General features: G+C 37.8%; 2 pseudogenes; both read left to right on the top strand.

The window, feature by feature from the left end:
• The first annotated feature begins 4,780 nt into the window (after positions 1–4,780).
• Positions 4,781–6,142, top strand: LOC140507644 (zinc finger protein 184-like; annotated as a pseudogene).
• An 8,799-nt stretch (positions 6,143–14,941) lies between these two features.
• On the top strand, positions 14,942–60,128 carry LOC140507643 (V-type proton ATPase subunit E 1 pseudogene; annotated as a pseudogene).
• Positions 60,129–72,089: the final 11,961 nt, after the last annotated feature.

The raw sequence follows: 72,089 nt of genomic DNA, 5'->3' as shown, positions 1-72,089 counted from the left end.
CTCCCAAGGTAAGTGATCTTATCCACAGCATTCATAATTTTTCCAATTGCTCTAACTGATGTTTCCAGGTAGGATAATATGGTGTTAGCTAGTGGAGAACCTCTATTTTCTTGGTCTTAATTATCAGGCTAAAATCAGAGAATCCATCCATACTCTGTTGCATGTCAGTTTCAGAGAATTGTGCATTAGTGCACAATCATCTGTTAACAAAAAGTCACTCACCAACTCTACCTCCACTTTAGTCTTGGCTTGAAGTCTTTTCAAATTAAATAATTTGCCATCAGTGCAATAGCTGACCTTGAAGATATTTTTGTCCTCATTGAAGGCATTTGACAATACACTGAAAATAGCATGCTAAAAAGCATAGGAGCAAGAGGAAATAAATGTAAGCTTATGAAGAGAATTCAATCTCTACCTAAGTATTGGAAAGTTTGACTTAATGGGGGCTCAGAGACATTGCGACTTATTTCAGAACTTTTTGTCTAAAATAAACTCCATAAAGCCTGAGAGGAGGGAATCAAGTGAGTCTTGGGAACTATTATATTACCTTGTAGTTTTGAAATGAACTAATCATTGTAATAAGATTTTGAGATAGAAAGAGGAATGATGCAAAAGAGGTTTGAAAGATAGGTTAGGGTCAGTTTGTATCTAGAACTTTAAAAGCCAAAGAAGTTTATACTTTATCCTACAGATAATAGGAAGACACTGGAGTTTAAGGAATTCAGTAGTGAAACGGTCAAATCTGCGCATATGGAAAATCATTTTAGCAGCTATATGAAGGATGGATGGAGGAGGCGAATGACTTGAGGCAGAACGATCAGTTCCATCAGGTCATTACAATAATCCAGGCAAGAGATGATGAGAGCCTGAATTTAGAGGATGTCTGTGGGAGAAGAGAAAAGGGATTGTATGTAAAGGTGATGCTGTGAGATAGAAATGTCAATTTTGACAACTGATTCTATATGCAGGGTTAGGGAGAGTAAGGAATGAAAGGTAATACAAGGTTATTAACCTGAGAAATTAGGAAATACTTTACCAAGGAGATGGGACCTGAGCTCAGTCTTGAAAGAGAAAAAGGCAAAGATTAGAACAGAGTATATTCCAGAGATAAGGGATGGTTTGCATAAACCCTCGGAGCAGGGAGACAGCATATCAAATTAGAGAACAAGTAATAACTCAGAATTTAGTTCAAATATAAGATGTGTGAAATGGAGTAACATGAAGTAAAATTGGAAAGATAGGCTAGCCAGACTTGGTGGGGAAGGGGTAGAGGGTTTTCCATCCCATGATCAGGAATTTGGTAGGTTATCTGAAAAACGATAGGAAGCCACTGAAGGTTTCCGAAAAGGGGAACTATGTAGTCCAAGAAATTTGAGAAATACTATTTTGGCAGTTGAATGAAGGAAGGGTTAGAGAAGGGAGAGACTAGGGGCAAAAAATCTTACCCACACTGCCCTAGGCTCCTGCATCAAGAGGCAACAGTGCTTTATTCACTATGTTCTCCTGACAGATAGAAAAACTGAGGAACAAAGAAATATCCTGAAACTTCTCCCAAAAGCAGTGTTAGAAAAGCCATCCTAGAACATAGATATAGACTTCTTGAGAACACTTATCCTTACCCTAGTCAACCTTTGGTTGAACTCCACAATGGATTATGTTTCTAAGGAACTTCTCGATATGGCAAAATACTATACACCATACTGAAAAAAATTCTTTTGAAAACATTTCGTAACAGAGAAACTGTTTTGGCAATAAGATATCTGCCCACACCCATTTGCACATGTTTATTCTTCTTGGCAGGAGTATTTGTTTGCTGTTAAGTGGATATGGACAGAATGTTATATAAGAAAGTGTGAGAGGCAAGAAAATTATCTTTTATCATGTAAAGATTAAGCTTTAGTCATCTCTTGATGGGCTCATTAGCTTTTACTAAAGTTGATTTTTTTTTTAATTCTGGGTCTTTTTTTTAAGGTACTTAAACTCCAGGGATAAACTCTCTGTCTTAACTGCATGCATTACATCTCCCCTCTAAATGGAATCTCCAGACATTAGATATAAGAAGCAGGTTCCCAGAGGAATTTGAAGGAAGTAGCACAAACTTGACAAGAGGCAAGAGTAATTTTCACTAGTGAAGAAAAAGTTGAGCCAGTTCCTACCACCTGGAAATTTGGTCCAGGTTCCTAAATCTGAGATGAATTTTAGGTGTTCCCCCACAAAGCATAAAGAAATCTACAGCCTTAGATGAAAACCATACATAGAACTTGGCCATTGTGAATGGTTTCAATTTGAAATGAAGGAAAATTATCTTTGCAGTTCAGTCTGTGGTTTCCTGCAAAATCAAGAAATCAAAGCAAAGCTCAAAGGACACCAATCTCCAACGGACAAAACCCAAACCAGTTCTTAAGGTTTCATTGCTAACAGAAATTAAACAACTTGGTTCAGTGTCTTTCAGACTCTAAAATCAAGGGTTATCACAAATTCTGTTACTGGTCTTTTGGCACTAGCTGTATATAGCAGTCTCTGCTTCCCTGTCATGGTCCCTAAATTTACCATAACATACTAGGGAATCTTGCAGTCAAGCTGAGGCAGCCCTGTCGCATTCAAGCCTTGAAAAGCTCAACACTCTCAGTGAAGGAAGCAAAGTCAGCTAAAAATTGGCCATGGACTAGCAATAATCATATAAAAATACTCTAAACCACTGATAATTAGAGAAATGTAAATTAAAACAACTGTGAAGCACCACCTCACACTTATCAGATTGGCTAAAATAACAGAAAAGGAAAATGATGAATGCTGGAGGTTATGTGGCACACTGTTGTCAGAGCCATGAACTAGCTCAACCATTCTGGAGAATAATTTGGAACTGTGCCCAAAGAGTTATTAAATTGTTTATACCCTTTGATTCAGCAATACTGCTACTAGGACTATATTCCAAGAAAATCAAATGAAAAGGAAAATGACCCATATATACAAAATATTTATAACTGCTCCTTTTGTTGTGCAAAGAATTAAAAACTTAAGGGTGCCCATCAATTGGGGAATGACTGAACAAGTATATATATGAATGTGATGGAACACTATTGTGCTACAAGAAATGATGAAATGGTTTCATAAAATCCTGGAAAGATTTCTATGAACTGGTACAAAGTGAAGTGAGAAGAACCAGGAGAACGATGCATATAGCAACAGCAATATTGTGACAATGATCAACTGTGTAAGACTTAGCAACTGATCGAAACAATGATCTACAACAGGTCCAAATAGCTTATGGTGAAAAATACTGTCCACCTCCAGATAGAGAATTGATGAAGTCAGAATGCAGATTCAAGCAGAACGTTTCTTTTATTTTTCTTGCTTTTTTTTGCAACATGTCTAATGCAAAACTGTTTTGCATGACTTCATATATACAATGGTCATCATTTGTTTTGCCTTAATGGCAGGGAAAGAATTTGAAACTGAAAATAACTTTTTAAAAATTACCTTTGGAACTATGATCAAAGAGCAATCAAACTGCGCATATACTTTGATCCAGCAATACCACTACTAAGGGCCATATCCCAAAAAGACCATAAAAAGGTGAAAAGGACCTACATGTCCAAAAATATCTGTAGCAGCTCTTTTTGTGGTTGCAGAGAATTGGAAATTGAGGGGATACCCATCAAATGGGGCATGGCTGAACAAGTTGTGGTATATGAAGGTAATGAAATATTATTATACTATAAAAAATGACAAGCAGGCAAATTTCAGAAAAACCTAGAAAGACTTAAATGAACTGATGCAAAGGGAAGTAAGAAGAACCAGAAGAACATTGTACACAGTAACATCAACATTGTGCTATGATCAACTATGACTGACAACTCTTCTCAGCAATACAATGATCCAAGACAACAAAAGGCTCATGACAGAAAATGCTATCCATATCCAGAGAAAGAACTGGTGGAGTCTGAATATTGATCAAGGCACATCTTTTTTTACAGCTTTTTTTTTCTTTTTACAAACTATAACTTTTTTGCAAACTATTTCTGCTGTCACAACATGATTAATGTGGAAATAGATTTTACATGATTGCACACATGTAACCTGTACCAAACTGCTTATCTTAGGGAGGAGGGTGGAGAGGGAGGGAAAGAAAATTTGGACCTCAAAATTTATTTTTAAAATTGAATGTTGCTGGAGCCCAGGCCGCTGTTTTGGTCACTTGCCCGCTGGCCCCGCGTTTCTGGGGGGGAATGGGGGGGAGAGGGAAGCAGCGGCCTCACTGGGCTAGGTGGGGCATCCTGAGGGCCCCTGAGACCCCCAGCATCAGCTTGGCCCGTGCTCCCCGCAGCTGCGGCCCCCTAGGGTCTGCAGAGCCAAGGCTCATGGGGCTCCATGGAGACCCCGGAGCCTGTGTGTCCCCCCTGGGCCTGTGGAGGGGCAAAAGCAAATCACACTACGTTTGCAAACTCAAATGACCTGCTCCTTCCCCCTCCTAGCCTTATGACCTTGGGCTGGTCACTGGCCTCTTTTTGGCCTCAGGTGATTCATCCCTAAAATGGGGTATGACCCGATCCTTGAGGACCCTTTGACCACAGGGAGCTGACCAGAGCCCTCCTCATGGTTCTTTGAGCCCAAAGCGGGAGAATCACTGAGAAGAGCATTTTCTGCCTTAGCCGAGAAATCAGGGTTTAGGGGAAGCCACCCCTCTCCCCTCCGTCTACAGGCCATCCAGGAGGCAGCAACCCAGAGCAGCTCACCCCAATGCTGGAAAAAGGACTCTGTGGCATTTAAAGATGTGATCATGGACTTCACTCAGGAGGAGTGGGGGCAACTAGACCTTCCTCAGAAAGACCTGTACAAAGACCTGATATTGGAGAAGTACAGGAACCTGGTTTTGCTGGGGCTTCCAGTTTCTAAACCTGATGTGAATTCTGAGTTGGAGCAAGGAGAAGACTTGTGGATGCCCAGGAAAGAAGATGCAGGAAGCACCTGTTCAGAATGGAAGACTGTACCTAAGTCCAAAGAATCACCTCCAAATCCTGACTGGTTTGAGAATAACTCAACTGTAGCCAAAAAAACAATAATGGAAGCACTACCAAGAACTGGTCCTGAGGACTCCACATTTCAAGAGACCTGGGAATATGATGGCAGACTAGAGAGGCAGCAGGAAAACCAGGAGAGAGATTTAAGACAAGTAAAAATTACTCACAAGAAACCTTCCCCTGGAGAGAGAGGTCATGAAGGTAGTGAACTTGAGAGGAACTTTGGCCCAAGGTCAGTCCTTGTTACACAACAGAGAGTTCCTATAGGAAAAAGCCTCCTTAAATGTAATACACATGGAAAGAATTCAGACCTACTTAAACATCATAAGATACATGCTGGAGAAAAACCCTACATTTGTAAGGATTGTGGAAAAGGCTTCAGTTACTGCTCATCCCTTTCTCAGCATCAGAAAAGTCATACTGGAGAGAAACCATATGAATGTAATGAATGTGGGAAAGCCTTCAGCCAGAGTTAATACCTTGTTCAGCATCAGACAATTCATACTGGAGAGAAACCTATAAATGTAATGAATGTGAGAGAGCCTTTGGGGACTGCTCAGCCCTTATTCAGCATCAGAGATTCATACTGTAGAGAAACCATATGAATGCAGTGAATGTGGGAAAGCCTTCCACCATAGTGCAAATCTCACAAAGCATCAAAGAACTCATACTGGAGAAAAATCCTATGAATGCATTCAGTGTGGAAAATCCTTTGGTTAATATGCAGCCTTTACTCAGCATCAGAGAATTCATACTGGAGAGAAACCCTATAAGTGTAATGAATGTGGGAAAGACTTTAACCAGAGTACAAACCTCATAATCCACCAGAAAATTCATACTGAAGAGAAATCTTATGAATGTAATGAATGTGGGAAAGGCTTCAGTGATAGCTCAGCCCTTATTAGACATTATGTCATTCATACTGGAGAGAAACTCTATGAATGTAATGAATGTGGAAAAGCTTTCTATCAGAGCTCATCATTTACTCAACACCAGAGAACTCATACTGGAGAGAAACCTTATAAATGTAAGGAGTATGGGAAAGCTTTTAAATATAGTTCAGCCTTCATCAGACATCAAAGACTTCATACAGGAGAATAAAAACACAAGGCTATAATGAAAGCAGGGAATTTCTTGACCACATTTTTTTTCTTTTCTTTTTTTTTTTTAACAGTGATCAGTTGTTAGGAAGAAGAGACCACATAAGAGACTGCAAACTACTTGAGGTCAGGTGGCTGTTGCAGATTTTTTCCTTTTACAACACCTAGGCAAGAGCTACATATAGAGGCCTTTAATAAACATGCATTGATTTTTTTAAAAAAAATGATTGTTAAAAATTGTCTTTACATGTAATTGAAAAAATAAAATACTATTAGAAAAAAGAATTGCCATGTAGGGTCACATGACCAAGAAGATAGAGGACTAGTCACTTTCTCCAATCCTCACAACCTCTTAATCCTCTCCAAAAATAAGAATTATGTCCAACATTAAAAGAAAACATGATCCTTATACAAGCAAAAGATACTGTCATAGACAGGATATGTCTCCCAGAAGAACACAAGTCAAAAGACCTGAACACAATAAAAGAAAAACTACCTAAAAGAAACACCATAGAATATATTAGCCTTTCCTCCAGTCCTTTCCCAAACCTGGGTTCTGCTAATTTCACAAGCTGTTCTGTGAATTGTATTTGTACATAGTTAATACTTAATTAGCTCAAATGAAAGCAATTCAGTTTTCTGGCAAACATTGACAGCACCAGTAGGCTGTCAGTGTTTCACAAGCATATAACAATGAGGTCAGCATAACAGCTCTGTAGACCTTCAGTTTGGTAGTCAGTCTAAGACCTCTTCTCTCCCAAATTTCTCTTCAGAGCCTTCCAAACACTGAGCTAGCTCTGGCAATGCGTGCATCAACCTCATTGTCAATGTGTACGTGCCTGGAAAGTATACTACCAAGGTAAATGAACTTATCCACAACATTCAAAACGTCTCTATTTGTTGTAACCAATGGTTTCACGTATGGGTAGTGTGGTGGTGACTGATGGAGCACCTGTGTTTTCTTGGTGTTAATTATTAGGCCAAAATCAGCACAGAGAGCAGAGAATTGATCCCTACTTTGTTGCATCCAGCTTCCTTTGAACTGTCTTAGGAAGCTTCTGAGGATCACCTGGCAGGATAAGGTACCAGACACTGAAGTCCTTGCTCGAGCTAAACTACCAAACATTCAAACCATGCTTCAGAGAGCAAAACTCTGATGGGCTGGCCACCTTGTTCAAATGAAAAATATACTCTTGCCAAAAAGTCTATTTTATGGAGAACTCACACGGGGCAGGCGTTCACATGGTAGTCACAAGAAGTGATACAAAGACACTCTCAAGGTCTCTCTCAAGAACTTTGGATTGGACTGTGCAGCATGGGAAACACTGGCAGAGGACAACTCAGCATGGCATGCCCACATCAGAAAGGGTGCTGTGCTCTTTGAGCTAAGCAGAATTGAGACAGCACAAAGTAAATGTAAGTTGTGCAAATTTGGGGTATCCATCCCAAATAACCACACAGATTATCTGTGCCCAACCTGTGGTAGAGCATTCCAAGCTTGTATTGGTCTGATCAGCCACAGTCAGACACACAGAAACTTCACTTTATCATGGTGATGTCATTTTGGTCCTCTTCGAAGACAAAGAACAACCAACCACCACCACTTAGTTAGCTAGTCGAAAGAGTGCTCGGCCTGAAATCAGAAAGATTCATCTTTCATGAGTTCAAATCTGGCCTCAGACATTTACTAGTTGTGTGATCCTTAACCCTATCTTAACCCTGTTTGCCTCAGTTTCCTCATTTGTAAAATAAGCTGGAGAAGGAAATGGCAAATCACTCCAATATCTTTGCCAAGAAAACCTCAAAATGGTGTCATGAAGAGTTGGGTACGACTGGAAAAAAATGACTGAAACCTGATACTTAATACTTATCATGATAATAAGGACAATATAAGTTCACAGACGGGATTGGTATTAAAGATCTCCCTGGGACAAATATTTTGAATGACAGCTGGGCATTCTGGGACATATAATTATAACTCACACACACATACACACAATTCTAATCCAGGTTGAGAGAAGATGGAGAGGCAAGGTGGAACTCAGAGTTTATAAAAAGTTGAAGTGGAGAGGGGGTCATAGAGAAGAGGGCCAGGCATGCAAAGCATTCTCATATCTAGGGAAGTATTAGATGAACAGAAAAGATGGGGATTTCTCCTTCCCATAGCAGTGGAGAAGGCACAGAAGCATGAGGAGAGCAATAGCTGCCATGCCAAGGACCACAACCAAGATACAGTTTTCCTTCCCAGGCAGGTAAAGAAAAGGTAAGACAATGAAAGTTGTCAGATACTGATCACATCTCTGACTGAGCCAGCCTACCTGTGTGACTGAAGCTCTCAATTAACCCATCAACAAACATTTATTAAGTGCCTGCTACATGTCAGGTATATCTAAGGAGGGAGACAATGTGTAAATGTCTACAAAGCAAGCTATATACAGAATAGTGAATAAAGGAGGCACTGAAATTGAGTAGTTGGGGAGGGCTTCCTGGAGAAAATGGGATTTTAGTTGGGACTTAATGGAAACCAGGGAGGTCAATAGTCAACATGGAGGAAAGAGAGCATTTCAGGTATGGGAAACAGTCAAATTGAAATGCCACGCAGGGAAAGGGGAGAAACTGAATTGTCCTCATCCCTCTCCCTTTAGGTGCCATTCACACTCATTTTAACTGTTTCCTTATTCTGCTATAAATTGGCTTTTTGCTTTATTTTTTTTTTACCGACCTAGTTTTATTTCTCATAAACAACTGTGGTCAACTCAGACACATGTATTTCCTTGCTTTCATTTGTTTGTGGTCTAAGTGTATAGTGTGATGGTTTGGGTAGTTCCAGCTACGCAGAAAGAAATGGACTAAGAAGTGTTATTCCTAACCCATGTCTGAAGAAAACAATCCCTGACCCACTCTTTCTAATTGGAGGCATATTTTATAAGCCATTTTTCCTAATTTTGTGATAATATTAAAAAAAACTCACAAGAGCAGAATTTAAATGGGAGAGGGAGGAGAAAAAAAGAGAAGGTTGTTTTGTTGGGTTTTATTTGCTCCTTCTGACCATGTGAGTCAAGCATTAATTTCTTTGGTTGGGTATGTAGTAAATTCTGAACTCCTCAGGGAGAGGAAAACTGTGAGCCTAGTTCCCTGAAGCTTTACCCAAAGGAAGCGGGAAAACAAGAGAAGTGGTTCTGACTTTCAGTTTCCTTTTTCATCTTGACCTCTGGACCTGTTGTGCTATTTAATAGCACAACCTACTGATATAACAACTCTCATAATAATAAGGACATAATAGGAAAAATATATAACATTTTAAAGCTTGAAAAAGCACTTCACATGAAATAAAATTTCTCATTCAATCGTCTAGAGCACCTATACCTAGGAAGACTAAGGGGGAAGAAAAAAGAACAATGACAGATCCTGAAAATTATCATTCCCTCAGAATACAGAATCTCCTGCGTCATATTAACTGGTAACCTGGGAGTGGGAAAAAGGTCTGTTTTCTCTTTAAGGGCTATTGCAGAACTTCAATTGCCTTGCCTCCCTGATTCTGGTGACAAAGACGTGTTTTGCTCATAGGGAGGCATCTCTTCAAGTCTCCAATAATAATTTCTGAGTTCTTGGGTCCCCTTAAAAAGAAGCACTGCCAAGACAGTTCTACAGAGTCATGAAGCATATGAGGTTTTTCTTTGCCACTCTACTCCCTCCCCTAACTCATATTATTATCATCATTTGCATCCCCCTCTCTGTTTTTAGCACATACATTTCCATCATCCTATTTTCTTCCCAGTTCCTTCATATTGCCTGCTGGCTACCTGAGCCCTTCCATGACAGGACCTTACCTAATCCTTCCATTGTAGATCTTCCCTTCTTCTTCTCATTAATCAATCAATCAATAAACATTTATTAAATGCCTACTATGTATCAGGCATTGTACTAAATGCTGGAGATAAAAAAAATAGGCAAAAGCAAGTCCCTGCCCTCAAGGAGCTCACAGTTTAATGGATCTTCTCATAAAAATTGATCTGTCCAGTCTTTTTTTTTACTCTGTGAGAACTGTTCCCTTCTGTGTCCTAATTTGTCATTACTAATGTATTAATTTATATTAATATGTCAGTGATTACCAATAAGGTTCATTTCTGAGATTTTAGAGATCTACATGGTTCTCTTCAGCACATCTATGTTATTATAGGATTGCTATAGGAACACTAGGATAATGTACAAGATGCACCATGTAAATGTGGTCCCTTTAGTTAATGGTGATAGGAAAAGCTCTAGAGTCACATCATAGTGATTAATATAGACACTATGTGTGCGTTCTTGCTTCGTTGCCAAAGAAGACCATGCCATCAGAGAAATAATGACATGACTTGCACTTGACTTTGTTTTGAGTGAGGGAGGGCAGTGCAGGTCACCAGCCTCACTTCTCCTCCAGAGCCATCTGAATCCAGTGACCAGAAATTCATCAGGATGACTGGAGATGACCCAGGATGAGGCAATTGGAGTTAAGTGACTTGCCCAAGGTCACACAACTAGAGAGTGTCAAGTGTCTGAGGTGAGATTTGAACTCAGGTCCTCTTGACTCCTGTACTGGTGCTCTAGCCACTGCACCACCTAGCTGCCCCAACAGATACCATAAGGAAGTAACCAAAGGGAATTTCAGGTACTGTAACAGGCCAGAAAAAGAGATACTTTGAAGTTCTCATGCATCCCTCAAATCATATAATAAGCAGCTACCTACTCCACCTAAGAACAAAGCCATCCTTGGGTGTATTTAAAGAGAACAGTAACATTATTTACTTCTGGTTATTCAAAGTTATTGCCCATACAAATCCGATGAATCGCCTTGGATCCTCAATAATATGAGGCTGCTTAATGTACATGGCAAGAATATTTCTGAGGACAGAAGGCCAAAAGACTCCATAAATTCATCACTGGTACAGCTCTCAAATCTACCTCCTGTTCCCTGGACACTACATTCGCATGTCCCCAAAACTGACCAATTCTATCCCTTCTTTTGATTCTATCTCCTATTTTCTCTTGTCAACAAGCAATCACAACTTCATGAAACTTAGGTGAAAACTATTACAAGAGAAAAGAACATGCATGTGGAACCTAAAGAGTTTGCAATCTACACAGAAGTTTGCATATTTATAATAACAGTATGACAAAGGAAGGAGGAAGGAACACAAATCTCTTCCTAAAGGACATGAAAGGGGGAAAGGTGCAGTAAAGGTGGGGAAAGAATAAAACACCTCCCAAAGAGGAGAAGCAAAGTGACAGCAAAAGCCATATTCCTTTCCCTTGGGAACTACTATACTATGAAGATAGGATGATCTGCTTTTGCACAAAGGTCCCAGATGCACAAGTGATTTCTCAGCCTAGTGCAGACTGACCAGTGCCTGTCTTGACTCCCATATACACACAGGGAGTCTAGCTTGGAAGGCAAACCACACATTATATCAATTCAGAGGGCTTCATCTTGATAATTCAGACCTCCTGCATGTTCTAGGTTGAGTGTTTCTGGAAAATGTGGTAACTCAAAAAGACAATTTCAGGGGACCACTTAACAGTCCTCAACACTCTTTACAGGATAAGGCAGTGGTACGTTTCTGTCTGCCAAAACAGATAAAACTACAAAGGTATTTTACTGGGAACTTGATTATAAGCCCAATTCATTAGAAATATGAGAAATTCTGTCTGGAAGATTTAAAAAACCATAAAAATGTAAAACCATCAAGTTAACTTTACTTCCTACTCAAAATGACTTCCCAGGTCATTTAAGGAGAGGCCATGTTTTTAAAGTATGTCTTACATGAAAATCTAAATGCAGCCAGTTTGACCCAAGAAGGGATGAGAATTCTAAAGACAATTTTCTCTGCAGAAGAATCCAAGTTCAAATCTAAAGACAGAAGGAATGTTGTACTTGCTCTCAAACTAAACATAAAACACCCCTGCCCATTAGGGATAACAGCATCTTTAAAAGAGAAATCAAGCTATGGTAGCATATAAAAAGACATTAGTAGTTAATCCAAAGTTTTACATAAATAAACTCGATCTGAAATATAACAAAAACAGAGCTTACAACCTTGTGGAACATGTTGGCACACAACAGCTTGTGCTGTCTTAGCAAGTGTTTTCTACACCAACACAACATCTGATTGCATACCCACAGCTTCCAGGGCTTACCTTCCAAAAGAAAATTTACTTCCTGAGAGTGGGATGTTCATTTTTGTCTTTTTTTTTTTTTACATAGTAGTGCTATTAGACCCTGTAGCCTGTGTCAATCATTTCTCTTTTCATCTCTCCATGAGGTGGGCACTGCTCCCTTTAGAAAGAAAGGAAACAACCATTTAGTAAGTGTTTGCTATGTATCAGGCACTGTGCTAAGTAAAGTTACAAATATCTCCTTGGATCTTTACAACAATCCAATGAGGCAGCTCCTGTTCTTATCCCCATTTTACAGATGAGGAACTGGGGCAAACAAGGTTGAGTGATTTGCCTAGGTTCACGCAGCTAGCAAATGTCTGAGGTTGGATTTGAACTTAAGTCTTCCTGACTCCAGGCTTAGCATTCTATCCAACATACCACCTACTTTCCATTTAACCAGAAGACTTCATTCTGTACAACCCCTACTTAAAATTCCCTTCTGTACTAATTACTATTCATAAATGAGAGTTTTTATGACTGTTTTTAACTTTTCCTTTTCTTTCTCTAGATTTACTCTGCAACAAACCTGCCAATATTAAAAATAATTTTCTGTAGAAAAGCTTTATCATTCTTCAGAAGTGGTCAATTCTCTTATTTAATATATCCTCAATTCTGGATAACTTCTTAATTGCTTGCTCTATATTTTTCCTAGGAAATCTAATGTGTGGTAGGAAAAAATTTCCTGCCTCCTTCTGATTTCCTGTTCCAAATGCTTCCTGAGAAATTCAAGAATTGAACATTCTCCTTCTTAGTCAGTCTATCAAATTAAGGAATTTTGTTTGACTCCAACTAAATTTCCTCTGTGTTTAGTTTATCTCACCATGCCTTTTTTCACAGCTTTCACATTCTGTTTATGTTCCTAATGTCTTTTTGTGTTAATTTTTTGGAATTTGTCCTCTGAAGTTCATATTTCCCTTTCTGTTCCTTGTCTTTTTTTCTTCCCTCTCCTTGGTGAAATACAGTCTCTCCTTTAATTAATTTTTAACCAATTTGTCTTTTCATACCTTTATTTTTTAAATCACTTATTTCAAATTATGTCTGTAATGTCTTTTCTCTTGTTTAATAATATTTTACTACATAACATTTATACAATTATATAGTATCTTGATCACTGTCTATCTATAGATCTGTAACTTCTGCAGGATAAATAGGACTTTGCCCCAGTAGAGTGACATATAGAGGGAAGGATGCCTCCTCCCTGTTTGACACATTCCCTCCCTGAAAATATCACTATCCTTGGCTGCAGTTGGCCTCTTAGTCTTCTACTATCATTCAACTACTCTGAAACTGACCCCCCCTCGACACTTCTGTCTCTATAGAACTTCTCTCCCAGAGTTCATCTTCTCCCAAACTCCCATAGGAGCAAAGTCTGACTTTCTAGGGAATGGGCCTATACCTAGAGTCAGGAGGTCCTCTATGCCAACACCACCTAGCCTTCATTTGACTGAATTTGTCCCAGAACAATCATTTCTAGTTATAGCACAAACAAACCCTAACAGCATGGTGTGAATTACCTAATGGAGCTTTTCACGTGGAGAAGAGCAGGCTAGCTTCTCATCACTGGCCCTCTATCCAGATAAACAATCCTTCTCATACCCCTACTTTCCCTGAGTTTATCATTTGAGTTAAAATCATCCAATTAAATATTTGATACATCTAATGTTCTCTCTTAAATTCGATGATAGCAGACTGTGACCCATGAGCATGCACTTCTTCAGAGAAAAGTATAAGGGGGCTTTGCATCACAATGCCAATTCTTAAAATAATACTATCATTGAGTGCATCAGGCACCACCATCTTAAAATTCTTCTGCACAATTTGCTACTGAAATTCAAAGTCAGGTCTTTTGTCAGATTAGTCTAAGTTTTAACATCTATTTATTTTACTATTTATTTCTATTTATTTAGATAATTTACTATTATCTAAATAATATCTAATATCAGGATTTAATATCTGATTAAAATAATAAGACTTTAAGTGAACTCAGGGAATCTGCTGTCCTTCTGAACTCCAAAACATCATACCCCTTGACCAAAGGCATTTTAGAGAAGATAGATATAGATATACACACATACATGTACGTATGTGTGTATATGTGTGTATGTGTATCTATATATAGATACACATACACATATATATATAAAATTCTAGCTAGATTTCTTTCTCAGGGACTGGGCATAAAAACATAAGGACATAAGAATACTCAGGCTTATAGCACTCCTGGAATCTGCCTGTCCTTTCCCCCCAGCCAGCATGCTGACCATGCAGGCATAGTTCCTGATTCTTCTCCCCTCAAGGGCAACTCAGTCTTCAGATCATTTCTCTCCATACTGTTCATAAGCTATGTCTATACATTTAGACATCCTATACACATATTCTGTTTTACATATAGACATATATGCCTTACATGGGATAGACCTATCTGTCAATGTTTCTCTATCTAGAGATACATTTCCGCAGAATAGCCTCATGAGGAGTTCTCTGCTTTGGTAATTCAGTATAATGTGGTATTCTTTTCAGAAAGAATATCATCCCTGACTGAATCAGAAGGGAGTGTTCCAGCTATTTCCTATCCAGCTTTCATTACCCTACAGAGCATTCAAGGAGAACCAAGTGCCATCAATGGACAATGCTGAGCAAATCACTCAAAAGAGAGCCTGCCAACAGATAGTGGATCCTATGCAAGTGGCCCACATCAGCAAAGTCAGTACAGTAGACAGCAAACCCAATACAGTTTCAGTGTGTGAGTGTGAGTGACCTTATCTGACTCACCTTTTGGGCTTCATGATCTCCAGAAACTCATCATTCTTCAAGATGAAATCAACTCTGAAACTCACACTTCCTCAGTACCCCATGCCCCTGAGGTTCCTCCCTTCTGCTGGTTGGAAAGGGAGGTGGGGTGGCCATCTGGGAGCTCCTCCCTATTCCTGTTTGAGGATGGGCAACTAAGGAATTCACCTTATCCTCTCTCACTTGATGAAACTCCTAGATTTCATGATCTCCAGCTAACCCTACAGAATGGTGAAAGATTATGGGAAAAGGACATTAAAAATAAAACACTATTTTTGGTGAGAGGTCAAGTGAGAGCCTTGCATGATCTTCATTTTCACCAAGTACCAGTTTCCAAAGGACCTAGAAGATAAGTATTTGTCATCATGTACCAAGTTAAAGTTATGGTGCATTGGAAGACAGCGTCACTGCTTTCAATAATCTTAGACTTATAACACATAATTACCTAAACCTAGAGGGAAGGAATCATATGCATGACAATGCTGTAAAAGTGTTTTTTAAGTGCTTAAGGAACAGAAAATCAGATGGTGGCCAAAGCAATATGGAATTAATTAGGAAAGACATTTTTACAAGACATTTGGATGATATTTTTAAGGCAGAGATAGGCATGTATTGGCAAAAAGTTGGGGAAACTAATTCAGAAAAAGAAAAGGAATCAAAGCCCTGAACAAGAAAGATGTGTGCAAGACATAGTAAAGAGACTTATCATGGCTACCATTTCTGATTATTTAAAATAAGCAGCTAAAAGGAAGAAATAATTCATCTTGTCCACTGAATTTTACAACCAGGCACACAAAAGACTTTATGTTTTATCCAAAAGCATCTGAAATTTCAACCCAAGTCAAATTTGAGAATGTCTGGCAATAAAAAGGCACTTTCCTTGACTACTTAAGATGTCTTCTGGAACATATATTAAATTCCTTCTTGATCATCAAAGAAACTCAAAAAATAGCAAAACTAGATGAAACTATTGATTTCATGGTTTTTTTTTTCTCTTCCAACATTATCCTTCCAAGGCCTAAAATATGCCCACATTGCCCTAAGGAATGACTTCTGATTGAATAATATTTCCTTTATTCTCTTCCAAAAGGACCAGTTCTGACATCTTTATCCTGTCTGAAAACATTGGATTGTATAGGTATTCTTTTAAAGTCAGTCATTCAACAAGTATTTATTAAATTCTTAACATTTGTCAGGCACTGTGCTAAGTATTGAGGATACAACTTTCATGAATCCAAAATGTTCTCTCCAAAAGGTATATTTAGTTTGTTCCATCTGTAACATGTAATGGCGATCTGAAAAACAAAGTCTCTCTCCCTCTCTCCCTTTCTTTCCTTCTCTGATACATGTGTGTGTGTGTATGTGTGTGTGTGTGTGTGTGTTTGCTTTCCTCCCCAGCCCCTACCTAGGGATTGAGAAAAAAGAAAGGGTGTTATAGCTAGAAGTAAATACACTCAGAGAGAAGTCAAAAGCCATAAGTTTATTGTACAGAATCAAAGTAATTTTCAGAGATATAAAGTGCTGAACTGAGGTCCTACAGGTATAATTGAGTTCCTGGATCAAAAATAGAGACTGTACTAGGATCCTCAAAAAACAAATGAGGAGTGAGGGAAAAAAATGTGATCTGGAAAGAGTTTAATACTAAGATCATAGAAAAGGTCTAGGCTCCATTCAAAAGTTGAAGAATTTGCATGTAGCTTCTTAGTGGGCACATATGTATTTTTATGCTCAAGTACATGAACCTTTCATTTTGCATTCTTTAAATTAGCTGTTGAACAGCTCTTTGCCCTCACTGTCTCATTGTTTCCTATGGAAACAACTATCTTTAAGTAGTTGGGGGATAGGGGAGTGTCACTATAGACATAGTGACTTGACATAGATTCAAACAAACAAAGAAATTAAAAACTCCGAGTGAGTCATGTTGTTAAAGTAGATGTTTATTCTATGGTTTTTTAAACAAAATTTGTGTGATTTCTTTCAAAGTATTTGCTGGCTTTTCTCTCTAGAGGCATGAGAACTTAGAAAAACCTAAATAAATTTTGTTCCAAGGTTTTCTAAGGAACTTATTACATAATCTCTGCATTCCAGAAATTAAGCATTAAACTCTGTAGGAAGTCACCAAAAAGAAAAAGTCAGTAGGCAAAGCTCACTGTGCATTAGCAGCAAACATCCCAAAGAAAATCTGCCAAATCGGTGTCATTATCTGTAGTTCATGACTGACTATTACCTTTTCTTATGTAGAAAAAGTAAGACTCTTCTACTGTTATTAAACATCTTACCTCTAATTATAGCTTATAAAAGAGGTCTACCAAAGAGTAGGAGCAAAGGCAGATCAGTAATTTATTTCCTCAGAATCCCAAAGACCTTGAGACTGTGGCTTATGAGAACTTCCTTATCTCCTCAAAATATGTTAGTGCTTTTTACACAGCAAGTGCTTAATAGATGTTGACTGTTGTTTGTTGCCTTACTATTAAAACCTTGCTGTTGCTGTCTGTTGATGAGCCAAAATTTGAAGGTTTTACCTCAAATTCATAGACCACTGTACTAAATATTAGCAATTTTTCATGCTCTACAAATACCATCTTTTTAATGAAATATTACGTAACAGCTTCTTTGACTGTTGTACTGCATTGACAACTTCATTATCCCAAATTTTTCTCTTTTATACATGTATGTGAATCACATATCCTAGGTACTAGGTGAGAGGGGCCTTGTGGGAGAGGACCTGAGGATTCTCCCTTTATTCATTTCCCAGGAATAATAACTGATGGAAAGTCATTTCTTTTTTTTCAATAATACTATAAGGATTTTTAAAATAATTTTATTTATGAAACAAATACACAAGAAAAGAAAACAAAATATTACAAACTTAAATATTAAAATTTAAATACAAAATAAGAAAAGAAAAAAACATGTCATGTGCATAGTAGAATGTTGAGAGGATTCAAAATACATAGCAATAAATTTCCATTTCAGGAAAACCTATGTAATAAATACTACATGTTGTGTTGAGAGCTGTCCATGTTTTCTTGGCTTCCTTGTTAGTTTTCTTTGTGTTCTCTGCTGTGCATTTTTTTCTTTGTTCTTTTTCCCCCTCATTCCCCCCAAGGTTACAATTAAGCATAGATATACTTATGTATAGATATAGATATTTAGATATACATATACACATAAATAGATACTTTCCCTAACAAATTCTACTTCTAACCTTTATTTTTATGTTTGTGTCTATCTCTTGTTTCCTTTCCCTCCTAATTCCTCTACTTTACATCTACCCACTACCTTGCCCTCCTATTGCTTAACCTATCCTCCCCCACCAAGGATCCCTCCCCGTGTTCTCCCATTCCCATAAATCTAAACACCTTTCTATACCCCTCTTTGACCTATTTCCTCACTCTTTCCTCTAAAGATCCCTCCCTTATCCTCTCCCCACTCCCAAACATCTCCACCATGCTTGCGAATAGCTATGTAAGGGTAAATAATCTAAACATCCACTGTGGCTACATGATGAGATACAGGGATGGGGTGATATAAACTTGTGAGGTTATTGCTAGCAATATGCCTTCTTTGTCTGTTGGTCTATAAAACAGGTGGTCACTAGACAATGAAAGGGGAACCCTTAGGGTTGAATGCACAAATGCTGTGTATGCCTCAGCGGACCCCTATTGAGGTTTGAGTGGGGAAGGACCCCTAGGATTGAGCGCACAAGCTGCAATGCTGTGTGTGTCTTGATCGGCCCCCATCAAGGCTTGGGGGAAATCTGTGTTTGTCTCAGCTGGTCCCCATTGAGGCTTGAGGGAATTTAGGGGAAGCACAAGATTGATTGACCCCATCAAGATGTAGGGGTAGTTGCCCCCGCTTCTCACCAGCCCCAGTGAGAAGAGTGATTAGGGAATGCTGTAGGAGTTGGTGCTCCTGTTATCAGCAATCCTCTTCTGAGAAAACTAGACTAGAATAAAGTAATATTATTAACCCCTTCTTAGTGTCTTTCCTGTCTGATCAAACAAAAGTGAACCTGTGCTAGCAGCCCTCAAGAGTGCTATGTTTATCTGTCTTACAATAATATATACACATATATACATATATGAAGAATAAATATACACACATATACAGCTATATAGAGAATAAATAGACATAAATACTAGGTGGATAAGGAAGGAAAAGCATTAATAGTTTGGGGGATCAGGAAAACAACATATAGAAGATGGTGCTTGAGCTGTGTTGTGAAGGAAAAGAGGAATTCTCTTTGGTAGAAGTGAGGAAAAGAGGGCATTTCAGGCCTGGTCAAAGAAAGGGGGAAATAAAGTGCTATGTGTGAAGAGTGAAGCTCACTGAGTGTGAATACAAGAAGAGAAGTAATGTATAATGAAGCTAAAAGGAAGGTTGACACTAGGTGGTGAAGGTCTTTAAAAACCAAACAAATGAATTTCTCTTTTTCATGCCTGGACAGATTTAAGTTAAAGGAAAATCACTTTGTCTGCTGCATAGAATATGACCATTAAAACTAAGTCAAAGAAAAGGCTGAGGTATTTCATGACTTATTAAGTAACAGTCATGTTATGAATTAGCAGTGAAGATTCAGTGGAATTTGAAAACTCTCTGAGCTTCCTTGTTATTATTAAGCAATGGGGAAGGAGGAATTGTTCTCATTAAGTTCTGGCAACCAATCATACTTATTTTGTTTACATGCCCCAATGGCCATTGATCATCCAAACCTAAATTCTTCCTCTCCTTTCTTTTTAACTGCCAGTTTTCACTAGAAGATAAAATCTTACAAAGCAAGCTGTGTCACGCTGAATTTCCCAGCTGGTCCTAGCTGCTTTAAGAAACCTGAGCAGCTGTGTGAATTCTTTAATAAACATGGCACTGATCAGTAAAAGTCAAGGCTCCTGAAAAGAATAAAAGAGGCCAGAAGGCCAGCGTTGCCAAAGGAATTTTTCTTCACTGACGATGATACCAAGACCAAGATACCTAGGCTCCCATGAAAATTTCAGTTCTCACTTATTCCACATACTTCTCCACCAAGTCTCTGCTAGAAAATTCCATCTTCTAATGATAGAAAGAAACAGATTCATGTGAGTCCTCTCAAGAGTAGTGTGTATCAATAAAAACAGTAATAGAGATAATTGAACCTATAATGTCATTGAAATAGGGAGCTCCCAGTTGAGGAACTTCCTTGTATCGGTGCACTTTGGCAATTTTTCTACAATTTAAAGTCTTTGAAAGTTTTCTATGGTTCTAAGAGGTTATGTAGCATCATTATCATCATCACTAATTTATATAGCATTTTTAGTTTTGAAAAATACTTCATAAATATTATCTCATTTGATATTTACAACTTCCCTGCAACATAGATGCTATTAGTATACCCATTTCAAAGAGGAGGAAATTGAGGCTTAGAGATATTAAGTGATTTGCCCAAGGTTATTGAGATTAAACAACCCCAGTTAAGTGACTGACACAGGATTTGAACTCAGATATTCTGGACTTCGGTTTCAGCCATTAATCTGTTATGCTACCTAACTGTTCAGGCTCATGTAGCCCATATATATCAGAGACAGTACTTGAGCCCAGGTTCACTAGGCCAACTCTAATACATCATATTGCATCACAACAACAATAATAAAATTAATAACAATAGCCACTTATAGCACCTTAAAGTTTGCAGATGCTTAACATACATACATATGTCACTGGCTCTCCATAACTCAGGGTCATTTTCCCTCATAGAAATAGACAATTTCAATCACAATGATAAGAATTAGCTTAATAGTAGTCAGACATTTAGAAAGAGCAGATTCGCCAAGCCCTAAAACCATTCCACAAGCAATAGCAGGAGCAATTTATGCAGTTCATATTATTATCCTTCCATCTGCCTGCATTCAACTTTCCCGAAAGAATTATTTATGTTGGGAAGACAGCAATTCAAAGAGTGTAAGGAATGAAGTAACTTCGGTTAGTAAGGGAAATAGAGTAAAGGTTAACAGCTTCACTAGCTCCATCCTGCCCATTCCAGATATCATATGAGTTGATTTGCATAATGAGGACACTCCCTTTTTACTCACCACTGTAATAGTTTTGCAAAGAGTAAAACCTGGGAGAATTTGAAAGAAACCCAGGCTAGCAATCCAGAGATACATTAGGATTTAAAAATAATTTGGAAGTGTAACTTGGACAAGTTTGAACTGAGAGACCCCGAACGACAAGAGGAAAGGAATGCAAATGATAGATTTCAAATTGCCTTGGGGCTTCTTTAGATAGATAACTTGGTGCACCTGGCTAGAGTCTGCATCACCAACTATAAGCTAAAGAGCATGCAGACCCCTCCCCCAAGGGAGAAAGGCCTCCACAAATTTGAGGTCTTAGATATGGCAGCTGCAACTCAGTTAAAAAAAAAACTGAGTTGGCAGGTGTCAAGAAAAAGCAAAAATTACTCAGCACAGATGCCCAGAAAAAAAGCTGAAATGTTCAGCAGAAAACAGCAAAGAGCATTCAATGACATCAGTAAAGTATATCAGATACTTTGAAGCACTATGGGTATGAGTTGACTTCACACATGCCCTGGCCACGTGTGTTCCCTACATGCTTGTCTTCCATGTATCTTCTCTGGTCATGTAGATTCCCTGGTCACATGTCCATCTATATCCCCTCTCCCACTGATGGTATAGTAAGGTGTGGGAGAATGTACCTTTCTACTCATGAAGGAAATATTTCTTGTCACCTCTTTTTTTATGCTGAATAACTAAATGTCTTTTGCTTTTATTTTGAACCAAGTGTCCTATAATTAAGGTAGAAAAAGTAAGCATATCAGTGTGGGTGTATGATTTGATTAGTTGATGATTTGGAAAGTACCTCAAATCTGAGATATCTCTCTGTGGATCTATATCTCATGAGTGGGAGTTAGCTGTCACAGTGAAGAGAGTTCTAGAATTGGAGTTGACATGAGTTTGAATCTTGCCTCAGACATACACTGTGTGAACCTTGGGCAAGTTACTAACTTCTGTTGCCTCTGTTTACTCTTCTGTAAAACGAGGGCAGTAGCAGCACCTACCTCCTATTGTGAAGATCAAATGAGATAATATTTGTAAAGCATAGTAATATATAATAATTGGGGTTTTTTATATTCAGCACCTTTAGTCTAGGAGAAAACTTTGTGAAATCTAAAAGCATAAGTACAATTTTGGTCTGTTCAAATTTGGCACATGCAGTGAACATTAAAAATAAATTAGCTAGCATTTAAGACTCCTTTCCAGTATGGTCAGAAGTTGTTTTGAAGAAAATGGGATTAAAAAGAAAAAGAGATGATCAGAAGGAACACTACAGATAAGCTATATATAAAACCTTTCCCAAAGTCAGAGATAACATCCATCAGAATTAGTAAAGTCACTCAGATTTAGTGAAGCCTGTTCCCTGTGGATAGATACTCATCAAGCATCTCCATAAAGTCATCGCTCCCTAGACCAGGAATGGGGAAGCTGCAGCCTCAAGGCCACATGTGGTCTTGTATGTCCTCAAGTGTGACCCTTTGACTGAATCCAAACTTCACAGAACAAATCCCCTTAAAAAAGGATTTGTTCTGTAAAATGTGGATTGTCAAAAGGTGGCCCCTAAGGACTCGAAGGCCACATGTGGCCTCGAGGATGAAGGTTCCCTATCCCTGACCCAGACAGTTTTCCACGCTGATTCTTCACCTTGTCTGCTTATAATACCCTTTTCTCATAAAACAGGATATATATTTATATACATATGAGTGCATACATATACACACAAATCTGTGTGTATATTTGTGTGTGTGTGTATTTTTTTTAAAACCAGACTTTGGTATAAGGAGATCCTGGTGAAGAGATCTACCAATGTGTTTTCTGAAATCTCAGTCATAGAACAGGTTCTGAACCTGGTTTCAGAACTTTTTTAAGTCTTTGTATAACTACATTTCAATATAGTTGATTTCCTTTGTAATTCTATATATTTCATTTTATGAATTTTAATGCATTCTGAAAAGACATTCTCAGATTACACCAGACTGAAAAGGGAGCCATGACACAAATAAAGTTAAGAACATCTATCCTAAAATGCTGCCTGGAGCACTGAGAGTGAACTGGCCAACATCACAGGGCCAGTATTTGCAAGACCTAATTTGAATCCATGTCTTCCTGACTCAGAGATTAGATCTCCATATACCACACCATGATGCTGAAACAGGCTCCCACCTCTTTTTCCTTAGGTGTCCATGTACATGTCTGAGTGGCAGCATGGAGTAGATAGTGTAGTACAATGGTTTTGATGGGTCCAACCAAGATGGGAAAGACCACAAGTAGAGCTGGCGATAGACTGTCATCTGAGGACATTCCAGCTAAGCTTACAAAAGTTCATTAATGAAGGTCTATCACATAATAAAATGTATTTTAGTCACAGCCAACTCATACAAACATGTACTAAGGTATAGAGGGGGCATGGTCTATATGAATGGAAGAAATATCCGCCTCAATGAAACCCTAGATCTTTGGGACTAGGCAGTGTAGCATGGTGGCTAGAGTGCTGACTGTGGCATCAAAAAAAATGTAGGTTTGATTCTCACCTTAGCAATTATCTGGATATCCTTGGGTAAGTCACTCAACCTTTTTCAGTCTCATTTTCCTCATCCATAAAATGAGAAAACTAACACTTAAAGCATTTACCTCTTAGGATTGCTATGAGGTTCAGACCAGATAATATATGAGTGCTTTGAAAATATTAAAGCACTGTATAAAATAAGTTATTATTGAAGTATATAGATATTTGTATATATATGTATGGGTTTTATGTATTATATGTGTTTATTACATATGTACATATATCCCTAAACACACACACACACACACACACACAGTCTTTAACATTTGAGAGTCTTAGAAACAAAGCAAAGGGGGATGATTTAGAGTTAGATGGAGTATTTAGGCTACTCTATAAATCCAAGCTGAGATCTTCTAGGAATCCTCCTAGCAAGGCTGAGACAATCTTAGTTTAAGTAGCTAAGAAATAGTGAAGAGGAGATTTATAGAATATCAGTGGGAAGAAGAGACTCTTGAAACCTCTGAAGAAGATAAAGTGTATTTTCTTCATATATATTATATATGTGTATATATATATACATACATATACATCCTGTTTTATGAGAAAAGGATGTAAGCAGACAAGCTAAAGAATCAATGTGGAATTCTATATAGAGGGAGAGAAGATGTTAGGGAGATGTCTGAGTAGCCATTACTAATAAATATTTACATGTATATGTATATATATATATATACACGCAGGGCTTTAAGGTTTGCAAAGCATCTCACAGACATCTCATTTTATCCTCACAACAACATCAGAAGGAATTAAGTATTACTAATAACATCTCTATTTTGCAGACAAGGAAATAGTCAGACAGAGGTTAAATGACTTCTCTAGGATCACCCAACTAGAAGTCTCTAAGGTCATATTTAAACTCAGATCTTTCCTCATATCCAGACTAATTCTCTATCCACTGCTCCATCTGGCTGCCTGACAGCAACCCAAGTTAATATTAGGGATGATGAAAAATATGCATACAGAAAGGAAAGAGATTAGTGAGAGAAGAAGTTTGGAAATGGGTAATACCTCATAGAGTATGAGAGTATCAAATAGTTTTGAGATGAGTAGGTCATGAAAGGCTGTAGCTGAGACATCAGCCCTTTATTTAACAAAGCAGTTTAGGAATAGAAAGGACACCTGTTTTCTTGAGATGAGTAATTATTCCAAGAATGTCCAAATACACAATAGTAAAACCAAAAGAATCCTAGAGGAGAATGCACATTATCTAAGTTTTTCATAGGATTTTCAACATCTTAGAAAAAATACAATATAATAAAAATATAATTACTTTCAGATTTTGCAGTTTCTTCTTTACTGTCAACAGATGGATAGAATTTATTATGTGAAAATAAATGGAAATTTTCTTTTTTTTTCCATTTGACTCCTTCACTTAGAGTCTGCCCCTTTTAGAAATTAACATGACAATTTTGATGAATTAAGCTTCATGTTGAAATTTTAAGGTTTTAAAATTATTATGATTATTCTTACCTCCATCTGAATAAGTGAAACAGTTTGAAAGAATAGTAAATTAAGCCCTCCATATTTCTGAGCTGATTTTGTAAAAAATCTATTATCTGAAACACACAATTCAGAGGAAGCCAATGGAGACCAGCCAAAACATGAAATAATCTTTGGAATAGGGATGACTAATTCTCTGTATAAATATTTTAAATCCTGTGCTTAATATTGCACAGTATTAATGATAAAGAATAATGGACTAATAGTTAAGATTGCATAGTATTAGTAGGCCCATTTCTTCCCTATTGTCTTCTCAATAACAATTAAGAAAGAAAACCCTGGCAGGCTCCTTCTGACTACTTCAAAGTTTACCCTGAGCCTATGCCCAAGGAACTGTCCATCCACCCCTAACATGTAACAGCTAAGATTTTTTTCTTTGAACTGATCCCATCAAATAAAAATTTGGCACTATCCTATTCAACACTTTTATCTTCAATTTGGCTGAAGGCATAAAAGGCAACTCTATCAAAACTGAAGATAACATGAATCAGAAAACCTAATATATTAGAGGGCAGAGTTAGGATCCCCCAAAAAAAGGTCATGGCAGGCTAGAATGACAAACAAAAATTTATGACATAATGTAATAGATAGCTAGGTGGCGTCATGGATAGAGTGGTAGACCTTGAATCAGGAAGACCTAAGTTCCCACACTTAATAGCTGTGTGACCTTGGGCAATTCATTTAACCCTCTTTGCTGCAGTTTCCTCATCTGTAAAATGAGCTGGAGAAGGAAATGGCAAACCATTCCAGTATCTTTACCAAGAAAACTCCAAATGGGGTCACAAAGAGTCATATACCATTGAAAAGTGACTAAACAATAAATGTAAAAGGATGGATAGCTAGTTGGTTCAGTGAATGTAGTGCTGATCCTGGAGTCAGGAAGGTCTGATTTCAGATCCAGCCTCAGGCACTTATTAACTGTGTGACCCTGGATAAACCACCTGACCTCTGCCTACGAGGCAGATAGGTGGCTAGGGGATGATGAATATTGCTCAAAATATCAGGAATTTGAAATTTAGATTCTGGAGACCCTACTTCACCATATCTAGAATTTTTTCTCCCAGTCAACCAACCCCATAACTTAACAGGGCAGATGCACACACACACACACATGCACACACACACATTATGTATATATGTATATGTGTATATACATACATGCATGCATATATATGTATCAGAAGAAAACAGGTAAGTGGAAAAGAGGCAGTGGGGTAGCATTCTCTATTAAAGATAGATTCATATGGGAAAATCCAGGAATTAGAGGGGGCAAGTGAAGGTCAATGGAGAGTAAAAGGAAGGAAGGAAGGAAACAAGCATTTAAGCACCTGCTACGTGCCAGACACTGTGCTAAGCACTTTATAAATGTCATTTCATTTGATCCTTGTAGCACCAATGCAACATTCATAACACCTATGGTGGCCATGAATATCTTAGCACAATTCTAAATCGAGAAATACCATAGACTCTCCACATGGAAGGCAGAACCGAAACATTTATTCATCACCAGAAAGCCAAATCCATCACAGTAGCAAAAATCTATATACAATAACAAGGCAGAGAACAACACCATCCCCAAGTCCTCCCCCTGCTAGGCTTCCCACAAACCAGGTCCATTAAACAAACCACAAGGTGGGTCTCAAACAAAAGCACGTACAAGCTCTTTCAATCACGCTAGTCAGCAACCTTCCTAGTTGTGACTGCTCTCTGATCAATTTCTTCTCAGCTCTGCTCTAGCTCTGCCTCTTCCTGCTCCACCCATTCAGCAAACTCTTCCCACTGCAGGCTCCATGTGACTCAGGCTTCCATGTGACCCAGGCAGGTGACATGAGCCTATTAATGAATGGGAAAGATCTTCCCATTTAAGTTACCATTACAATCCTCCACCAACCCCAGGAAGTAGTTATTCTTATTAACCTCATTATAGATGAAGGAACTAGCAGACACAGGTTATGTGATTTACCCAAGGTAAAGCATCTAGTAAGTGTTCAAGGCCAAATTTCAACTCAGATCTTTAGGTCCAACACTCTATCCACTGAACCACCAAGTTGTCAATTTGGCTTTCTATTTGTATCCCTATTGCTAAGCACAGTGTTTTGTTAAAATTTCCAAAATGCCCCTCCCTTAGAGGTTTTGTAGTTATTCTCTGGGCTCCTTAGAAAGCCTTTTACCTACTTTTTCTCAAGATGTCCAGTGCATCCTAGGCTCTCAGTGAAGATACTACTAACAGTAGGGACAGTGCTAGGACATCAATTTAAAGTCCAAATCCCTCAGACTCTTCTTGGGCCCAGGGAAGACTAAGACTAAGGCCAAAGGAGAGGAGCTCTCCTCTCTTTCCTCCCCTAAGTATCCCCCCTGGCTTGCCACACACTCAAATTCACAGAATCCTAAATGGCTCATAAATGCCACAAAACATGACCAAATTCAAACACATTTAATTTATCCAATGACTTTCAAATGATCGCATTTAATCTAAAATCTTTGATTGATTGAGATGTTCTCATATGGATTAGGTATGTGGTGAGTACAAAGGATCTTGTCTCTACTTTAAGTGAAGTCCATCCCACTTAAATGATTCAATGAAGAGGCTGAAGAGAAGGAAAAATCAGAAGGTTGCAGAAACTGATGGAAACCATGCAAAGAGGATCTGTTGAAGGAAATCCTTAGTTATGAGAAAAGAAGGCAGAGGGGTAGGTAGGAAAAACTTCTATTACCCAAATGTCCAAAATAGGCCTCACTGTCTTCTCCCTTAAACTTGCCTCTTCTCCAAACCTCCTTATTTCTACTGAGGACACCATGGTCCTTTCAGTCTCTCAGGGGAAACCTAGAAATCATTTTAAATTATTTTCTTGCCCTCATTCCCCACTTCTACTGGGTTGCCAGACCTTTTCAATTCTTTCTTTACAACACCGTTTGAATCCATCCTATCATTGCCATTCAACAATGCCACTCAACAGGGCCCATTGCCTCCTGCCTAAACAACTGTAATAGTCTCCTTATTGATCACCGTGCTTCTTTCCTTTCTTTCATGCTCCACAAAGCTGCCAAAATCTTCTTCCTAAAGCAGAGATCTAATCATTGCTTTCTCCTTCTCAAAAATCATTCATAGCTTCTGATTACTTCTGAGAAAAATGCAAGCTCTGCAACATGGCATTTAAAGACCTGCTGTTATGGGCTAAGCCTAAATTCGGCTTAGTTCAGCAGGTTCAAATAGGATTTTTTTTCTTTTTTAAAAGAAATAGACATTTGTAGATCATAAAATTTAATTAAAACAACTTTAATAATTAAAGTTTGAAAACATAGAATAAAAAGGATATGAAACATAACTAATCTTCATTAGACCCTGAAAGAGGCATTTCAAGCTCAAAAAAATATTTCTAAGAACCTCTCCCACCTACAGACCAATCTTTTTTCCTCATTCAAACCACTAAGCTTGTAAAGCATCTGGTGAGGCTGAGCCTTGGGACCAGTGAAGGATAATCTGTGATCAGATCCATTGTACTAGTCCCAGGAGCCTCCCCCAGCTCAAAAGTCTCCACAATATGATTCCAATGCATCTTCCCATATTGTTGTCCTTCGTGCATTCCACATTCCAAATGAAATGTCTTATGGCATTTTCCCCAAACTTTGTTTTCCATCTCCTGTCTCCAGACATTCACACTGGTTTTCCTCCATTCCTGGAACACATTCCCTTCTTACCTTCACCTGTTAACATCCTTAGCTTTCTTCAGGTCTCAGCTTCAGGTCTCATTTCCTATCTGAAACATTTCCTTACGACTCATCTGCTCCTTCAGATAGATAACTGATGGAGGCACAGTATAGACTGAAGCATATTTTCTTCTCTTTCTTTTTTTTTCTGTTTTTTTAGACATGTATAACACAGGAATTTGTTTTTCATGACTACATATGTTTTTAATGACCTTTGTTTTTCTTACCTTTTCAATGAGTGGAGGGGTGAAGTGGAGGGATAAAATTTAGAAATGAAAATAAAATTGAATTTTTAAACAGGAAAAAATGCCTTGAAAACCACAAAGTGTTATAGAAGTTTGACTATTATTAATCTGGTTCTAAAATGTAGTGGTTCTCTATATGGCATTCAATAAATATGTTGATTTTTATATCTAAAACTCATTTTTAACAATCCTTTTCTTCCTCAGTTTTTAATGCTCTCTTGCTCTCTCATTCTCTCTCCTCTCTTTCTTTACTTCTATATTACTTCTCTCTCCTACCTCTCTCCTTTCTCTTTTTTCTCTTCTCTCTCTCCTCTCTTCTCTCTCATTTGTCTTTATCACTCTTTCTCTCTTCTCTGTCTTTCTCTATTTCTTTCTCTGTCTCTCTCCATCATAAAACAATCCAGTATTTGCTTGGATTCTCCTTAGACAGAATATGAGTTCCTTGAAAGCAGAAAGTATTCTGTTTTTGTTTTTCCCTCCATTATTTAGAGTGGGAACTTAATAAATGTTTATTGATTTGAACTAAGTTTTATTGACATGATGGCCATGTTAAGGTATTTGAAAGGCTGTCATGTGAAAGAGAAATCAGATTTGGTCCAAAAGAGTCAGAAAAAGGAATGAGAAGGACTTTGAGGTTGTAGAAAGACAGCTTTAGGTTAAATGTATGAAAAACTCCCCAACAACAAGAAATGGAGTTGGCTATCAACCTTGGAACATAGTGGGTTCCTCTTTACCAGAGGTCTTTCTTCAATCACAAGTGGAATGAATGCCTGAAGGGATTAGAGAAAGGATATCTGTTTAGGTCTGGGTTCAAGTAGAGGATTCCTATGGTTCCTTCCAACTCAGAATCTGTGATTCTGATTAGTGAAGCTAAGAAACTCTACAACGGGAGTATCTTTCTATTTGAATTCTCTATGCATCTTACCCACTCCAACTAAGACCTAAGGTTTTAATAGCATGCAGAGCTGTGATGTGATGGAACCAGATCCAAGGGTTTCAAAAGAGCATATTGTTAAATTTTTAGTGTGTTTACACCTCAGAAATCAGCAGATCCTACAAATCAGGGCTTGATTTACTGTTTTGTTGATTGTCTAGTCTTAAGAAAGTAAAAGATTAATAATGCAGATGAAACTTAAAAGTATGTCATGACAATCCCAAAAGACTAATGATGAAGCATACTATCCACCTTGAGAAAGTACTGATATTGATTGAATAGAGACTGAAACATGCCATTTTTCACTTTCTTTCATTTTTTTTATTTGAGTCTTATTGTACAAAATGACTAATATGGAAATGTTTTACATAATTACACATGTATAAGCTATATCTGATTGCTTACTGTCTCAAGAAGGAGGGATAGATGGAACCAAAAGCATTAAATAAAAATTGGAAAAAATTAGGGAGGAAGTGTTTTGTGAGAATATTTTCTTTTTAGGAATCAGTTGTTAAATATTTTCTAGCATATCTCTGACATGGAGAAACCAGTCACCCTTATATTTAAATTTGAAAGAAGGTACCATTATCACACAACTAAACCCAAGCTAATTTTAGGGAAGAGAAAAATTGGACCACATGTGGGAACCTTATATATTCTGAACTTTGTTTTTGCATTTGTTTTTTTTCTATGCCCACTATTTAATAGTTACCATCTGATTTAAAGTCAATTAGCCTTTAAGTAACAGGATTAAGAAACTCTGGTTTAAAAGCATGCTGTTTTGAAGAAATAAAACTCAATACCCACAAAAACTTAACAAATAAAAATTGTTTACAACAAAAAACATACCTTCCATTTCGTCTCAAGAAATAGTTTAAAAATTAGAGTTTAACAGAACCCTACTTGGTTTTCCCACAAAAATGAGATCGTGCTTGGTTGTTCTGAGCTAACATCAGTTTTTTAGATACAGCTAAGACGAAAACAAGACGACAGTAAATGCACAGGTACAAGCCTCCCTCTATAACTTCCCTTTGTCCTATGCTATACATACTCTCATCAAAAAAAATGTAAAGATGTTGCTAGGGTCAATTGATCCTCTTCCATTCATAAAACTGAAGATACTATATCTTAGACTGAATCTAAAATCAAAAGATAACTTGGGTGAAGAGAGGAATTTTACTAGAAGGAATTCCATATTTAGTGTCAGAAAAGGCATGGATTTGAATCCTCCCCCACTTACCAGTTATGTGATGATGAGTAAATCACTTGAGCTCTCAAAGCCTCAGTTTCTTATAAAAAAATCTATGTAACACACTTAGTAAATATTAAATCTCTCCATAAATATGCTATTTAAGGAGCAGAAAATGAATGTTACATGAAGCATTACATATTCTAAGTCCAGAAATTATAAAATCATAGCATTCAACCCACTCATTTTGTTGTTGTTGTTTAATTATTTCAGACTCTTCATGACCCCATTCGAGACTGGAGCAGTTTGCCATTCCCTTCTCCAGCTCATTTTACAGAGGAAGAAACTGAGGCACACAGAGTTAAGTGACTTACCCAGCGTCAAACAGCTAATAAGTGTCTGAGGCCAGATTTGAACTCACAAAGATGAGGTTTTTCTGACTGCAGGCCCAATGCTCTATCTACTGTGCCAACCTAGCTGTGCATTTTATAGATAAAGAAAATAAGACCTAGTGTTACAGATGGCTCTTTTCTTGGTCAATGATTTGTAGTCCTTCTACAGATCAACTTATGATTCAGCAACTCCTGTTACATGAATGAATCGTGGATGAAGGCCCATATGGGATTGGATCCGTATATTGCTTATTATATGCTAAAACAGCCCATGCAATACCACTTTGGGGAGATTGTCTTTCTCAAAGAAACATTTGTATTGAGTATAGTATATTGTAACCCTCTGAGATTAAATTTTAAGAGATAGTGGTTTTCTTCAATGTTTGCAAACTCTTAGTTTGCCTGCTAAAAGTTCAACAGACTTTTTTTCTCCTTTTCAACTTTTGCAAGAAGACTTACTTGGTTGTTTTTGCCCTCAAACCCAATCATGACAAATCATAGTAATGTATCCTGAGGTCTTCCTTGGACTAATGATAAGAAATTAATCAGTACAGAGCTGCCATCCAGATAGCAGCCACTTGTATCAAAGCCTCAGAGGGGGCTGAATGAGGACCAAGATAAGTTCAGGTTTTTAGGCCCAACTTGGGCCTTGGAGTTTCTCCATCTCTCCTTCCCATCTTCTGATCTCTCATTCCTTTACTTTCTTAGGATTGGCAGCACAGGATAGAGCTTTGCATCTCTATTAGTGGCCTTTGTGATAAAACACTTGAAATGTAGCCACCGTACCCCAGGACACCCAGAAAGTCTGATTTGCCCAAGATATTGAACATTATTTAAATAACTTACATTGCTTAAAGAATAGTGATATTTATTGCAGGCTGAATCATTGACAAGAGTGACCTTTCATATTCCAACTGGTATTTGATGCTATATATGCTATGGTGAAAAGTACATTGGATTCAGAATCAAAAGATCTGCCTTTAACATATGCTATTTGTGAAGGAGGTGGCAACATTAAGTAGAAAGTAGAATGTCATATCTGAAATCCCTTTCGGGTCTAAATCTATAAACCTTAAACAAATCTGTAGACTTCAGTTTCCTTGTATGTAAAATGAGTCAAGAAGATCTTAACACAGCCTCTATGAACTTTTTTAAAACAGTAAATATTTTTTAAAATATATTTTTAATATATTTTTATTTTAAATGATATTTTGATAACTATTTCAATATAATTAGGTTTTGTTTTGGTTTGTTTTTTTTTTTTGCAATCCTAATTGTCTTGTTTTATGCATTTAAAAACATTATTCTAGGAAAAGGGGTCAATTGACTTCATTAAATTGCCCAAAGTGTCCCTGACACAAAAAAAGTTAAGGGCCTCAGTTCTTGATGATCTATAAGGTCTTTAATATTCTATGATTCTGTAAAATACTTTTTCATTATACCACATAATTCTGGACTTAAATCATTTTTCTTGAATATAGATTAAGATCCCAAATATTCCAGACAGAAAGCCACCAGTACCAAGTACTGGAAAATGAGTTGCTTTCATTAGAAGTTTTAAAATCCTTATGCTTATTTAATTTATAGTTCAAATGTATTGTTTCCTTGAACGTTTCAGCAGTGTTTCCATTCTCTCAGCCTTTGTCCACACAACAGCAAAGAGCTTCTTGGAAAAGGAAAAAGCAATGCATAAAATGGTGTGGGGAAAACTTTTAATGACAATTTTTTTAAATTTTTTAATGGCACAATAGTAATTCTCCCATATCATCATCCATTTAGAAAACCTTTATAGCTAAATAATATAAAGAATAGGTAGTAGAGATTGATCACCCTTTTAAGTGATAGAATCAGTCAAAGGAATAAAATAGGTGTGAATGATTCCTAGATACTGCCACTGATTGAATCCATCATAAGGTACAAACAACCCAGCCAATAAAAGTGAGGAAGAAGTGAAGGGCTTGGAACCACTGGATGAAATCAGTTGATAAAATATATTGGGATTAATTGAAAGAATTATATACACTTCTGGACCTCAGTAAATAAAAGAAAATTCTAGTAAAAAGGATTTTAGCAACTGCTTCAGTAATGTATTGAGAGAGCAGATCCCCTGAAATACTTGTGGCTCTACCAGAAGGAAGGGCATAGCAGGGTAAGCCCTGAAGGGGTGTCAGATACCCCTTACCAGTGACAATATCATTGGAGAGAGTGGGCTAGTAACAAACAATGCATCCTTTAAAGAGCTGAGACAGAACAAACTAGATGCCCATAAGAAAGGCACTTCTTTAGAATGAGGAAAAGCTGCTCAAGGACTCTGAAAGCACATGGCCCTCAAAGAGCTACACCCCAGGGGGAACTTCATGAAAATTCCACAAAGGGAGAAAAAGATTTCCATCTAATCGGGAGTTGTGTTTTACCTCTTTGCCTCATCCCTATTATTTCCTGGATTCTGGATATATTTATAAAAGAGTGTAACCTAGACTTTGGAGGAAATTTTTTTGCACCAATTATTTTTACTGTGCTCTCTAAGTAAATACCCCTTTCTAAAAGTGAATTAATTCTGACTAATCCAATTAATAATCAATAGGAACACACAGGTGGGGGTTCATGGGTGATAGAAATTATAACCATTTAGGATTACAGCTATACCCTGAAAGGAGAGCTATCCTCTTAAGACACAGCCTTCTAGTCCAGCACAAATAAGGAAAGTGAGCCCAGAACCTGAATTACACACAAAAACAACCAAACTCAATAATGCTGGTGAGTTGCTAGTGAAATTATAAATTTATAGAATCTTTCTGGATTACAATCTAGTAATAAACCAAAAATAACAAAAAAAACCATACATTTTTATCTAATAATTTTATTGTTACAAATGTTATCAAATGTGTCACACACACAAAAAAGTTTTTACACCTTTGTTCAAAATACCATGCAAATTCCTTAGGGAAAGGGATGATTTTATTTTTGACTTTGTATCTCCTGGGCCACTCATAGTACCTTTCACATAGTAATCAATGTTTGTTGAATATCTTGAACTGAGTTTTCACGGAAGCATTATTTGTAAGTCCAAAAATAAGTGTGCACAATCTAAATGGCTCATAATAGGAGAATGGTTAAATAACTTGTATCATGTTAATATAATGAATGTTATTAACTTACAAAGAAGCCAATGAAAGGCCATAAGAAGAGACTGAAAAGTTATGACATTTATACATTCAGGTTCATTTATTTAAGTATAAACTCTTACAAAGCAAGTTTATTTGGTTGTAGCAATATTCAATATTGTCTAGTTTTTAAAAAAATCTTTAAGAATTATTTCAGCCAAATATATTTCAAGTAATTTATTTTGCTCTGAAAAAGGGAGGTTTAGTTTTCAGGTTACACAAAAAGAGAAAAATCAGCTGGGCTGGTTGGTGCTCATGAGATACCTATTCCTGCTTTGATAAAGTTACCCTATGGTGCCATGGGCTTTATACCTTATACATTTAGGAACTCCATGTTATTAGATCAGTCAAACTGAGCTGGCTCTGATTCATCTGAACCAGATTCATAAAAGACTGATTGAGAAAGCACAATGACAAGTCATTCATTGAGAATAGCAGATCTTATCTGGAAAAATAGCTCACGTTAGTCATTTGCACAGAACAGTCTGACCTTATAGGCAGAGCAGCTGGTGCTGCAGTGAAGAAAATGCCAGACCTGAGTCAGGAAGATGAGTTCAGATCCAGTCTCAGACATTTACCAGCTTGGTGACCTTAGGGAAGTCACTTAGTCACCATTTGCTTCAGTTTCCTCAACTGTCAAATGGGGACAATAATAGCACCTACCTCACAGAACTGAAGAATCAAAAGAGATATTATTTACAAAAGGCTTATCACAATGTATGACACATAGTAGGTGCTATGTAAATGTTAACTCTCTTCCCAGTAAAGATTCAGAAAACCAACTAACAGATCCCGGGAACCAGGCTGCCCAGTAAGCATAGGGTTAGGGCAATGCCCAGTAAACATAGGCTTCTAGGATTAAAAATAAATTTCTCTATTTGACTTTTAAGATCTTTATAACCTGGCTCAACCTAATTTTTCAACCTTATTATATGTTATACACACACATAGACATGCACACCTTGCCCACACTCTGTGACTCAGGCAAACTGGTCTTCTTACTAACCCTCCCCCTACATGACACTCCTCCCATAGATTGTCCTGCGACAATCACAGGGTGAGGGGAGGGATCTCTCTCTTAGTCATTGCTGGCAAAATTCTTGCTACAGTCCTCCTTAATAGCCTGATCCTTCACTGTGGCTTCAGAAAGGGCTGAGGAACAGTCAATATGGTGTTTGCTGTCCAACAACTCCAGGGGAAATGCCAGGAGCAGAACAGAGGTCTGTACACAACATTTGTAGACCTGACCAAGGTCTTAGACACTGTTAGTCGTGAGGGTTTTTGGAAAATTATGTCAAATTTGGCTACCCAGAGAAATTCATCAGTATTGTATGTCAATTTTGTGATGGCATGTTTGCCTGGACTCTGGATAGTGGACAATGTTCTCATGCCTTCCCAGTCACCAATGGAGTGAAACAGGGCTGTGTGCTTGCTCCCATGCTTTTTAGCATGATGTTTTCAGCCATGCTGTCAAATGCTTTTAATGAGGATGAACACAACATCAAGGTCAACTACCATACTGATGGTAAGTTCTTCAATTTGAAAAGGCTACAAGCCGAGACCAAAGTATAGAGAGTGTTGGTGCATGATTTTTTGTTTGTAGATGATTATGCATTCAATGCAGCCTCTGAAGCTGAGATGCAAAAAAGTATGGATCAATTCTCTGCTGCCTGTGCTAATTTTGGCCTAATAATTAACACAGAAAACACAGGTGCTCCATCAACCACCACCACACCATCCATATGTGGAACTACTGGTTACAACAAATAGAGAAGTTTTGAATGCTGTGGATAAGTTCACTTACTTTGGCAGTGTACTTTCCAGGGATGTACACATTGACAATGAGGTTGATGCACACATTGCCAGAGCTAGCTCAGTGTTTGGGAGGCTCTGAAGAAAAGTTAAGGAGAGACGAGGTATTAGACTGACTACCATACTGAAGGTCTACAGAGCTGTTCTGCTAACCTCATTGTTGTATGCCTGTGAAACAAGTACAGTCTACCAGCACCATGCCAGGAAACTGAATCGTTTACATTTGAACTGTCTTAGGAAGATTCTGTAGATCATCTGGCAGAATAAGGTACCAGACACTGAAGTCCTTGCTCAAGCTGAACTGCCAAGCATTCAAACTATGCTTCAGAGAACACAACTCCAATGGGCTGGCCACCTTGTTCAATTGCAAAATGTACACTTGCCAAAAAGACTATTTTATGGAGAACTCACATGAGGCAGGTGATCACAAGGGTGGTCAGAAGAAGCAATACAAGGACACTCTCAAGGTCTCTCTCAAGAACTTTGAATCTGACTGTGCAACATGGGAGACACTGGCACTGGACCGCTCAGCATGGTGTGCCCACATCAGAAAGGGTGCTGTGCTCTATGAGCAAAGCAGAATTGAGACAGCACAAAGGAAACATAGGATGTGCAAATTTGGAGTATCTACCCAAATGTTCACACAGACTATATCCAATCTGTGGTAGAGCATTCCAAGCTCATATTGGTCTGATCAGCCATAGTCAGACCCACTGAAACTTCACTTTATCATGGTGATGTCATTTTGGTCCTCTTTGAGAATGAAGGACAACAACCAACCAACATGACACTCCTCCCATTTCTGAGCCATTGCATTGACTCCCCCATACCTGTAATGAACTCATGCTTCATCTCTACCTCTTAGAATTTCACTTCCCTAAGAACTCTGTTTACATGACACCTTATGGAAGATGTCTTAAGGAAGATGACTTCCTTAGGTCCCAGCTGTTAAGACCCTATTCTCACCAAAAAAACCCAAAAAACCCTTAGTTTGTATATACTTGTTTATGCTAATGTTGTCTGCCCCTCTCTTTTGCTTCTATAACAGGGATCCTTGATCTTTTTTAGTACGTTATGGTCCCCTTTAATAATCAGGTGAAGCCTATGGACCCTTCGTCAGAATCATATTCTTAAATGCATAAAATAAAATAAAAAGGACACCAATTATTTTGAAAATAGTCATCACCAGACATTGTGAAGTATGCCTGTAATATCTGCTACTGGGGAAGCCGAAGCTGGCATTTTACTTGAGTTCAGGAGTTCTAAGCTGCAATAGGGCTAAAATTGATCAAGTGTTCACACTAAGTCCAGCAAATAGGGTAGCCCCTAAGAAAAGGCAGGGAAGAAATGGGCCCGGCTGTCTAAGGAGACAAAGCAGACTGGAAAAAGAGTGGGTTAAAACTTCTGTGTTAATCAGTGCTTTGATTGTATTTGTCCTTCATTTTCAAAGAGGATCATGACATCAGGGAAATGATAATATGACTTGCAGTTGATTTTGATTTGAGAGAGAGAGAGAGCTGTGCAAGGTAACCAGCTTTAATTTCTCCTCTAGAGCTATCTGGGTCCTGTGGTCTGACATTCATCAGGATGACTGGAGGTGGTCCAGGATGCAATGGGAGACCCTGGTCCCTTTAGGTTAAAGCTTTTTCAGGTTCTCCTATTCAGTGAATAGGCCTCTTTAAGAAAAGAGTCAAGGGATGGTCCCTTTAATGGGAAAGAAAGAGAAAAAAAGAAAAAAAATCAAGTTGAGAGGGGAAGATCTTCAGGGTTGCTATTCCAGCGTATGATTCAGAAAGCAAGGAATTCAGTGCTGATGTACATCAGAAACACATCATGGGCCAAAATGTTGCAGATTATAAGTATTATCTCATGGAAGAAGATGAAGATGCTTACCAAAATCAATTCTCACAGTACATAAAGAACAATGTAATCCCCAACATGATGGAGGAAATGTACAAGAAAGTTCATGCTGATATACAGGAGAATCTAGTGTATGAAAAGAAACCCAAGAGGGAACTTAAAAAGAAAAGATAGAACCTCCCCAAAATGTCCTTTGCCCAGAAGGAAGATCCGGTTGCTCAGGATGCAAGTTTCCAAGGCCAGGAACAGGCAGCCAGTATTGAAAACATTAAAATCTGTAATTTTCTATGAAGAGTTTCAGATTAAGACAATAAACTTATTGAATATCAAAAAAAATCTAGTCTCCAAGTTTGATAGATATATTATGTATGCATGTGTGTGTATGTATGTATACATACAAATACTCATGTACATGTATGTATATATACATCATATATGTATGTACATATATATAAAATTATGTTTTAAATTAAGTGTACATGGGGAAAGAGCCAAGATGGCGGAGTAACAGCATGGACTTTCTAGAGTGCTCCCCTCAAGCCCAGTCAAATACCTGTAAAAAATGACTATAAACAAATTCTAGAGCTGCAGAACCTATAGAATGATGAAGTGAAGCAAATCTCCAGGCAAAGACATCCTGGAAGGTCCATAGGTAGCATGTATTGCACCACTCTGGGAGCACAGCACAGTCCAGCATAGGCCACATCAACACAGACCCGACCTGGGCAGGCCTTGGGGAGACTGAATTTCTTATACCTGTGGCAGTTTCCACACTTCATGACCCCAAAATGCCGAGGACAAATTGGAAGGTCAGTGGGAAAAAATCTGTGGGACCTGTGTGACAGAGTAGAGTGGTCTGGCCCCAAGTCCAGGGCAATAGAACGGGGAGGGGGAGGTGGAACCCATGGCAGCCATAGCAGCAGCAGGGGCAGGGGCAGTGGCAGTCACTGTTTCTGGAGCTCTAGGCCCACAGATTGTGGGGGGAATTGAGCTGCAGACAGTACACCCACACCCCAAGTGGAAGCAGAGAACTATCATGACAAAGAGCTCAAAAGTCAAGGAAATGGCTGGGGAATTGAGCAAAAACTGGAAAAAGAATCAGACTATAGAATCTTACTTTGGTGACAACAAAGACCAAAACATGCAAACAGAAGACAACAAAGTCAAAGCTCCTCCATCCAAAGCCTCCAAAAAAAATATGAATAGGTCTCAGGTTATAAATAAGCTCAAAAAAGATTTTGAAGATCAAGTAAGAGAAGTAGAGCAAAAAATAGAAAGAGAAATGAGGGATGCAAGAAAATCATGAAAAATGAGTCAACAGCTTGCTAAAGGAGACTCCAAAAAATGCTGAAGAAAATGACACTTTAAAAAATAGACTAACCCAAATGGCAAAAGAGATCCAAAAAGCCAATGAGGAAAAGAATGCCCTAAAAAAGCAGAATTGGCTAAATGGAAAAGAAAGTCCAAAAGATCACTGAAGAAAAAGATTCCTTAAAGATTAGAATGGAGCAGATGGAAGCCAATGACTTTATGAAAAATCAAGAAAACTATAAAACAAAAACAAAGGAATGAAAAAATAGAAGACAAGGTGAAATATCTCATTGGAAAAACAACTGACCTGAAAAATAGATCCAGAAGAGATAATTTTAAAATTATGGGACTACCTGAAAACCATGATCAAACAAAGAGCCTAGACATCATCTTTCAAGAAATTATCAAAGAAAACTGCCCTGATATTGTAGAACCAGAGGGTAAAATAAATATTGAAAGAATCCACCAATCTCCTCCTGAAAGAGATCCCAAAGGAAAAACTCCTAGGAATATTGCAGCCAAATTTCAGAGCTCCCAGGTCAAGGAGAAAATATTGCAATAAGCCAGAAAGAAACAATTTGAGTATTGTGGATATACAATCAGGATAACACAAGATCTAGCAGCTTCTACATTAAGGGATCATAGGGCTTGGAATATGATATTCCAGAGGTCAAAGGAGCTAGGATTAAAACAAAAAATCAGCTACTCAGCAAAATTAATTATAATATTCAGGGGCAAAAAACGGTAATTCAATGAAATAGAGGACTTTGAAACATTCTTGATGAAAAGACCAGAGCTGAATAGAAAATTTGACTTTCAAACACAAGAATCAAGAGAAGCATGAAAAGGTAAATGGGAAAGAGAAATCATAAGGAATGTACTAAAGTTGGACTGTTTACATTTCTGCATAGAAAGATAATATTTGTAACTCTCGAGACTTTTCTCAGTATTAGGGAAAGTAGAGGGGTTATATACATGAGACAGAGGGCAGAGGGTGAGTTGAATATGAAGGGATGATATCCTAAAAAATAAAATTAAGTGGTGAGAGGAATATAGTGGGAGGAGAAAGGGAGAAATAGAATGGGGCAAATTATCTCTCACATAAAAGAGGCAAGAAAAAGCTTTTTCAACGAAGGGGAAGAGGAGAGAGGTGAGAAGGAAAAAGTGAACTTTACTCTCATCACATTTGGCTTAAGGAGGAAACATGTACCCTCAATTTGCTATGAAAATCTATCATATAACCGCTGTCATTCAATATGGTATTAGAAATGTTAGCTTTAGCAATAAGAGAAGAAAAAGAAATTGAAGGACTAAGAACAGGCAAAGAAGAAACTAAGATATCACTCTTTGCAGATGGTATGATGATGTACTTAGAGAATCTCAGAGAATCAAGTAAAAAACTACTTGAAATAATAAACAACTTTGGCAAAGTTGCAGGTTACAAAATAAACCCACATAAATCGTCTGCATTTCTATATATTACTAAGAAAACCCAATAGCAAGAAATAGAAAGATAAATCCCATTTAAAGCTACAGTAGACACTATAAAGTATCTGGGAGTCTATCTACCAAAACAAACTGAGGGACTATATGAACACAATTGCAAAACACTTTTCACATAAAGTCAGATCTAAGTAAGTGGAAAAACATCAGTTGCTCATAGGTAGGCTGAGGTAATATGATAAAAATGACAATTCTACCTAAATTAATTTACTTGTTCAGTGCCATACCAATCAAGTTATCAGATAATTATTTTCTAGAGCTAGAAAAAATAATATCAAAATGTACCTGGAAGAACAAAAGTTCCAAAATATCAAGAAAACTAATGAAAAGAAATGCTAGGGAAGGTGGCCTATCCCTACCAAATCTCAAATTGTATTTTCAAAACCAGTTGGTACTGGCTAAGAAATAGAGGGGTGGGCCCGTGGAATACATTAGGCACTCAAGACACAGTAATCGATGAATATAGCAATCTACTATTTGATAAACCCAAGGACCCCAGCTTCTGGGATAAGAACTCACTGTCTGACAAAAATTGCTTGGAAAACTGAATAACAGTGTGGCAGAAACTGGGCATATACCAATGCTTGACACCGTACACAAGAACAAAGTCCAAATGGATACATGATCTAGGTAAAAAGACTGATACTATAAACAAATTAGGGGAGCAAGGAATAAGGTATTTGTCAGATTTATGGAAAATGGAGAAATTTTTGACCAGACAAGAGATAGAGAACATTTTGAAGTGCAAAATGAATAATTCTGACTACATTAAATTGAAAAGTTTTTGCACAAACAAGCCAATGCAAGCAAGATTAGGAAGGAAGCAGAAAACTGGGAAAGAATTTTTGCCACTAGTGTCAGTGATAGAGGCCTCTTTTCTCAAATATATAGAGTATTGAGTCAAATTACAAGAATACAAGTCATTCCCCAATTGATGAATGGTCAAAGGATATGAACAGGCAGTTTTCAGAAGAAGAAATTAAAGCTATCTATAGGCATACAAAAAAGTGCTCTAAATCACTTTTGATTAGAGAGATGCAAATTAAAACAACTCTGAGGTACCACATCACACCTACAGATTGGCTAACATAACAAAACAGGATGATAAACGTTGGAGATGTGGGAGAGTTGGAACACTAATTCATGGTTAATGGAGCTGTGAGCTGATCCAACCATTCTGGAGAGCAATTTGGAACTATATCCAAAGGGCTACAAAAATGTGCATACCCTTTGACCCAGCAATATTACTTCTAGGACTGTATCCCAAAAAGATCATAACAATGGGAAAGGGTCCCACATGTAGAAAAATATTTATAGCAGCTCTCTTTGTGGTAGCCAAGAACTGGAAATCAAGGGGATGCCCATCAATTGGGGAATGGCTGAACAAGTTGTGGTACATGAATGTAATGGAATACCATTGTACTACAAGAAATGATGAACATGAAAACTTTAGAGTCCTGGAAGGATTTATATGGACTGATGCTGAGTGAAAGGAGCAGAACCAGGAGAACTTTGTACACAGCAACAACCACAGTGTGTGAGGAATTTTTCTGGTAGACTTAGCCCTTCACAGAAATGCAAGCACCTAAAAAATTCCCAATGGACTCGAGCCAAAATGCCATCCACATTCAGAGAAAGATCTATGGAACTGAATCACAGAATGAAGCAGACCATTTTCTCTTGTATTATGTTTTATGGTTTCTCCCATTCATCTTAATTCTTCTATGCAACATGACTGAGGTGAAAATATATTTAATAAGTATGTATGTGTAGAAGCTATATAAAATTGCATGCCTTCTTGGGAGGAGAGGGGGGAGAGAGGTAGTAAAGAAGGGGAGGGAGGGGGAAAAATCTAAGATATATGGAAGTGATTGTAGAAAACTGAAAACAAAAATTAATTAAAAAAAGAAAATTTATCATACACTACAGGAAAATAGTGTAGAAGGGACTAAACGAGGTATGTAGGGGATTGTAGAAGGGAGGGCAAATGGGAGGTGTGGTAATTAGAAGTAAACTCTTTTGAGGAGACATAGGGTCAAAAGAGAATAGAATAAATGGAGGCAGGATAGGATGGAGGGAAATACAGTTAGTCTTTCACAACATGACTTTTATGGAAGTCTTTTGCATAACTACACACATATAACATATATTGAATTGCTTGCCTTCTCAGTGGGGATGAGTGGGGAGGGACGAAGAGAGAGAAGTTGGAACTCAAAGTTTTAAAAACGAATGTTAAAAATTGTTTTTACATGCAACTGGGAAATAAGATATACAAGCAATGGGGATATAGAAATTTGTCTTGCCCTACAAAAAAATAGAGGAGATGGGGATAAGGAAAGGGAAGTATGTGATAAAAGGGAAGGCAGATTTGGAGAAGAGGTAATCAGAATGCATGTTGTCTTGGGGTGGATAGAGGGAAGAGATGGGGAGAAAATTTGGAACTCAGAATCTTGTGGAAATGAGTGTTGAAAACTAAAAATAAATAAACAAACAAATAAATAAATAAAATTAAGTTTACAGGCTCCAAATTAAAAATCTTTGTCCTAAAATATAAGCTTCTCAAGGACAGGACTTACTTCATTTTTGTCTCTGTAATCTCAATGCCTAGTTCTGTCTGGTCCATAGTAGGAGCTTAAGAAATGCTTGTTTATTGTTTTACTGATCATTTGTGAAGGACATGGAGAAAATTTCTGAACCCCAGCCTTCTGGAACACTGTCAAAATTTGACTACATAAGTCTTGACCTCCCAGATGCAAAGGAGAGAACTGAATCCAAAATGTCAGGTCACGTGGACAGCTCAGTTTTACAGCAAAACCATTCTTTATCTTGTTTTCATTAAACTTTTCCTCCCCTATTACTTCCTCGCTCCCACTCTTCCATGAAGAAAAAAAGGCTGGGGGGCACGGGTTGAAATAATACATTTTTCTCACTGGTCATAGGTGCATAAGGATCACTACCCAGACGTCCATAAGACGTCAGAGTGAAACATTCAGTTAGAAAAGAATAGAAGCTATGATTTGGAGTGCAAATTTCCTGAGAACTCAGTGCAGAAAAGATTGCCACCCTTGACACTGTCAACCACTTGAATTCGCTGAACATGTCACAGTATAAGAGGAAAACATTTCCAGAGAAAATAACATTCTAAACAACATTTCCATTGTTGCACCAGTTCCTCCAATCCTGTGCTTCTTTTCAGAAGCAGTTGCGTTTCTGTGAGCAGAAATCAAAAACTGCAGCTCCAAAGCCGAGCTTAATCATGTTTCAACAGAAAAGATTTCAGCTTTTTTTTTTTAAGTGCAGATTCTTTTAAAGTCCAATGCAAACAAAGGTCAAGTATCAAAGAAATACAGTGTGCTCAAGTAAACCCAAAGCCACTTGACATACGTTTTCCCGTTCTCTAAAAATGGCATTTCTTTTCCCCCCAAACATTAGGTTAAAAGCACATCATACCTAACATTGCTAAAATGGTCCCACAAAAATTTAGCTAGGTGAAATAGCATTGAAGAAGTTGATAGCAATTTTTATAAAAAGGAAAGAGTGTTCCTGGGCAGCCAAAATTAAAGCAATAAAAACTGAAGATTAGTTTTTTCAAAGGACTGGGATGAGGTGGGGAGGGGGAAGAGATTGGGATGCTTGAATGACTAATACACCAAAAGTGGGGTGATCTGGCACACTAAGTGACTAGAGGGACTTTTTATTGTCTCCATCTATCCCTTAGCTTATAGCTTACAAGCTAGGTGGAAATGTAACTTTTTTTCTCAGATAAGCCATTGTTTCTCAAAAAAATTATTGTTATCCACAGGTATAGAGGGTACTATATCCATCTTCCCAGAAGAACAAAACAATGGATCTAACTATAGATTAGAGTGCCAGGCCTGGAGTCAGGAAGACTCATCTTCCTGAGTTCAGATATCTACTACCTGGGTGACCCTGGGCAAGTCACTTAATCCTGTTTGCCTCAGTTCCTCATCTGTAAAATGAGCTGGAGAAGGCAATAGCAAACTACTCTGTTATCTTTGCCAAGAAAGCCCCAAATGGGATCATGAAGGGTCAGACATAGCTTAAAAATGACTGAACAACAACAAAAATAGGTTAAAAGATTCCTGGAAAGGAAAGCCTTAGTGATTATTCCTATTCTCCTTACAGGATGCTGCTGGATTCTTTACTCCTTAAAATGGAGACAAATTCCTCTATTTCCTCTTCCCCCAATCTATAAAACTCAAGAGTTCCTTCTGATAACATGGTGCTTCAGGTATCTAAAATAACATTACCTATATAATCCCTAAATCAATTGGTCCTCAACCTATACAATGTACTGTGTTTCTTTTAGAGCCCTCTCAAATATATATCCATGACCAGGATAGCTACAAAGAGCATACACCAAAAATATCAGAATTTAATTTATTTTGCCTCCATCTAGTGAAGCATCAAAATTTGACTCGTTATCTCTGTAAGGTCCCTTAGCTCCTCTGTAAGCATTCAAGCTATAAAATATCATATATAAGACAAATTTTATTTTACCCAAAACACAAACACACATACTCATACATAGAAACAAATCTCTTTGAAGAGTCCAACCTTTCCTCCAAACCTGTATGTTCCATAGCACACATTTTCCCAGAGAAGGAATAGATTTGTGCTTGTCTTCTGTTTTTGAAGAAGATCATGACATCAGAGAAACGATGAGTTGCATTTGACTGTTTTGAGGGAGACAGGGTGTGCATGTTCACCAACCTCACTTTCTCCTCCTGAGCCATCTGGGTCCAGTGACCAGATATTCATCAAGATGACTGGAGATGATCCAAGATGCAACAGGAGACCTTGGCCTTTTAAGGCTGGTCTTTTCAAGAGCTCATTGAGAGGGAAATAACACCCACTGAATGAATAGGCCTCTTTAAGAAGTTAGTTAAGGAATGGCCCTTTTAATGAACAAAAGAGAAAATAACTAAATCAACAGAAACTGTTACTAGTGATAATCATTCTAAGCCAGCTCAGTGAAGGTGGTTTCTCCTCTTTGGACCTTTCCTTCCTTTTAGCTACATAGATGGCGAGGCCATTTGGCCTCTTTCAAGGTTCAACTGAAATCAACTAAATTTGTATCTTCTCCTACATCTCTTCAAGTGTTAGCTCTATTTCCTCTTTCTCTTTTGTTAAAAATAATAACAATACTATTTATATAATACTGCAAGATTTGTGAACCCTATATATATATAACTTATATGCTTTATATATTATCTGTATACATTATCAAATTTCATCCTTGAAACAACCCTGTGAGGGAGGTGTTATTATCTGCTTTTTGATGAAGAGAAAAATAAGGCCCAGAGAGGCTGGGCAATTTTCCCAGGGTCACATAACCAGTAAATGTCAGTGAGTCAATCTGAACCCAAGTTATTCTATACTATAGCACTTTATGCATACTCTGTCTTCTATATTATGAAGGATCTATCTCCTTCCAAGTAAGTCTCCATCATGTACCAGTCCCCAGGTACATGTGACTCTCCGAAGACGATGAGTTCTGTACCAACTTTCAATTCTTTCTGTCTTCTCCCTGCGAAAGGAATTCCTCTCTAGAACTTCTAATTTCCTGTCCCTTAGAAGATGACATAGGGAGTGTCATGTATGAATCTCTGCTCTTCTCACTGATATCAGTGTGTACATGTTATAGACTCTGTCCCAAGTTAATGAGGGAAAAAATGTTCCATTTCTACTTTTCTTATATGGTCCTATGCTTAAACTGTATTACTTCTCCTATACCTTCTAAGTCTGTAATAAGCTGTATTCTTGATGGTCAAAGAAAATAAAAAATACTCAAACTAATTTATTTTCCTCTACATAACTACATCTCATTGATCTGTATGTTCCCCTTTATATTTAGTGACTCTCTCTCTCTCTCTGTTTTGCCTGGCTGAGTAGAAATTCAGAGACTTGACTTCTCACAAAGCTGTCAATTGTTATATGATCACAATGACTAATTCTACCAAAGTTTTCACCCATTGGAAGAAGTGACAGTTCAAACTTAGTCATTGCCTAGGGAGTACAAGAATTATCCAGATTAAACCTTTAAAGATTTTCAGTACATCACAATGTACTGAAACTAGAATGAAACAATTTCTAAGGCAAGCTTATGCTTTCCTTAAAGATTTGAGCCCTAAAAGCATTCTTCAGAGGAGTGAGTGGGATAGGTTTAGTGCAGACTTCTCAGATTGTAATTCTTCTCCCAGGGGTGAGGTAAGACCTAAAGGCTCAAGGGTACAATATTTTTAGAATAGAATAGTTCCATATAAGGATATAAAACTGTGTAGTGTATTAGGGTCTCAATGATTGGATAAAACTTACATAATTCCTCGATGTCTTCATTTCAAAAGGGATTGGTTAGATTTCGTGTCTAGAATGTAAGATCACATTCTCAGCTAATGAGGATAATGGTCAGTGGGGGAGGAGGGACTTGCGTTAGGGTCTATATAAATCACTGCCTTTTCTTTGTCTTTGGCTTTCCTACTCCAGATGAACTGGTGTAGGATTGTCCCGATTCTTGAGAATCTAGTAAATAAACTTTCTGTCATCACTTTGAGAGGCCTCTGAATAATTGATTTAAGTAGGAACCTGAGCCATCCCACACAGTTGGAATACAATACCTCAGATCTAAAAGGGAAAGACAGTTTTAATGGGATGATAAGATGATAAGAAAAAAGTTAAACAAACCAAGGTTATTCCTAGAAATATTTAGCCCAAAGGATTTTCATAGATGAAGTGCTAAGTTTATGTTACAAATAAAGATGGAGAATAGTAAAAGGCAGGCCAGATTTTCATCTAATAAAATAAAATTTAAAAACAACAGCAATTGAAATCCATCTAGGATTGTTTGTCATAGAGCCTTAAGAGTAAGAGCATTGTAAGAGAGTTTTAGGGTACTTGATAAAAAGCTGAATACCGGGATATAGGGTACTCTTCTTGACTGTTAGGAAAGAAACCGGTCATGATTAGAAATGGTACAATATCTTGATAATACTCTGATGCAAAGGCAATGGCAGGTCATAAAATCTGGCTTATGGCAAATTTAATACATTAGCAAGTGCCTGTTTTGCTTTTTACAAATTAAATTCACTTTCTACTCAAAGGCAAAACAAAAAGGGAAGGGAAATCAGGGCAGCTGAATGCCAAAGAGAGTCTGAAAAACTCTTATACTCCTAAAAAAACCAAAAAGTTTCTATTGCTACTAGGAGGCTCCTTCTGGGAAATACTCAAGAAATGAATGATTCTTCCAAAGAACTCAATTTCCTCGAATTAGAAATTGCGAAGTGAAGTTGATTAGGAGAGGAGTCACAACCCGTAACAGTAACAGCTATAATGAGCCAACTAATGAGAAGACATAAACAGGAAATGGGAAAGAGGCATCACAAACTTGCCCTATTTGGACTGACAGAATTATTGAGCAATGTGACATGAAATAAGGGAACAAGTTTGACTTTAGATCCTCATTCGCTTGATTCTTGCCACCTTAAAATGAGACTAACTTTTTGATTCTCTAGGAAAACAAATCAATAATAAAGGCTGTGAGGGAACCCTAGACATCCTCTTGTGACTGTATCCGAAAAAAGGCTGGAAGAAGTCAACAGACTTACTCACGTATAACAAAATCACATTCCCCTAGAGTAGCATCCCCGCATGCTATCTATACACACTACAATAGCTGGGGGGCATAGAGGGCCAGGAGGCATTGCTACTAGTGATGGCCATTTTGATTCTGTGCATCTTTGGAATGGGAAAGATACCCTCACTTTGAAGAGAACTTCATTCTAACCCCATCCTCCTGTTTCTCCCCCCTCTTCAGTCTTCCTCTTCCCAAAGCCATCAAACAGCCTGTTTTTAGTTGACCTGGAGTTACCAGGGTGTCATTAGCTTAGGCAGAGAAGCTCCAAGAAGGAACAGTCAGTAAATCCCAAGTCTGATATAGCAATGCGATGAGAATCTACCAGGCCAAAGTTGAGTTGCAGAAGGTAACCAAATTATCTTGCCTGATACAACCACAGAAGAAAGCTAGAAAAAACTAAGCCTCAGGAGTGGAGCAGATTGGAGCAGTCCTAAGAGTACACATAGTAAAAGGAGTATCTGAAGTAACAAATAAGCATGCAAGTGTCAAGCAAATTACTGTACTGCCTGGGTACAGCTTCTTTCAATTCCTTCCTGATTTTAGTGATGGCAAGCAGGTATACATACACAGCATCAGAACATCCTGGGATGCTGATGACTGAAACCAGTCATCCTATTTCTAGAAGAACTGGAGAAAGTGTGATGCAACCCTGAGACAGATTCCTTAGACAAGCAAGTAAACAACCAACAAGCATTGATTAAGTGTCTACTGTCTGCCAGGGACTTGTTGGTTGCTGGCAATACTAAACCAAAAAACAAATAGTCCCTGCCCAGAAGAAGCCTATGATCTATCATAACCAAATGAGACTGGATCACAGAACAAGGGAAGATCCTGGGCTCATAATGGTACTGAGATTCAATTCTTACATATCCTGGAATGTCAATTAATATAATATTTAGGGGACGTCCTTAGCAAATTCAGAACTGAAGCAGGGAGGTGGGGATCTACTATATGTGTGTGTGTGTGCGTGTGTGTGTGTGTGTAGGTATGTATGTATATCAAATCTATTTTAGAATGGAGCAATGGATGAGGACAGGTTTTGCCTTGCCTATCTGTGAGTAATGGGAACAAGATGGGGATGGGAAATAGTTTTCAATCCTATTAAGAATCTGACCTCCGATCCGGTTGCTGCTAATTAAGCATGTGCCTGAGAAATGTCAGTCTGAGGGTTGCCTTCTCATTAACACAATACTTAGCATTAAATAGACTTAGAGCTGGAAGCAGTGCTTTGTACAGACTTTTTCCCTACCAGTTATAATTTGAAAAGAGGTGAATACAGGTAGATTCATCTCCCAGTCATATATACTCTCCTGAGCACCCAGAGGAGGATGAAAGGCAAAATAATTTTTAGAGGCATGTATTCACATGTCTAGAAATGATCTACTAAGTGAAAAAATCAAATTGATATTGTCTCCATTTTTGTAATTGAGGCAGTTCTGTATCACTGATAACATTTAAGTCACATTTCTTTGTCTTTAAGGTAAGTTCAAAATTTCAGCTTTCCTATTTGAATTAATTAAATTCAGAGGTTCTGTTTTCCTGCTAATCATTGTCCTATTCTAATGTAAAGGAAATCTGTTATCCTTGAAGGATGCTGAGGAGTCTGATATGTTATCTCTGTGACACTAACTAATCATGCAAGTGGACACCACCAATGAGCTTCCCATAGCAACAGAATGAAAGGAAGGGCTGTTGTCAGCCCTGCATTCCAAATTTCTAGTCCATCATATTGTCTCCCCCATCTATGATGCTGTCTTCTAGCTTTTGGATGCTTTTCCTTAATTCCGTAAAAATGATCTGTCAGCCCTCATTTGAGTTTTTTGTCGGAAAAACTTTTTTGAGGAACGCAGAACCTCTTTTTGTTGATAATTGCTAGCCTTACCCGCAAAATTGAACAGGCTCAGAACTTTGCGCTTCAGTTTACCTTAACTTCTATTGTAATGGAAGTCACACCTTACTGATAATACTTAACATTTTCATTTGGGTTAAATTATCAACCTAATTGTTTATCAACTGGGGAGAGGTTAAGCAAATTGTGACACAAAAATGATGGAAAATTTCTACACCGTCAGAAACAAGAGATACAAAGCATAAGAGAATAAGCAATTATATAGCACCAACTATGTGCCAGGTTCCGGGCTAAGCATTTTACAAATATTATCTCATTTGATCCTCAGAACAACCCTTTGAGGAAGTGCTATTATTGCTTTAGAGTTGAGGAAACTGAAGCAAAATAACCTGCCCAGGATCACACACGTAGTAAGAAAGGGAGGTTGCATTTCAAATCAGATTTTCCTGATTCCAGGCTTAATGGTCTACACCATGAGCTAAATACTGAGAATTTGCGGAATCTTAGCAAGAGGCGAAGAGTGAAATAAGTAAAATCATGAAAACCATATACACAGTAACTGCAAGAACAGGATGGAAAGAACAACAAAAAAGAAACTGTTTAATTCATCATTATGATACCCGAGCATAGCCCAGGAAAAGAGCTAAGACAATGTACCTCCTTTCCATCATGGCAGAGGCAGAGAAGTAAACAGAAGGGCTATTTCACACATTATCAGGCACATTTGATGTGTTTGGGGAGTTCTACAAGCTGCATTTTTTTTCTCTTTTATTTTATCTTTGTTACAAGGGAATTCTCCCTATGTGGAAGTAGGAAAGGGGGCATAGTCACAAACAAAATGTGATATAAAAAAGACATCTATAAAAATAAAACAATTTTTTTTAATTATTGACCTTTATATCTAAAAAAGCTTTCCTCATTTCTGCTTACCACTAATTTCCAACAGAGAATTGTACAATGAGAAGCCACTATTGAACCCACAAGAGCTGGGGTACGGAGCCACTCCCTGTTCTGTACACAAGCTGCACTTTGGACTAGGTTTAGTCTTGGGAGAGCTTGATTCTAATAAGGAGAATTGAGCTGTCATTTTTCACACTATTCAACTTTTTAAGTCTTCTTACCCAGTGACCTTGGAGGGGATGGGGGAGAATGATTTAAAGTTTAAGTTGCGGTCCATGTGTAGGACTCTCTAAAGGGATAAGTAAAAAGAGGCACTCAGTGTACAACATGAACCAAGTATAGAAGAAGTAATTAATTCCTACACAAAAAAGGAATGGTAAACACAGGACACTCATAAGTATACATTAATCTCAATGACCCAAATAGGATTCAGTAAATCTACAATCAGCTGGTAGAATAATTTGAAGCATTTTTGACTATTTTTCTTGCTTTTTTTGCAACATGTCTAATATAGAAATATGTTTTACATGACTTCCCATGTATAATGAACATCATATTGTTTGCCTTCTCAATTTGTAGGAGAGGGGCTGGAGGGAAGGAGAAAATTTGAAATTCGAATTTTTTTAAATGAACACTAAAAAATAAACTTTTTAAAAAAAATAAGCATTATCAGAACATAAAACAATTAGAAATACTACTAATTGAGCAGTTTACATTTCACCTGGCTTAGCACTATCCTTACAGCTCTAGCTAGTAAGATGGTGGCTGTCCACCAGATTTGGAGTAGTTACCAGGCACCTCCCTCTTGTCTCCCCACCTACATTCTGCTCCAACCTCCAATAGAACCTGTGGGCCTCTCAAACTCACAAAGTCTCCTCCAATCCTGAACATGTCCACCTTAGGATATTCATTCACCTAAGATAAGGAAAGAACAAAGAACCCAGGAGTAACCTTGTCCAATTGTGGCCCCCAGTATTAACTACATGAGTGAGATCATCAGTCAGGCTGGAGAAGGACCTGTGCTTCCCATTCCTCACGGGAGTTACATGATGCCACTCAGAGACTCAAAATGAGTGAAGCACCAGCCAGAAACTCTTTTCTTTTAACTGAAATGTCACCACTCTGTACCTTTGCCTCTGTCATGGGTGGTAGAGTGGCAGAAAGATAACCAAGAGATATTTAGGACCTACCACATCTCATCAAAATACCACATCTCTTCAGTAATGAGTAACACATGTGGGCAAGGAGTTTGATATGTCCAAACTCTAAATTTCACGTGATCATCAAGAATCAGGAAAAGCAATGGCCTTCTTATATTCCTAAAAAAGAAGAAAATAAACTGTGATCATGATAATCTAGAGGATTATATCTGGGCCCAAGCTAGAAACTCAAAAATGTCTCCTTTTCCTGTTGTTAGAGCCACTAAATAGAGAGTGGCTAGGACATTTAAGTAAATTTCCTTTCTGAGCATAAATTCAAGGGAGGTTTTCACAACTTCAACAAAACTGAAACAAATTGAAACACATCACTTTACAATTCAAGCAGGAAAAAAAATCTTGCTCTTGCATTTCATTCTCTACTTCCATTTGAACTGGGGAAATATAGTCTAAGTCTTCCACAGCCCAAGTAATTTTGGTCATTTTTTAAAGGTAATAAAAGCTTTTCTTCTTTTTTTTCTTTCATTTCCTTATTGTTTGAGACTAAACCTCGTTTATAAGAGTGAACATTTGAAACAGCTGTATTGGATATTTCCCATTTCTCTCCCCCAACAAATAAAATCCAACCCTATAAAGAAGGGGGGAAAGTTAAGTGGGGAAATTAAGTAGTAGCACCAGAATAAGATTCCATGAACTTCTATTACATCCCCTAAAATAATGATACTGCCCCGAGGCAAGGATTCTCTAGGTAATACAACAGGCCAAGTGGCTGAATCCTATAGAGTCCTAAATGAGTGAAACCTGTCCAAACCCAAATTCCTTTTATTCCAAAGAGGGAGAGTACTTATAACAAAAACTAGAATCTTCCATCCAATCTAAGAATAAAGCCATCTCCCTGTTTGGAATAAACTAAGTGTAGCATGGCCTTGTCAGTCCAGGCTTAAATGTTAGCCCTTTATTCTAAGAGAACCTTAACCTCAGAGTATCCACATCTAGGTAGCCTATATCATTAGCCTCTTGGCAAAAGGCAGCTAAGTGGCATAGTGGATAGGGTGTTGGCCCTGGAGTTAGAAAGCCCTGAGTTCAAATCTCACCTCAGATTCTTACTGGAACTGTGGGCAAATCACTTAACCTTTCTCTGCCTCAGTTTTCCAAAGTGTAAAATAGAGGTGATAATAATAGCTCTTTCCTCCCAGGGCTGTTGTGAGAATAAAAATGAGATAATATTTGTAAAGCACTGAACCCAATGCCTGGCATATAGTATGCACTATATAAATTCTAACTGTTGTCATTATTAAAAGAGTCCAATTCACTGAATCATCTGGTTGAAAAAGAGGGAAGTACAGGCTGTAACTTACCAAATAATACCCAGGTTCTATGATTAAATATAAGGGCCATCGTCTTCCTTGGAAATATAGTATAAACCCCCCCCCCAAAAAAAAATCAATAGTAATGTTTTGATTTTGCTGAACCATTTCCAGTACTTTGAACGACTATTAAAACATCATCTTAAGTAGAAAGTGCAGCTGTGTTTCCATTTGCTAGGGAGAAGCAATTCCAGCCAAGAAAATTGATGAGATATTTGAGATCCCTGCTCAGAGGGATTTCTTTATGATTTCTTTTGGTCCCTGTATAGGTCCGCCTTCATTCTTAGCTGCATATGCGCCTGTTACTGTATGTACCTACCTGGCATACACATTTCATGGCTTTCAATCTGCCAAGACTAAACACATAGAGCTCTGAAAAGGACCCTGCATTTTAAACAGGGTTGGTGAGAGGTTTAAAATTGCACAGGAGGAAAGATTATGGCTAATGAGGTTCTGAAGCAGAAATACAACATGGGAACAAAAAAAGGCAGACTCTAGTCTAGCAACAGCAAAGCCAGAGAATGCTAAGTACGGCGGTATGATGAACACCACTACAATATTTTATCTTTATTCTTATATGGAATCCATATATTTTTTTTAAAAAGTTATAACTTAAAGCAGGCTGATCAAATCAATCAATTCATTTGTTATTATCTTTAAAACTGCAAATAGTCTCCCTGTGATTGGCAAGTCTTACAGTATTCCACTGTACTGGAAAGTAATAGAACAGAATAGTTCATTGCTCCACATCCTGTCTTTTGAAACAATATAGATAACCTAAAAACTATCCTTCAAAATCAAAATGGAAATTTCAGGATGTTGATCCAGTTTGCAATGGACTTTCATTCAGTACAGTGTCTGGTAGTGACAATGGTGGTATTTTTATCATACTTTAAGGTTTGCTATTTAGTAAAAGCATAATGAAATCAGGAGTTATTTTGATTTATAAAAGAGATGCATTCCAATAGCAATTTCATTGGCAAATATTGCATCCCCTGAGAGAAAAAAAATGCTATGACTCATATGAATCCATTTTAAGGCCTTTATTTAACAAACCAAATAAAAATATGATTTAATGCAGAAATAATAGATTTGAACTAAATTGGAATAAGTTGGAATTAATATGAAAAGAACTAATTAGAAGCAAGAAATAGATATCCATTCCAATATAGATACGATGCCCGCAAAAATAGGGCTAGGAATTGTATTTGTGATTTCATGGGGTTAGAAAAGTCCCAGAGGGGCAGTGCCAAGTGAAATGACTTGCCCAAGGTCACATAGCTGGTGTCTATCAGAGGCTGAATTGGAACACACATCTTCCTAGCTCTGGGGCCAGTTCTCTATCCACTATGCCATGCAACTATCTGAAAAAAAAATTCAAAGTAGTAGAAATTATATTGTATTTTCAGGCCTAAATGTAATAAAATTCAAATCAAATAACAGTAACAGCAGAAATTATAAACTATATGGCACCTTAGAAACTAGCTTCTTCATTTTTTTAGGCAATTAGGATTAAGTGACTTACCCAGAGTCACACAGCTAGTAAGAATCAAGTGTCTGAGGTCAAATTTGAACTCAGCCCCTCCTGATTCCAGAGCTGTTACTTTATCTACTATTCCACCTAACTGCCCCAGAATCTAGCTTTTAAACAATGATTAATTTAGAGATGACGTCAGGAAAATGAAAACAATATCACAGATAAAAACATATAGAATATGGTCTAAGAGGTACTTAGATGCAAATTTATATCCCTGAGTTTATATTAATTTGTGAGCTACACTAATTAGTAAGCATGAAAAGGCTATCATACATCAACAAATAATTATGAAGTAGTATAAAGAATGTCACAAAAATTTTAACAAAAAGATCATAGTATAGGTCATATGGTCAGAGCATGGGAAACTCAGATATAACATCAAGGCTTCACTGGCATGCTCCTGATGTCAGAAGAATTCAAGAAAAGCCTCCAGGATCCTGTCACCTGTGGTGAGATGCAGGGGTGTGCTGAAGCCAGTTCAAATTGACTCTTGAGAGCTTAATTGTTATATTTTCAGTGAACTTTATACTTCAGAAATCAGCAAATACTACAAATAAAAGTTTGATTTACTGTTTTGTTGATTTTTAGACTTTAAGGAGTTATGGGGAAAATGTTAATCATGCAGATTAAATTTTAAAGTGTATTATGAATACTTTACTGAGGGGGTAGAGGTGGGGGAGAGGTGTCGAGTCAGTTGTTAAAGATACCAGCACTGCCCTGCATGGATGTGTTGTGACCTGCATCACCAAAGACAATACACACTTCAATGAGTTCACAGATTCTGTTGACATATTTGATTAAAAAGCTCAAATTCTCCATGGCCTTACAATAAGTGAATAAGTATTTTTTTTCTTATGGGAATAATCAAAATTCCAAGTTTCTGGGTTCCCAAGTAGATATACCTAGAAGTAGAATCAATAATCTAAATTATTCTAATTGCAACTAATACAAACAATTTGTCCAAAAAAGTGAGAATGAATGTGATATACATAACTCATATCCTCAAGAGTAAACAAGTAGAGAAGGCCAGGAAGACTTTTCCAGAAACAAGTTCTTACCAATAACATTCAACACTGAAAGTACGGATAGAGTCACCAAGCCAAGGAAAAAGTGCAATAGGGTGGTTTCAGAAAGAGCAGTCATATTATAAACAGATGGAACAGTTGAAAATCAAAAGACCTAGGACAGAAACACATGGCTACAATGTCACGTCCCAGGGATCTGGTTTCATATAAAGCAGCTCATTTCATGAGAGAGACACAGGCTTTGACTGTATGTAGTAAAACCAACTATGGTTATGGCCCAACCATTTACTTGAGCCTTGTTAATCAGGTGTCCTCACCATGATGGATTTGTTTGATTATCAGGATAAGGAAGAGAGGAAAAAGGGAGGCTGGGACAGAGCTGATGGCCTGAGAAAGTAAGGAAGAATGAGTTGAATGAAAGCCACAATAAAAACAAAAAAAATAGATTGAGATGAGTGAGGTAGTAGAAGAGATGACAGGGTTAGAGGTAATGATCTGGGATGAATTTGAGAATTCTGGATCCTGGAGGTGAAACTGTTATGAGTGAGGGTTGGATCAAGGATATAACTGTCCTTGTATGTGGCTGAGGTGAGTGAAGATATAGATAATGAAAGATAAAGAGAACAGATGGTTTGAAGTGTACCAAAGTCCTCAAGTGTTAGAGCTGTAACAGAGAGGAAGACTGAGTTCAAAGCTAAATTCGTTGAAAAAAAAAAGATAGAATGATCTGGGATCTGCTAGGTAGCCACTACTCTGATCTGAATAGGGTGATATAGAGAGGCAAAGTGGATCTCAAAGGACAGAGTATTGTAAATGTGATCAAGTCTGAAAGTGGTTGTAGAGAACAAAAAATCATCACCAACTCTTCCTCCTCTTCCACTGTACTGAGAGAAGGTATATCGTCCCAGAGAGAATAGATAGGAAGGTTACATCTCCTGAGAAAGTTAGATTTCTGCAAGTGAAAATAAAAGAATATGAAAGGAAGAGGTAAGTATGAAGGACAGTTCAACAATAACAGTGTTCCAGGGGGCAAGATAGAGGGAATGAGAAAGAGTAAATAGAGTAGATTAGGGACTTACGAGGGATAACATTGAAGTGGATAAGGATAAGGGCATCCGGGAAGAGGGATTTATCTAGCAGCCTCTTAGTCTATGAATCACAGTGATTTGGAGAGGAGAGAGTTTACTAGCCAAAAGAAAATAGTTCTTCACACCCTTCCCATTAAGCAGCTGTAGCTCTGCCCACACCTTAGTTTACATGGGGACTTACTTACATTGAGCCACTACTGTTCAATTCCAGGACAAGTTGTGTTTTTTTTTAATCTAGCTAAAGTATTTGTGAGAGAGAAAGAGAGAGAGAGAGAGAGAGAGAGAGAGAGAGAGAGAGAGGAAGGGAGGGAGGGAGAGAGACACTGATGGACTTATTGAGTGAGATAACATACATAAAGTGTTGTGCAAACCTCCAATCACTATATAAGTGCTAGCTATCATCAGCATCAGCATCGTTCATTATCATAATCATAATTATTATTATAACATGGGTTGTCTGCCCAAACGCATTTCCTAGTTTAGACCATATGAATTTTCATCTTCTTTGGGGTTTTTTTTTTTTTTGGTGGTGTTGGGTTTTTTTGGTTTTTTTCCCAGTATGGAGTCTCTTTTGCATCCTTGTGGATTTTTTTTTCAGGAGGCTTTGTAGTATTTTGAAGGTTGATACAATTAGTACGATGTTATCTGAACTTGGAGAGCTTAACTTTCAGTAGGAAACCTTTTTTTGTTAAGATATGCTTCCATGACACTGGCAAAAAATTTGGTGAGCGTAGATCTTCATGTTTAAGACTCTGTTTGTTGTATTCAGTAGCATTTTAATCTCTGTATTACTTGTACTCATCTATGAGGACAGACTTCAAGACCATGTTTAATTATAATAAGTCAAATACTTTCTCAAAATAAACAAACAATAAATACAGAAGGAACTAACATTCTTTATATCTCTCAAGCATCTGTGTAAACATATGGTTTTCATTAGAGAATTATATGTAAAGATCTGGCTGTTCCTTTCTCAAGTCTTCATCCAGGATACTTTCACGTAAGGAATTTAGATTTTATAGAGATGAGAAAACAGGCATATGGGTCCATAATTGTTCATGTCTTCCCCATCTTTTTTTTTTAAGTAAAAAGTAGCATATGCTCTATTTTTCTTTTGGGGGGAGGGGGCACATCTCTTTCATCCATCTCTGTAACATTCAATTCAAGTCAAAGATCATTCATAAAGGGCCTACTATGTGAACAGCAATGTTCTAGGAACAAAGGATACAAAGACAAAGAGAAAAGTAGTCCATCTTCAAGAGGTTTACAGTCTACTGAGGAATAGACCAATTAAGAGATAACTAAATAGAAATTACTGAAAAGGGGGAAGCACTAACAACGAGTGAGACAAGAAAGACTCCTGTGGGAGTAAGTGCATGAACTGAGCTAGCAATTCTACGAGGCAGAGGGGAGAAGAAGAGTGAATTCCAGATAACCCATGCAAAGGCAGAAACCCAATTGTCCTTAAAATGACATCACTTAGCTGCTTTCTCTTCTGCTGTCCTCCGAGGCTGCCAGTTCTGTATAGAAGTTGCTGCTGTCCCTCTGGCTCTCCATGACAGCGACTTCCAAAAGCAGATCAACACATCTTGGCTTTCAATGAACAGGAAGCAAAGGAGAAGGCCAAAGAAATAGACGCAGAGGCAGACGAAGAGTTCAGCATTGAGATAGGTTGTCTTGTACAAACACAGAAACTGAAAATAATGCAACATTATGAGAAAAAGGAGAAACAAATTAAGCAACGGAAGAAAATTCAGATGTCCAACTTAATGAATCAGGCAAGATTAAAAGTCCTCAGAGCCAGGGATGATCCTATCTCAGACTTATTGAATGAAGCAAAGCAGATACCCCCCAAGGCAGTGAAAGATACAGCCAGGTATCAGGTGCTTTAGGATGTCTGGTCCTTCATGGTTTATACCAATTGCTGGAGGGAAAAATGATTATCTATTGCAAGAAAGAGACTCTCCCCCCAGGCAGGACTGCAGTCCAAAAAGCAATCCCTATGTTACAAGACAGTGAGCAAAAAAGATGTTGATGGTTCAAAGTTGATCAGGAGGCATACCTGGCAGAGGAAATAGCTGGAGGTATTGAGATCTATGAGGGTCGTAAAGTTTCTAAGAAAGTAGACTGGATCTCATAGCCCAGCAGATGATGCCAGAAGTCCACAGGGCCTAGTTTGGTACTCATGCCAAGAGGAAAATTTTGGACTAAGCCTCTGATGAGGTGGCATCCATCCATGTGCTATAATAATGAGCTACAATGCCTAAAATTGAAGAAACCACTATCAGTGTTCCTCCTTTTTGATTCTCTGACACTGTTCTTTGTTCTTCAGTAGAATGGCACCAGCCTAAATGTTAGTTTGGGGAGGGAAATTATGAACCTAAACCGTGAAGAAGTAACCTAGTTCATCCCGAAATGACTAAGTTCTAATTTCTACATTCTAGGGACAAGGGGGACACATATCAGTTGCATGGCTTTTGCTGACAATCTTTTTTCTTAGAGTGAGCTGTTTGCTACATATCATAGCCTCTTTGTATTTTATTTCTATAACTTATTTTAATATGCATAAGGAACATGCATTTATTTTAGCATTAATAATATTACTCCTGTGGACTATTTGGGCTTAGAGGCTTTCCGCAGTTATATCAGTGATTCAAAAAGCCAAGCTATAAATATGCTTTATTTATTAAAATAAAAAATATGTGGATCAAAAATAAATAAAGTAAGTAAAATTATGTCACCTTAAGAGCCTATTTAATCTCTATGTATTTTGGTGAAGTCCAGCTACTCTCTTTGACTTTATCTTCTTATTCTTCTCATTTTATAGATGTGCAAGTTGAGTCCCAAAATGGTAAAGTGACTTATAAAAAGTTACACTACATATGGAGGACTATTTATAGGGAAAATACAGACTATCTACATACACAAATATAACCCAATAGTTGTCAAAGCATGATCCTTGGGGTCCCTGAAAGGTCAAGGACTCAAACTCAGATCCTCAGATTCCAAGTCCAGTTACAACACTGCAATCCCTTATCCTAGAAAACCTTTTTAACACACAACTACTAGAATTTAAATGGAATAAAATAGCAACAGTAACTTACAAAGAAGCAAAACATTAATATTACAAACACCTGGCATACAAAACACTACAGTAAATTAATGTTTGTCTTCCTAAACATGATAAGTATCCTAGTGGCCTCAAGGAATTAATAAATCCTCATTTACAAAGTAGTACTTTAAACACTTCTCAAGAATGGCCCAATAGAAGAGGAAATAAAAAACATTCCTGCTTAATGTGCAAACACTTTTATATAGAGCAAGTTTGGGGACATGTTTTATTTTACTTTTCCCATGGTTTAGATGTTATAACTATAGAAATAGCATCTTCTACTTATGCAGCACCAATCCATCTGAGAATTCCAATTTTAATAAATTGGAAATAAATTAATAAATAAAGGCTATGAGGAAGGCAGCATGGTCTAGTGGGTAGAAGGCTAGCCTTGGAATGAGGAAAAGCTGGGTTCAAGACTTGTCTTATCTTTAGCAGGCCATCTAATCTCAGGTTTCCAGGCAACTCTTTAAAGCTATAAATTACAATCAGTTGCAATTGTAATCATTAGATGTAGTTTCCATGCTATTAAAATTAAAGCAAACTCAGTCAGTCAACAAGCATTTATGAAATACTATGCTCTGGACCCTGTGCTAGGCATTAGACATACAAAGACAAAAACAGTCTCTGCCCTCAAAGAGCTTACATTCCACTAGAGAAGACATTTTAATGACTGTGGACATACAAATAAATACAGAGTAAATGGAACGAATCTCAGAGGAAAGACGTGAAGTGAGGAGGAAGGTTTCCTCTGGAAGATGAATTTGGAGCTGAGTCTGGAAGGTGGGAGGTAGGGGTGAAGGGGGAGAACATTTAAGTCATGGAGGTCAGTCAGAGCAAAGACACAGGGTTAGGAGATGAAATATCACACATGAGGAATAGCAAGGAGGCTGGTTTATAAGCGTGTCTATAGGGTAGTAAAGTTAAAAATGGCTGCAAAGCGAGGAAGAAGTCAGGCTATAAAATAGTCAGTCAGTGAACGTGTATTAATTGCCTCCTATGTGCCAGACACCATGCTAAATGCTATGGATACAAAGGAAGGCAAAGACAGTCCCTGCCCACAAGAAGCTCACAACTGATTGAGGGAAAACAATATATAAAAGAAAGCTGAAAAGGGGAGGAGGGGAACATAAGGAAAGAAGCATGCGTGCAACTGGATGAGAACTGATTTGATGGCTGCCTGGGGACCCTTAAATGGAAGGTCCAGAAGGAGCTCTCCACTGTCCACTCTCAACGCTTTCCACTCAGAGAGATGGAGGGGTGCCTAAGGGGATTTTAATGCTTAACAGAGAATTTTGTATTTGATCCTTGAGGTAATAGGGAGCCACTGGAGATTTAGGAAAATCACTTTGGGAGCTAAATGGAAGATGCATTGGAGTGGGGAGAGACTTATGGCAGGACAGATTCACCAGCAGGCTATTTCAATGTGATGAAATTCTACCCTAATGAAGTCTTTTTGTTTTCAATCATTAAACTGTGCCCAACCTCCTACAGTTGGTCCATTCCTTTTGCCTACTTTCATGACAGCTGTGACTCACTGTATAATCCAGTTTGGCTATGGTGATCAGTATTGAGCAAAGATATTAAAAAAAAAAAAAAAAGGTTTGGGTTGGATGTGCTAGTACAATTGACCATCAGTGGAAAGACACGACTATAGTCTTCTAATGGTGCTAGTAAATTCCATTTAGTTTCATGTTCTAGAGGACTACATTTCCAACTGAAGACAACTATTTATGCCTGCTCACTGTTGGTCTCCTGAGGAACTGCTTTCATCTTCAGGGACTCAAGATGATGCCAACATTCCTTGCACAATTAAGCATACATAAAAGTGTCATTTCATCACATCTGTTGCCACTTTGGTCCTATATAGTCCTTGCCCCAAAGAGCATTTTAAAATCCTTCTGATGCAGTGATACTAATCATCTGGTGAAATGAACATTTCTCTCAAAAGAGAATTTCTAAATAGGACATGACTTCTTATAATTAGACTGTAGAATCCTGATTGCTTAAACATCTTGGATAAATTTGATTTTTAATAAATACACATTATTCATATGTATGAATGTAACCTAGTGGTTCTCAGAGTGTAGTCCTCAGGGTCCCTGAGACCTTTTTAGGGGATCTATAAGGTCAAACTATTTTCATAACAATATTGACATCATGTGCCTTTTAAAATGTTCCTCCCTTTTCCAACTACAGATCTACGTAAGGCAAAATTTTCTTCATATACTTCAACCAAAACTACATATGATTGCAGATTGAATACAGAAATAGAATGGAGAATCTAGCTGTCTTCAATTAAACCAGACATTAATAAGCAACCTACCACACTGTCACTATTTTTTTTGTTTTAGAAAACATATTATTTTTCCACTTAAAAATATTACTTATGTTAACGTGTAATTGGCTCATTATTGTTATTTTAAATAAATTAATAAATATTTTAAAAATTCAAAAGTCATAGTTTCTAATATAGTAAATATCAATATATGTGCATGTCTATACATATATAAGTATATGTATCTTGCATAAACCAAAGCTCTTTCAGATATCAATAATTTTTAAAAGTGTAAAGAGATTCCAAAATCAAAAAGTCTGAGAACTACTGATTTAACTTACAAATAGGAAAGAGGGATCATATTGTAAGTTATGGCTCCTAACTACAGTTCTTGGTTCATTCAGACTTTGTCTGGTCTTGGGTTATTTTCTTAAAAATTCAATCATTAGCTTGAATCCCTCTTCACTGTGTTTCCCTAGGAAGATCATAATTTAACTGCAGAAAAGCCAAAAGGAACCTCAGCAAGTTCTCAGGCCAACAATGTAGATGAAAAACAGTGTAGCCTCTACTTCACCTCACTGAAAATTCAAAATATAAACAACTTACAAAAACCTGTAAATAAAACAGCTTCTAGATTTTCATATATGCATTGACGAATACTTTTAAGGATCAGTGATATCATCACTGTGGGTCCTCCTTCCATTAACACAGATTCAATTTTTCTATAGCTTAGCAGTTACTCAATTCAACAAATGCTAAAAACCTCCCATTTGTGAGGCACCATGCTAAACTCTGGAGATATAAATGTAAAAAGAAACAACCACTACCCACCAGTTTACGCTCTGCTGTGGAAACAACAATATAGACACAATTATTATACTATATTATGGAAATACTTGTTTTATTCCATAAATTAAAAATAAAATAAAAATAATTTTTAATTCTATCTGAAAGAAATGCAATGTAATTTCAGAGTAGATAGAAAACAAATAACTAAGGGAATCAGGAAAAGCCTTTTGTAGAAGCCTCAAGGGGAGATAGTGATTCCAAGAGGCGGAGGGTGGGGAGGGATAGGATTCCAGGTATGAACTCTGTCTCCATATCTTTGCACAGAGGCAGGAAACACAATCTAGTGCTCGGAGAGCTACAAGTAGAACAGTTTGTCTACATGGTGTTCAAGGGGGAGATAATTTGAAATCAAACTAGAAAGTGCTGAGTTTGGAGTCAGGAAGACCTGAGTTCAAATACTGAGTTCAAAGAGAAATGTACTACATGATCATAGTCAAGTCAGATAAGATCTCAAAGACTCATTTCTTCATCTGTAAATGGGGGAGTTGCACTCAATGGCCCCTAAGGTCACTTCCAGGTATGAATCCATGACCTTATGAAAGATAGATTGGAGCCATATTGTAAAAGATTTTAAATGCCAAAGGAGCTGATGTTATGTTCTAGCCGTAATAAGGAGATGAAGCTTATTCATTAGGAGAATGACCTACTCAGGCCTCTGCTTTAGTAATATCAATTTGGTAGTTATGAGGAGGACATATTAGGCTGGGGGAGAGACTAGAGACAAAGAAACCAACTAAGAGGCTATTATAACAATCTTAGACAAAGAAGTGATGAAGGTTTCAATTAGAGTGGTAGTCCTATGAGTGGAGAATAAGGAACAGATGCAAGAGATATTGTGAAGGTAGAACTGATAAAATTTAGCAACTGATTAAATAGAGGGACAGAGGCAGAGTGAAGAGTAAAGGATGACTAGATGGTTGTAAGGCTGTGTAACTGAGAAGATGGGTGGTAGTGCCTACAACAGAAATAAAGACATCAGAGGAAGGGGTAGGTTTAGAGGAAAAGATCATGAGTTTTATTTTAGACATATTGAGTTTGAGATAATTACAGGATATATAAATGTTGAAGATGAAGTGAGAAAAATGTCCAGGAGCAAGATGGCAGGTGGATATGTAGACCTGGCAATCACTTCATAAAGATGATAGTTGAAACCAGGAAAACTGGTGTCTTCAGCAAGAAAAGATGACAACCCAGAAGAGAGTCCTGGGGCACATCAGTTCATAAGATACATAGATAATGATCCAACAAAGGAAGCTAAGAAAGGGCAATCAAACAGGTAGAAGGAAAAGCAGAAAATATCCTCATCCTGGAAACACAATAAGAGAATATACAGGAAGGGAATGTGATCAATAGTGCCAAACTGCAGAGATCAGAAACAATGAGGACCAAGAAAAGGCCATTGAAACATTGCTCTTGTTGGTGTGTAATTCAGAAATCACTGGTGACCCTGAAGTGAATAATTTAAGAAGCTCTTCCAGAGGTTCTGGATCCAAAATATTCATAAGTTTTCTGGTCATAGAATGGTAGTCTGAAAGCTGGAAGAGACATTAGGTGTCATCTAATTCAACTTCTCATTTTACCTGTGCAGCTAGGTAGTGCAGTGGATAGAAGGCTGGGCCTGGGGTCTGGTCTCAGACACTTCTTAGTTATCTGGGTGTTTATCTCAATTTCCTCATCTGTAAAATGAACCAGAGGAAAGAAATGGCAAACCATTCTTGTATCTTTGCCAGGAAAACATCAAACGGTGTCAACAAAGTGTTGGACATGAGTGAAATGACTGAACAGCTCATTCACATATAAATAAACTGATGCCCAGAGAGATTAATTACTTTCTCAAGGTCATTTAAGTGTATTAAGCAGAGATAATATTTGAGCTCAGGTCATCTGATTCCAAAATTTGTGTTATTGTTCAATCATTCAGTCATATCCAACTAGGTGATCCCATAGACCATAGTATACCAGGCCCTTCTAGTCTCCATTATCTTTCAAAGTCTATCCAAGTTCATGCTCATTGTTTCCATGATATAATCAACATATCTCATCCTCTGCTGTCCCCTTTTCCTTTTGCCTTCATTCTTTCCCAACATCAGAATCTTTTCCAATGAGTTCTGCCTTCTAATTATATGGCAAGTGTCTTAATTTTACGGCTGCAGTCATCATTTATAATGATCTTTGAATAAAATCTGACACTGCTTCCATTTCTTCTCCCTCTATTTGTGATGAAACCAGGAAGTGATGAAACCAGTTGAGAAAATCTTACTTTTTTTGATGGTAAGCTTCAAGCCAGCTTCTATACTCTCCTCTTTCACCCTCATCAAGAAGCTCTTTAATACCTCTTCACTTTTTGCCATCAGAGTAGCATACCTGAGATTGTTGCTATTTCTCCCAGCAACCTTATTTCTGGCTTTTGATTCATCCAGCCTGGCATCTCACATGCTGTATTGTGCATATAAATTAAATAAATAAGATGACAAGAGATAGCCTTGTTGTACTCCTTTCCCAATCTAAAACCAATCAGTTATTCTATGTTTGGTTCTAAGTGTTGTTTCTCGGACCACATACAGATTCCTCAGGAGACTCCTACCTCTTTGAGGACTTGCCATATTTTGTTGTGATGCACACAGTTAAAAGGCTTTAGTGTAGCCAATGAAGCAGAAGCAGATGTTTTTTCTAGAACTCCTTTACTTTCTCCGCAATCCAACAAATAATGGCAATTTGGTCTATAGTTCCTCTGCCTCTTCAAAAACCAGCATGCTCTTCTGGTCATTCTCAGTTCATATACTGGTGAAGCACAACGTGCAGAATCTTAGACATAATCTTGCTGGCATGTGAAATAACTGCAATTGTTCAGTAATTTGAACATTCCTTGGCACTACCCTTCTTTAGTACTGGGATGTAAACTCATCTTTTCCAATCCAGCAGCCACTGCTGTGTTTTCCAAACTTACTGGCATATGGATGACAACAGTTTAACAGCATAATCTTTTAGGGTTTCAAATAGTTCAGCCAGAATTCCATCACTTCCACTCGCCTTATTGTTAGCAATGCTTCATAAGGTTCACTTGGCTTCATTCTCCAGGATGTCTGGCTCCAGATCAGTAACCACTCTATCACCGTTATCAGTGATGTGATTCCAAATACATTCCTACTCTCACTACACCAAATGGCCTCACCAAATTTAAGAAGGGTGGTCCTAAGACAATTTATACAGTCTATCACCAAGTCTACATCCTAATCTTTTCTAACTTGGTAGAATCTACAAAAAATGAAACTCAGTTGAGAAGTGGAAGGAAATTAGAAAATATATATAGTTCCTATTAAGTGTGAGGCACTGAACTAAGCATTTTTAAAAATATTATCTCATTTGACCATAAATGAGTATAAACCTTAAAAGTTCAGGGTCACTTTTGCCATACCACTAGAGCAAACATTATTTTTTTAACATTTTAACATTTAGCTGATTATCTTTTAATATAATTTGTTTCCTATGTAATTCTATATGTTTTATTTTATATGTTGAAAAACATTATTCTGTCACAAGACTGCCAAAGGGGTCCATGACATTAAAAAGATTAAGAACCCCAACCAAGTGTTTTAAGGTTTGCCAAGTGCATTACATATAACATCTCATTTGATAATATTTGAATAAGACTTTAGTGGAGAATAATAAAATTGACCTGTTTAAAATTAGTCTTTCAAATAGTCAACCAGAGAAGTACTAAATGACTGCATATAAAAAGAAATGAAAAAAAAAATTTCAGCTTGCTCCTGAATCAAATACATCACCATATCGCCCTCTACTGCCCTCTTTTTAATTTGCACCAAATGTATTCCATTAACTCCAGCAGTGTCTCAGTGCCCTTCCAGGCCCTGTTGAAGTTGGATAGATTTAAGGACTCAAGGACTTAAACCACAAACAAATGGTTTGTCAATTCCAGGATTTTTTTTAATTGAAATGACGGCGTCATTTGATCCTGGTTAGTGTTGCTCTGAACGTATCGTTTGCAGTACAGACCACAGCAAATCTGTGAGAGAGCACTGTTTGCTTAAGAACACGTCTGCATGGTTTGTTTTGTAATATAAATAAATATTTCCAAAAGAAGAATCCCCTCATAGGAATGTAGGGGTGCTTACCAGAATGGCAGCAACACATCCCAGACTATAACTAAAAAATTCCATATTACTTAGAGAGGAAACATTTTCCTTTTTCTTCCTGATAAAGTACTAGCTTTCCTGGAAGGAATCTTCAAAGGAGCCTAGAAAACTTTACTCCAAAACCTGGAATCTGATCCCAGTTCTGATGCATGATCTCAGGTGAGTCACTTTGGAAGGCAGTTTCATAAAGTTGACCTCAAGTTGTTGTTTGTCTTTCATTCTAGAAGAGGGCCTTGATATTACGGAGGTGATGCCATGACATGCAAGTCAATTGGATTTTGGTAAGGGAGTGCTATGAAGTCACCAGCTTCACTTTCTCCTCAGCAGTCATCTGGGTCAGACCAGGATGACTGGAGATGGCCCTGGCTGCAGTGGGAGATCTTGGTCTTTTTAAGCTAAGGTCTTTCCCAGGTCTCAGTTTGACTCAGGCCCATTCAGTGATTAGGGCCATTTAAGAACTGAGACAAAGAATGGCCTCTTTCACCTAGTGAAAAAATAAATAAATAAATTTAGGAGGGGAAGACCTTCAGGGTTTCTGGCCAAAACAAACAATTGCTATTTATAATTCATTCTAAACCATCAGGGCTCAAATAAGGACCAAGTGTGTCTTGACCTGGGACTTATTGTTGACCAATCATTGAGAGCTAGAGTGAATTAACTAACACAGCTCTTTCTTTATGACTTTAAGTAACCAGGTGGGAAATAATGAGGTGGGGACTTTACTCCAGAGATCTGGATTCATCCTGTGGAACCCTGATCCCAAAAAGAGAGGTCATGCTTTTCTCAATTTCTACTTCATTAACTCCAGAGATAGCTCTAAAGACAAAGCTGGAGTATAATTCATGTCTCTAAAAAGTAGGAGACAGGTCTCCTTCTCAAAAAGCTATTGGATTCACAATATAGGTATTAGGTATAGATTGACCTTATTTTCTCAACCAAAGAAAATGTTTAAGACACAAAATAAGCATGCAATGAGCATCTTTGTGGCCCCCTTCTCCCTACATGAGTTCCTCCAGGAACCTCTATTTTAAGGAAGGCTTATGTCAGCCATCCTTCATTTGTCTCCCAACTCTGCTTTTGACTCTTGGGACTTTATCACAAAGCCCCCAAATGGGTACTTCCCTCTACTCACCCTATCCCCTGAAGCTTTTCAGCTCCCCTTATATGCTGCTTTCCCCAACTAAAATATAAGCTTCTTGAGGGCAAGGAGTATCTTTCTGCTTTTATTTGTATTCTCAGTGCTAAGCACTGTACCTGGCACTCACTGAGCACTTAATAAAAGTTTGTTGACCCACTTTGTTGACTTGAATAACAGATAAGGAAATATTTTTTTTCTTTAAATCATGTTCATTATTGGGAGGAGAGAAAGAGATATCAAAAGAGAGACAACTTCATGGGCCCACTGAATAGATATCTAAGAAATTTCATATTCACCTCAAATCTATACTATTTTAGTAACTCACAAAATCTTCGTCTCCTGACCAGTCAGGAGATAGCTCAAGTTTTCCTTTCGGTCTTTCCCCTGAGAATCCTCCTGGCACCACTTTCCATAATTTCTTGTCTCTGTAGTTTTGATGTGATTTTAGGTTGTTGGAAACCTGAAATGCCAAGGTATAGGGTGAGTATGCCTAGAAGGAATTCAAGCACTCAAGTCTTCTTTCAGTCAAATGACAAGATTTATTGTAATGTCATTAGAAGCAGACAAGATTCTTAGAGAATCTGTGACTTGATGGGGTTGAGATTGATACTTATATGCAAAAAAAGACAGTGAGAAGGATGGGATTAAGGAGTGGTAAATAGCCTGGGGTAGGCCAGGGATAAAAATGAAAGTCTAGGTGAGATTAAGGAGTGGTAAATAGCCTAAAGCAGCCCATGATCAAGTGGTCTAGGATGGATAGAGAGCCACAGTGAAAGGAGTATTAAGTAAGTTAATTAAGTGAACTAGGTGAGCTGGGGTGGGCCACAAGCCTTGGGTGGAGGTGTCAGTGATCTGGGTTACTAAAATGTATAGGAAAATTCCGGGACTGGGCTGCTTTCAAAGACATGGTTGTTTCCTTTTAGGGGTCCATTTCTCCTCACCCCATCAGTTTGATACCCCTTTCTCCTTATGTGTATAAAAGCATAGGTTTTTATTCCTTAGAATTTTGTAATTTCAAGTACTAGTCTCCAGAGCTCTCCTCTAGGAAAGTAATGAAGTAATATGGATTGCTATGAAATTTATACATTCATATACATGTTTATGCATAGCTATAAATTAATAATTAAGGCCTTGTTTGGATCTTTCCTCACTGGAAATTTATTTCTATTTTCCTATGGGATCTGAGTTAGCTTTTCATAGGCAGTATCCCTGTGGAAAATAAAAACACAGGTATCTTGACGAGGGCTTTGATTCCTCACTTCAGAGAACAAGCTCAGACCATACTCCTGGCACTTGCCAGATAACTGGCATGTATCCCATAAGTGTTAATGATGCTTTTGCTTTTTACTTTCACCTATAAAATCAGCCACGGTCTCTCCCTCTTTACCAAAAAGTAACTTCACAAATAATTTGTCCATCTGGGCCAAATGGTCCCATACACCACCTGGCATCATAGATAAGATCCTCCAAATCTCTCATTAGCTACCTTTGAGGATATCAGGAATAGTTCATTCTCACACTCTAGTACCCCTCAATCAATTACTGCATTCAAAGATACCAAAGCGTAGATCTAGAAATGGACATATTCTAATATGTCTAATGTTTTGCTGCAACAATCATCATACTGGAATCCTATCTCCACTCCCCTCAACCCCCCTACTCCCCAAAAAGAAGTATCTCTAACACTATTATAACACATTGAAAGTAACTAGGTGGCTCTGATGGAGTGATGGAACCTGGATACCTAAAGGAGAAAACCATGTCTCTGGAAATAACCCAGTCACATATAGACCTGACCCTGTAATGCCTCTGATAAAGACTATCAGTGTAAGGGGCTGAGCGAAGAACTTTGTCTCTGGAACCTGGACCAAGTCACTGGCAAGTCTTTGTGCAAACAGAACTATCTTGTCCTTTGTCCCCAATGTCTAGAATCAACAGAGTTATCTCTGTTGACTCTCTGAATTTTCCCATTCATTCCAGAAGACCAGATCACTGGCACCTGCCCCCAAGGTACCTGGACTACTGACCACTTCTTAAATCCATCCCAGATCATACTTGACATTCCTTTCACTGTCCCTTTCCCAAACAAGCTTTAGCATCATCCTGTCACTTTGCAGGTTCTCTAAGACCTTTGCCCACTTCTATAAGCATCACAATAAACTTTGCCACTTGACTAGAAGATGTTTGAGTGTGTGAATTCATTCCAGGTGACACTGCCCTGTACTCTGACATTTTGGGTGTTTCCAGCACTCCTAAACTACATCAACCCAGTGGGGTAGAGCGTTTGACTTGGAGGTAGAAAAACCCAAGTTCAAATCCAGCCTCCAATACTTTCTGATTGGAATGACCCTGGGCAAGTCATTCAACCTCCATTTTCTCCTCTATAAAATGGAAATAATAACAACATCTACCTCACAGGCTTGGTGTGAGAACATGTGAGATAATATACATAAAATGCTTTGTAAACCTTTAAGTGCCATATAAATGCTATTATTATTATTACATCAAAAATCTGACATTTCCTATACAAAAAGGGGAGCCACCTTTGGAACTGCCACAGCATGACCCAATCCTGATACAGATTTGGAAGATCATAATGTACCACTCCCACTTTCCCTTGAACACAAGTTGTTTGGTGCAT

This window comes from Notamacropus eugenii, chromosome 5 (genome assembly GCF_028372415.1).
Source record: "Notamacropus eugenii isolate mMacEug1 chromosome 5, mMacEug1.pri_v2, whole genome shotgun sequence".
NCBI lineage: Eukaryota > Metazoa > Chordata > Mammalia > Diprotodontia > Macropodidae > Notamacropus > Notamacropus eugenii.
This window is presented reverse-complemented; position numbering and strand designations above follow the sequence as displayed.